A 72089-nucleotide genomic window follows, 5' to 3' on the forward strand; every position below is an offset into this window, starting at 1 on the left:
GGTTGAGGAAGGCTGTTCTAGAGTTTACAACATCTTTCCTCAATCTGGGCCCTTCCCGATGTGGTTGGGGGATGATAGGATTTGTAGTCCATCACATCTGGAGGGCCCGAAGTTAGAGCTAGAAGCATTTCTCGTGATTAAAGCGGTGGCAGGTAACTGATACAATGTGGCCTGGCTTGGTTTCCTGCATTTTATTTCCCAGCTGGGACAATGGGAATTCTTGGAAGATCTCTGCCTTCTCGTGGGTGTGGCGAGGGGATTTTTGTCTTGCTCGGAAAACACAAATAAGATAATGGCAGCTGAATCCAATTAATGTGTTACATAGAAGCAGTAGTAGAGGCTGTGTAAGTCACTTGCACATTCTCCTTCCATGCTTCCAGGGATCATTAACGTATATGTTGATAGTTAACCAATGAGGTCATCAAAAATACTTTTTTTCCCCGAAACCAAAAGCATCATCTTGGGGTCATGAGCGAAATGCAAAATGGTGGCTCAAGAAGGCAAAGCTAATTATTTTGTGTACCTCAGTCTGTGATCCATATACAGGGCCAACCTGCATATACACCTACAAATCTATTCATGAGTTGCATACAGATAAGGAAGTCCAGCTCCAAACTCTAAAGCCGGTCAGCAGATTTTTAAAACTACTAGGTCAACAGGAACTAACTAATAATTAAGGAATTAAGGAAATAGGCTGCCTCTGAGACCAGGCATTTATTTGTTTCCAGTATTAGGACTGGAATGCTTCTGCACACAAACCCAATCCAGGTTTCCCCTCCACAGGCTTTCTTAGGTTGAACGGCCTTATTTGGGGGACAAGGGGTGTGTTTTGTGTGGCTGCTGTCAGTGTCAAGGGTCGGCCTGGTTGGGCAGCTGATAAGAAACCAAAGGCACAGTTACAAGATGGGGGATACTTGGCTCAGCAATACTACAAACGAGAAGGATCTTGGAATTGTTGTAGATCACAAGCTGAATAGAAGCCAACAGTGCGATATTGCTGCAAGAAAGGCAAATGCTATTTGGGGCTGCATTAATAGAAGTATAGCTTCCAAATCACGTGAGGTACTGGTTCCTCTCTATTCGGCCCTGGTTAGGCCTCATCTAGAGTATTGCGTCCAGTTCTGGGCTCCACACTTCAAGAAGGATGCAGACAAGCTGGAGCGTGTTCAGAGGAGGGCAACCAGGATGATTAGTGGTCTGGAAACAAATCCCTATGAAGAGAGACTGAAAGAGCTGGGCATGTTTAGCCTGGAGAAGAGAAGATTGAGGGGAGACATGAGAGCACTCTTCAAATACTTAAAAGGTTGTCACACAGAGGAGGGCCAGGATCTCTTCTTGATCCTCCCAGAGTGCAGGACACGCAATAACGGGCTCAAGTTAAAGGAAGCCAGATTCCAGCTGGACATCAGGAAAAATTTCCTGACCGTTAGAGCAGTACAACAATGGAATCAGTTGCCTGGTGAGGTTGTGGCCTCTCCCACACTAGAGGCCTTCAAAAGGCAGCTGGACAACCATCTGTCAGGGATGCTTTAGGGTGGATTCCTGCATTGAGCAGGGGGTTGGACTCGATGGCCTTGTAGGCCCCTTCCAACTCGGCTATTCTATGATTCTATGGGCCTTGCTAGACCTGCTGGGATAAGCCGGCAGGGAGGCGGGGCGACGGCGTGCAAACTTTAACGCGCGTCGCCCAGCCTCCTAGACGCACAACGCGCAGGGACGACGGAAGCCCTGCAGCGCCGGCCATTTTTTAAAAAGTTTAAAGGGGCCACGTGCGCCCGAAGACTGCGGAGAAGGTAAGGGTTTTTTATTAGTTAACCCCCCCATCCGCTCCTGATCCCTTCCTGATCTTTCTCTCCCTCCATGTCCCGTGTGTCGTCTCCCCTCCTTTTCCCTCCGTGTGTGTCTGTGTGTGTCCTGTGTCATCTCCCCTCCTTTTCCCTCCGTGTGTGTGTGTGTGTCCTGTGTCATCTCCCCTCCTTTTCCCTCCGTGTGTGTGTGTGTGTGTGTGTGTGTGTCCTGTGTCGTCTCCCCTCCTTTTCCCTCCGTGTGTGTGTGTGTGTGTCCTGTGTCATCTCCCCTCCTTTTCCCTCCGTGTGTGTGTGTGTGTGTGTGTGTGTCCTGTGTCGTCTCCCCTCCTTTTCCCTCCCGGGATCTCCCCGGCCGATGGGCACAGCGCTCAGCGCTGTGCCCAGTCCGCGGCTTTTTGTGGCTACTCGTGAGTAAGCGATTAGCCGCAAAAAGCCACGGAAGTCCCTAGACCTTCCCCAGCTCCGGCCTCAGGCCGGAGCTGGGGAAAAGGCGCGCCATAAGCGAATTCGCTTATGGCGCGTTGGAGAAGGCCTCAGCGCGGCCTGTCTCCGGATTCCCCTGTGCGTCATCTGGACGCACAGCAGGGAAGCCGGGACAGAAGGCGCGCTAAGGCCTCGTCTAGGAAGGCCCTATGTGTCACTGGGCCCCAACCATTGTCAATGCACTTCAATACCACTATAAAGCAGTCGTGTGGCTCCTGCTTCTTGTGGGTTCTCTTCTTGTGGATTATTTAGCAAGCCTCGTCATTTGCCTCCCATCGAAAGCAGGAGTGTTCTGAGAAACCCAACAGTTAGTTTAATAATTGTAATGTTGATAATAAAAGCTACCATATGTTACCCATGCTCATTTATCCAAAGGAGGTTTTACCCTGGAATGTCTCATCGGTCAGGGAAATAGGGAGCGCATAAAAATAATGTGGGCTGAGTTTTTCCATGTTTTCCACGCAGGTGGAATTTTGTAGCCTGATCCTAAGCAGATTTATGTAGATGTAAGTTGTTCTGCTGTGTACAGCCAGGTTTATTCCTAAGTCAGTGTGCATAGAACTCCAGCCATTTGCCCTGATCCAGCAAGAGAGATCTGTTTTCCATGTGCGGCCTGCAGGCATATATGCAGAGACGCATCCCTCACGATGCTCACCTGGGCTTCATGGAATTGGGTGGATGCATCTTTGGGTGCATATCTGTTAGATCAATGGTTCTGCTAACATATCAGGATATGCCTCCCAACCCTGGGAAACTTGTTATATACTCAGCTAGTTGGCAGTAGGCTGAAGGGAACCTAACACTAGTCCTTTTCACATATTAGTGTAAGGCACATTCATGAAACAAGAACACCAGGCTCCTTCATGACTGGAAAAATGGGCGCATGCCAAAGGCATGCCTTGCTGCGATCTTCTGAGCATTCATGTTGCTTTGGACGTGATCCTATGCATGTTCAGACAGAGAAAGTCCTACATAAGTACATAAGAACATGAGAAGTGCCATGCTGGATCAGGCCAAGAGTCTGATGTGGCCAACCAGCCATCGGCCAGGGATGAACAAGCAGGACATGGTGCAACAGCACCCTCCCACCAATGTTCCCCAGCAACTGGTGCACACAGGCTTACTGCCTCGGATACTGGAGATAGCACACAACCATCAGGGCTAGTAGCCATGAATAGCTTTTGCCTCCAGGAATTTATCCAACCCCCTTTTAAAGCCATCCAGATTAGTGGCCATCACTACATCTTGTGGTAGTGAGTTCCATAATTTAACTGTGGACTCATCTACACCAAGCCGGATATTCCACTATGAAAGCAGTACATAAAAGGCAGGAGCCACACTACTGCTTTATAGCGGTACTGAAGTGCACTGACCCTTTGACACATACCATATACCGCTTTCAAACTGCTATATCCTGCTTGGTGTGGCTCCTGCCTTTTATATACTGCTTTCATAGTGGAATATCCGGCTTGGTGTAGATATGCCCTATGTGCTGTGTGAAGAAGTACTTCCTTTTATTTGTCCTGGATCTCTCACCAGTCAGTTTCATGGGATGACCCGGGGTTCTGGTATTTTGAGAGAGGGAGAAAAATGTCTCCCTATCCACATTCTCCATACCAGGCATGATTTTGTACAACACCATCATGTCTCACACTTCAAATATTTAAAAGGTTGTCCCACAGAGGAGAGCCAGGATCACTTCTCAATCCTCCCAGAGTGCAGGACACGAAATAATGGGCTCAAGTTAAAGGAAGCCAGATTCCAGTAGGACATCAGGAAAAACTTCCTGACTGTTAGAGCAGTACAACAATGGAATCAGTTACCTAGGGAGGTTGTGGGCTGCCCAACCTAGAGGCCTTCAAGAGGCAGCTGGACAACCCTCTGTCAGGGATGCTTTAGGGTGGATTCCTGCCTTGAGCAGGGGGTTGGACTCGATGGCCTTGTAGGCCCCTTCCAACTCTGCTATTCTATGATTCTATTATTCTACCCTCCTTTTTTTCCAAGCTAAACAATCCCAGTTGATATAACTTTCCCTTGTAGGGCAGGTGCTCCAGGCCCTTAATCATTTGAGTTGCGCTTTTCTGCACTTTTTTCAGCTCCCAGCATTCCCCAGCCAGGTAGCTGTAGTGTTTTCTTCTGTCTAAACATGCATAAGATAGCACCCTTAATGTCTGAAAACCACTGCGGTTATGAATTTCATTCCTCCATCAGCAAAACAAGGGCTTCTCTAGGCAGTGAAGGGGGAAAAAACTGGCAAAGGGTTAGTTGTTTTGTACTACCTAGTGCATTGTGCTGTTGTTGTTGTTTTGTCAGACTTGCCTTAGAAAATCTAAATGGCTGTGTTGTTTAGTGACAAGGCCCCAGAATTTCCATTAGGCATTAGGCATTTGTTATCTGTTTGCTGGCTCCAGATTTCGTTATTGTGCCATGTGTTTCTCTACCGCTGTTATCTATCAAATGTCAACAATGAAACCCACCATGTGCTGATGGCATACCACACACCTTGTTACCGGAAAGTTAACTCAAGAAAGAACTGAAGCAGTGAGAGCAGTGTGCCTCTCATAACATCTCATTTATTTTTTCTGGAAGACATCCTCCTTAATGAATAACTGAGGGCTTTTCTACATGAGGTCCTCCTTAATGAATAACTGAAGGCTTTTTCACCTGCCACTTTATCCAGAGTTCTGCTTCCAGATTCTTTGGGGCCATTCAGAAGATACCTTAAACCACAGCTTCAACCATGGTGGTTAAGCCAGAAAGCCAGGCCCTGTTCAGAAGACACCTTAAACCACGGCTTAAAGCCATGGTTTAAAGTGTCTTGTGAACACAGCCTGGCTTTCTGGCTTAACCGCTGTGCTTAAAGCCATGGTTTACGGTGTCTTCTGAATGGGGCCTTTGTGGGCTAAAATTCTGGTTTTCTACACATGTGTTTTTTTTCATGGTGTTTTTTCCTTCTCTTCCTTTTTATATGTTCTATTACATAACATCTAGTTGGCACTGTGGTATTGTGCAACTACACTAGGATTTCATTTTACCTTTCCCATATATACCTGGTTTTCCTTGATTTTTTTTTTTTAAAAAACCCACTAAATAGTTGCAAAGAATGGGAGGCCATGGAGGATGAGTGCATCATAAGAACATAAGAAGACCCTTGCTGGATCAGACCAAGGGTCCATCTAGTCCAGCACTCGGTTCACACAGTGAACAATTAACCGTCGACCAGGAACCAACAAAGCTAGTGTGACCAACTGTCCAGTTTTGCCCAGACAGGTTCAGAAAATGGGGCCAAACCGAGGTATGGGGGAAATTCTATTATTTTATTATATGTCCAGAAAAGTCACTTGCTCTCCTGCATGGCGATCCGACGATATTGCACAAGCCAATAAAAAGCCCGGATCACAGCGTGGGAGGGGCTTGGAGGCCATGTTTCCACACTTCTGGGAATGTGGCCTCTAGCCCCTCCTATCACCCATCCAGGCTTCTTATCATAGAATCATAGAATCATAGAATAGCAGAGTTGGAAGGGACGTACAAGGCCATCGAGTCCAACCCCCTGCTCAAGGCAGGAATCCACCCTAAAGCATCCCTGACAGATGGTTGTCCAGCTGCCTCTTGAAGGCCTCTAGTGTGGGACAGTCCACAACCTCCCTAGGGAACTAATTCCATTGTCGCACTGCTTTAACAGTCAGGAAGTTTTTCCTGATGTTAGGGTGACCATATGAAAAGGAGGACAGGGCTCCTGTATCTTTAACAGTTGTATTGAAAGAGGAATTTCAGCAGGTGTCATTTGTATATATGAATAACCTGGTGAAACTCCCTCTTCATCACCACAGTTCAAGCTGCAGGTGCCCTGCCCTCTTTTAAATCTGGTCACAGTATAGCTGCAGTCTAGCTCCTGCAGCTTGAACTGTTGTGATGAAGAGGAAATTTCACCAGGTGCGACATGCATACAAATGGCACCTGCTGAAATTCCCTTTTCTATGCAACTGTTAAAGATACAAGAACCTGTCCTCCTTTTCATATGGTCACCCTACCTGATGTCCAGCTGGAATCTGGCTTCCTTTAACTTGAGCCCGTTATTCCGTGTCCTGCACTCTGGGAGGATTGAGAAGAGATCCTGGCCCTCCTCTGTGGGACAACCTTTCAAGTATTTGAAGAGTGCTATCATGTCTCCCCTCCATCTTCTCTTCTCCAGGCTAAACATGCCCAGTTCTTTCAGTCTCTCTTCATAGGGCTTTGTTTCCAGAACCCTGATCATCCTGGTTGCCCTCTGAACACGCTCCAGCTTGTCTGCGTCCTTCTTGAATTGTGGAGCCCAGAACTGGACGCAATACTCTAAATGAGGCCTAACCAGGGCCGAATAGAGAGGAACCAGTAGCTCACGTGATTTGGAAGCTATACTTCTATTAATGCAGCCCAAAATAGCATTTGCCTTTCTTGCTGCCATATCACACTATTGGCTCCTATTCAGTTTGTGATCTACAACAATTCCAAGATCCTTCTCGTTTGTAGTATTGCTGAGCCAAGTATCCCCCATCTTGTAACTGTGCATTTGGTTTCTATTTACTAGACGTAGAACTTGGCATTTATCCCTATTAAATTTCATCCTGTTGTTTTCAGCCCAGCACTCCAGCCTATCAAGATCACTTTGAAGTTTGTTTCTTCTGGGATGTTGCCATGAATAGAGGGGAACCAAGACCTCATGTGAATTGAAAGCTATACTTTTAATAGAGCCCAAAATATCATTTGCTTTTTTTGCAGCCCCATCACTCCAATATAGCTCCATCAGCTTTAACTGTTGCAGTGAAGAGGGAATTTCACCAGGTTCTCCATATATACAAATGACACCTGCTGAAATTCCCTTTTCTATTCAACTGTTAAAGATACAGGAGCACTGTCCTCCTTTTCATACGGTCACCCTATATTATGTAGAACAGGTTTGTCTTAATTGTGAGCTGTAGAATTAGACATGTGACCAAGGCCATGCCCCTTTGGGGACTGGTCATGTCAAGGTGGGCCCGCCTTGGGGGCTGGGCATGTTGGGGTGGGCGCATCTCCTTGGGGGCAGCCATATTGTCCTCCTTTTTGGTTTCCAAAATATGGTCACTCTAAACAAAGCAGGACATGGTGCAACAGCACCCTCCCATCCATGTAAATCACCTGCAAACTACCATGAATGAAGAATCATGAACACACAAGGCTCTGTGTGAACGCACATCAAATAAAACGTGTGTGAAGCATTCCAGGGCAGTTTCATTGGCACAATTGCATAACTTGTGTGTGTTATTCCAGAAACTCAGAGGCCTCAATGTCTGGAGGAGGTGGATACTGCTTGGTGTAGATGAAGGATTTGTCTCGGCAGAAGGATGTTATTTCAGAGCCTGCACCTCTGGAAACAATTAAAGATGAAAGGCCATGACTTGCATACTGAGGTTCATTTCATACCTCCCCAAAGCAAGTTTTAATTTAGTGTGGAAAGAATGCCGAGGCAATTTTCAGCAGAGCAGGAAGTCTTTTCCGCAGGCAGAAACTGGGCAATGCCGCCTTCCTTCTTCATAGATTCTAAAAGAGGAAGAGGATGCTAAACTTTGGCTCAGCATTGCAGGAATTAGTACCACAAGCAGGTTGAGGTGTGTTCGGTAAGCCAGTGGAGAGGATGTGGGCAGGGTGTTGCACATGAGCAATTGCGCTTCCCTTCTGTGACCTATATCCCACCATGTCCACTTCTGGTTACCCTTTATGGTTCTCACATTTGTGAACTGAGATGTTAAAGAGTGTGTGTGTGTGTGTTGTTCTCACTTCACACATTTCCTACTGGAGACATTTGTTTGTTTGTTTATTTATTTATTGCATTTTTATACCGCCCAATAGCTGAAGCTCTCTGGGCGGTTCACAAAAATTAAAACCGTTCAAAGGGCTCATCTACACCAAGCAGGTATGAAAGTGGTATATAAAAGGCAGGAGCCACACAACTGCTTCATAGTGGTACTGAAGTGCACTGACAACTGTTGGGGCCCATTGACACATGCCATATACTGCTTTCATACCACTTTCATAGTGTTATATCCTGCTTGGTGTAGATGTGTCATGGGACCCAACAGTTGTCAGTGCACTTCAGTACCACTATAAAGCTGTGGTGTAGATCCTGCCTTTTATATACTGCTTTCATACTGCTTTCATAGTGGAATATCCTGCTTGGTGTAGATGACCCCATAATATAAAACAAACAGTATAAAAACATGATATAAAATACAATATAAAAGTACAGCACTCTGTACAGCGCCATGTACATTGATGGTGCTATATAAATTAATAATAATAATAATAATAATAATAATAATAATAATACAGCCAGCATAAAATCAGCAGCAGTACAGAAATACAAACTTAAAATACAAATTTTAAATACAGCAAAGTTGGACACACTTGCCCCCACATGGGCCTCATCTACACCAAGCAGGATATTGCACTATGAAAGCAGTATATAAGAGGCAGGAGCCGCACTACGGCTTTATTGCAGTATTGAAGTGCACTGACCACTGTTGGGGCCCATTGACACAGGCTATATACTGCTTTCATACTGCTATATTCTGCTTGGTGTGGCTCCTGCCTTTTATAGACCACTTTCATACTGCTTTCATAGTGCTATATCCTGCTTGGTGTAGATGAGGCCATGACTGAGCTACTAGAAGTGAGGTATCAATGGGAGTATCAGGCCACAGCTAGACCAAAGTTTTATCCCAGGATCATCCTGGGTTCGTCCCTGCCTGAGCGCTGGATGCCCTGTGTGGCACTTAAATGAACAGGTTTGACCCCAGGACGATCCAGGGATAAACCTTAGGTCTAGCTATGGCCTAGGTGACACATAGGGGATCCAGTGCTCAGGTAGGGACGAACCCTGGATGGTCCCAGGATAAACCTTAGGTCTAGCTGTGGCCTCAGTTTTATAAACAATGTTTACCACTTTACGAATCAGGTTTGCTTTCATTTACTACTCTTCCTTTATTTTATTTCGTTATTACATTTTTATACTGCCCAGTAGACGAGGTTCTCCGGGCAGTGCACAATTAGAACCATAAACATATAATAAATGTACAATAAATTTAAAATGTCAAAAACTTTAGAGTGCAATATAAGATCAGATAAATCACAGTCCAGGGAAAGCCTGTGTGAAGAGGTACGTTTTTAGGAGGCGTTTAAAAGATAGTAACTTTTCCGCCTCCCAAACCACACCAGAGGGTTTTCTAGAGGGTGGGTGCCGCTGCAGAGAAGGCCCTGCTGCCGAGGTTCTTCATGGTGACATTCTGTTCATTTCGGAATGGCCAGCACGGCCTTCTCTGAAGATTGTAACTATTGCCTGGGTGCATAGGTCTCCTGGTCCCAAGTTGTTTAGGGCTTTATAGGGTAAACATAACCTTGTATGTTGGCTCGGTAGCTAACAACCAGCCACTGCAGTTCTTTTAACACAGGTTTTATATGAACAGAGCTAGGCGTCCCCGTGAGCACCCTCGCTGCTGTGTTCTGCACTAGGTGCAGCTTCCGAACCACACACATGGATAGCCCCACATAGAGCACGTTACAGTAATTTAATCAGTTTGTATACTGCTTCTAATAGGTTTTCCCCAGAGATGGGTGACTCTTATATGGGTGGGTGACTCTTATATGAGATGGGTGACTCAACCCAGGGGTTGCTTCAAAATTTGCCTGCTAAGGACTGGAGAGCTCTCGCACTGAGGTTCCAAGCTCCTTCTGGTCTGGGTTGGGTTTTCGCTACGGGCATTGAAAAGTTGCTTCCTCTTAACCTAGGGTGACCATATGAAAAGGAGGACCGGGCTCCTGTATCTTTAACAGTTGTATTGAAAAGGGAATTTCAGCAGGTGTCATTTGTATATATGGAGAACTTGGTGAAAAGTTCTGAATATGAAAAGGAGGACCGGGCTCCTGTATCTTTAACACAGCAGTTAACACAGCAGTTAAAGCTGCAGGAGCTATACTAGAGTGACCAGATTTAAAAGAGCGCAGGGCACCTGCAGCTTTAACTGGTGTGATGAAGGGGACATTTCACCTGGTGCTCCATATATACAAATGACACCTGCTGAAATTCCCTTTTAATTGCAACTGTTAAAGACACAGGAGCTCTGTCCTCCTTTTCATAGGGTCACCCTATTTACCTGCCAACCTGCCGCTGATGCCTACCCTCCTTCCTATGCAACTGTTAAAGATACAGGAGCTCTGTCCTCCTTTTCATATGGTCACCCTAACCTACATGTTCAGGGGAAGTATAGCTTGGAGCACTCGTCCCCAACGTGATACGATGGGGAACACTTGTTACTCTGTTATTATTATTATTATTATTTATTGCATTTTATACCGCCCAATAGCCGAAGCTCCCTGGTTTTGTTTGGGATTTTTTGTTTGTTTAAAAGCCATGACTACCACTGACTTATGGCCCACTTGCAATAGTTTCCCAACACATGTTTACATTTTCCACGACTGCATCATGGCATAACACCCACTCTCAGAACCACTTGCCCATTTGCCATGGTCCCTACCTCTAGTATCACCAACTCCTTGCTTACATAATGCAAAGTGGCAGGAAGCAGTAAGACTGTTTCGCAACCAGGGATCTTCTGCCGCTGGATCATGTCCCACACAGTTAATAGTGCTGAACCCTCATAGCAATCAAGAAGAAGGTTGGGCCCGTAGGTATACGAAACTCTAATCTGAAGGTGGAGATACTGAAGCAGGCTAAGGTGGCCTAACAGGTCCTAAGAGATGCAAGATGTTGGCAACAGCAGAGCTAGGAAGAGACTCTCCCAAGCCTTCCATATCTGGTGCACAGTTGTGATTCACTGGTTCCAAAGCCTCCTACCTGGCTTCGTTGCAAAAGTGGCAACGCAAACACCTGTGGAACAACCTGCTCTCTCTGCCAGGGGCGACGGTACAATTTACAGGGGCCAGCGGAAGGGGGAGGAAGCAAGACTTAATTCTACTCAGATTAGAGGTGCCAGGACCCAGCTGCATTGTCTACTAGGAAGTCCTCTTTAATCATAGAGGGTGGGAGAGCTGGTTGAACAACGTCTCCCCAGCAAGTTTCTTTGTTCATTTGTTTATTTATTGTGGTGCTCGGGGCAGAAGGCCTGCTTTTTCCTCTGTGGGAATGATTCGCACACCTCCAAAGTCCTTAATTCATTCTCCCTGCCAGGCTCCGGAAGGCTGAGGAAGCAGAAGCAAGAGCAGACTGGAGGAAACATCAAATCTACAGTTGCCTCAATAGGTCCTCCAAGCATGCACAGCCCCGAGCAACAGCCTGACCTTGCTGCTGTCATGACTTGCTGCTTGTCATGTCGAAATTACTCATACAGAATTTTCTCTGAGTAGCAGGGACTGAGGCTAGATCATAGAATCATAGAATCATAGGTCGCAGCTAGACCTAAGGTTTATCCTGGGATCATCCAGGGTTCGCCCCTGACTGAGCACTGGATCCCCTGTGTGTCACCTAGATGAACAGGTTTGACCCCTGGACGATACAGGGATAAACCTTAGGTCTAGCTATGGCCATAGAATCATAGAATAGCAGAGTTGGAAGGGGCCTACAAGGCCATCGAGTCCAATCCCCTGCTCAATGCAGGAATCTACCCTAAAGCATCCCTGACAGATGGTTGTCCAGCTGCCTCTTGAAGGCCTCTACTGTGGGAGAGCCCACAACCTCCCTAGGTAACTGATTCCATTGTCGTACTGCTCTAACAGTCAGGAAGTTTTTCCTGATGTCCAGCTGGAATCTGGCTTCCTTTAACTTGAGCCCGTTATTCCGTGTCCTGCACTCTGGGAGGATCAAAAGAGATCCTGGCCCTCCTCTGTGTGACAACCGTTTAAGTATTTCAAGAGTGCTATCATGTCTCCACTTCTGCTTGAGTGCATCATAAGAACATAAGGAATTTCAGCAGGTGTCAATTGAAGAGGATGAATTTCCCTCTTCATCACAACAGTTAAAGCTACACTAGCTATAGTAGAGTGACTATATACAAAAGAGGGCAGGGCTTCTGCAGCTTTAACTGTTGTGATGAAGAGGGAATTTCACCCTCTTCAATTGACACCTGCTGAAATTCCCTTTTCTACATTACTGTTAAAGATACAGGAGCCCTGTCCTCCTTTTCATAGGGTCACCCTATGTATGTAGGTGAAAGAGCTGAGACTTAATCCAGACACTGACCCTCTTCAGGCAACACACTTAGGCCATAGCTGTAACATGATTAGTGGAACTGAAGTCAAGGACAACAGGTTCCCAGGGGGAAACTATTCAAGGGAACAGCACCTAGCCTCATGGCAGCTTCCACTTTCAGTTTTGAATAAAGCAGGAGTTACAGGCCTAGCTGTTGTCGCATCCTTCTATTTACACTTTAAACATGGTGGCAGCGGATGGACTTTGAATTCTCAAAATATAGCAATTAGAAGCTTGAAGCTATGGAATTTGGTCTGAAGCCTCCTGCATCTCTAGATCTCGCAGACAGCAACCTTGCACGGCGCTGGGCCCGATGGAAGGAAGAGTTCAAGCTGTACACAGATTTGACTGTGGATAGGGTGACCATATGGAAAGGAGGACAGGGCTCCTGTATCTTTAACAGGACTGTAGAAAAGGGAATTGTAGCAGGTGTCAATTGAAGAGGGTGAACTTCCCAATTCATCGCAACAGTTAAAGCTACACTAGCTATAGTAGAGTGGCCAGATACAAAAGAGGGCAGGGCTTCTGCAGCTTTAACTGTTGTGATGAAGAGAGAATTTCACCCTCTTCAATTGACACCTGCTGAAATTCCCTTTTCTACATCACTGTTAAAGATACAGGAACCCTGTCCTCCTTTTCATATGGTCACCCTAACTGTGGAAGAAGAGGACACAACAAGGAAAGGAAAGCTTTTGTTTTATCTCTTAGGGGAACAGGGCAGAGAGGTGTGCACCACTCTAAAGCTGAGCACAGATTCTACCCTGACAGCAGTTCTGGGAGCCCTAGATGCCTATTGTTCCCCCAAACAAAATGAAACAGTTGAGCGGCACAAATTTTTCACCAGAGAGCAAGCAGAAGGTGAAAGCATTGACTCCTATGTCACTGCCTTGCGCACACTAGCTGCAACTTGCAATTTTGAAAATTTGACGGATTCTTTGATTAGGGATAGGATAGTCTGTGGCACTTGGGACCACTCTCTGCGAGAGCGACTTCTCAGAGAAGCTGATCTCAAACTAGATCGATGCTTAGACATGGGGCGTGCAGCAGAAGCCTCACGAGAAAGAGTGAAGGCCCTGGAAGGTCCTGCACATTCTGAAATACATGCACTGAGTCAAAAGTTGAAGAAGAAAGCAATTACCCTACACTCCAGTGTGAGATGCATTTACTGTGGGAGGCAGCACGAGAGAATAAAGGAAAAGTGTCCGGCATTAGGACAGCGCTGCAGGGAATGTGGCAAACTGAATCACTTCAGCAGTATGTGCAAAAGCAAAAGGAAGCCCACTAGAGACGCAGTCAGACTTGTCGAGGAAGACGGTGGCACATCAGACAGTAGTGATGACATAATGGCCCTCTCCCTGAGTCTACAAAAAAGTCAGGTGCGGGCTGTTGCATCACAAAGGAAAAGAACCACATCACAAGCTGCAGTCTATGCAACAATGCTAGTGGGACAACAGCCAGTGCGTTTCCAGCTAGATAGTGGGGCCTCTTGCAATGTGATCCCACAAAGTGAATTGGAACCCAACACACCTATCAAACAGAGCAGACGCACATTAATTATGTACAATGACAGCACAATGCAGCCTATAGGAAAATGCAACATTATAATAACTAACCCCAAAAATGAGAAGACGTACCAGCTGACTTTTGTGGTTGTGGAAGGAGACAAGCATAAACCCTTGTTGGGGTACGCTGCTATAAAGGCCATGGATCTGATCAAGGTTCAGCACCAGAATTTTATAGCTCCAGTTGAAGAAGCAAGAAGGGCTCACCCATGGACAATGGAGAGAATTTTAAACTCATATGGGGATGTTTTCAGGGGTGAAGGTTGTCTGGAAGGTGAGCTGCGACTTGAGATAGACACAGCAGTGGAACCAGTATGCCTGTCACGAAGAAAACTGCCTGCTGCCCTTTACCATCCAGTACGAGAAAAATTGCAAAGCAGAGGCATCATAGCACCAGTAGAAACTAATACTTCCTGGGTAAGCACCATGCTAGTGATAAAAAAGCCATCAGGCAAACTTCGCATTTGCATTGACCCAAAGCCACTGAACCAAGCACTGAAGAGATGTCACTACCCACTACCAACAATAGACGACGTGTTGCCTGAACTTTCAAAAGCTCGAATCTTTACAGTCTGTGATGTAAAGAATGGATTTTGGCATGTTAGATTGGATGAGGAATCCAGTATGCTTACTACTTTTGCAACACCCTTTGGTCGATTCAGATGGCTTCGAATGTCAATGGGAATCAGTCCAGCTCCCGAACTGTTTCAGAGGAGACTGTCCCAAGCACTGGAAGGACTTCCTGGGGTCAAAATAATAGCAGATGATATACTCATAGTAGGTGAAGGGTCTAATGACTCAGAAGCTGAGCAGGACCATGATAAGAAATTAAAAGCCTTTCTACAGCGATGCAAAGAAAAAAAACATTAAACTGAATGCTGAAAAGATGCGACTGAAACAGAAAGAGGACATATATTGGACATGTCTTAACAGCAGAGGGACTGAAAGCAGACCCCCGCAAGATTGAGGCAATCCGAGACATGCCAGCCCCAGTAGATGTAAAAGCAGTGCTTTTCCTAAAGCTTTTAAAACTTGATGTTGTGCAGACTTCTACTGTTACTTTCTACTGTTAGTTTTTCCCTACCCTGTGCCTGCTTACCCTATCCTGTACCTGTTTGCATTCTCTTCCCCTCCTTATTGTTTTACTATGATTTTATTAGATTGTAAGCCTATGCGGCAGGGTCTTGCTATTTACTGTTTTACTCTGTACAGCACCATGTACACTGATGGTGCTATATAAATAAATAAATAAATAATAATAATAATAATAATAATAATAATAAACTCATCATTGGAATGATCAATTTTCTAGCCAAGTTTTGCCCTCATTTGGCTACAGTTGCAGAACCAATGCGACAACTTACTAGGCCGGATGTAGAATGGGAATGGGGAACTCCCCAACAGCAAGCATTTGATTTGGTGAAACAAATGATTACCAGTGCTCCAGTACTGCAATATTATCAGCCAGGACAACCACTATCACTACAGTGTGATGCATCTGAGAAAGGCCTCGGGGCAGTCCTCTTACAGGACCATCCAATTGCTTATGCAAGCAGAGCACTATCACAGAATGAGCAGGGTTATGCCCAGATAGAGAAAGAGCTCTTAGCAGTGGTTTTTGGAGTGGAGCGGTTCCATCAATATACAGATGGACAAGCAGTCAGTGTGATATCAGACCACAAACCACTTGAGACAATTATTATTATTATTATTTATTTATTTATTTATTTATATAGCACCATCAATGTACATGGTGCTGTACAGATAACATAGTAAATAGCAAGACCCTGCCGCATAGCCTTACAATCTAATAAGTTGTAGTAAACAATACAGAGGGAAGGAGAATGCAAACAGGCACAGGGAAGTGTAAACAGGCACCGTGTAGGGTGAAGCTAACAGTATAGAGTCAGAACAAACTCAATATCTGAAGGCTATAGGGAAAAGAAAAGTTTTTAGCTGAGTTTTAAAAGCAGTGATTGAGTTTGTAGTTCTCAAGTGTTCTGGAAGAGCGTTCCAGGCGTAAGGGGCAGCAGAAGAAAAAGGACGAAGCCGAGTAAGGGTAACAAAACCTCTTCTGAGTGCTCCAAAAAGATTACAGCGCATGCTCATGCGCCTACAGCGCTACAATGTCGAGATCAAATACTGCCCAGGTTGATTACTGGTGTTAGCAGATACCCTTAGCAGAGCCTATATACCCAACAGCAGTGACTTTGGAGGAGACCCAGACATTGAATCCATCAACATGTTGCACTATCTCCCAATTTCAACAACTAAGTGCAATGAAATTAAAGAAGCCACTGAAAAAGATATCCAGCTACAGGCAGTCAAAGAAGCAATTATGAAAGGATGGCCTGAGGACAAGAGTCAGGTACTATCAGGAGCAGAACCATATTTCCTAATCAAAGATGAGCTCAGTGTACAGGATGGGATTGTCTTTCAAGGACAGGGAGCAGTTGTTCCAGCTTCCTTGCGCAAGGAAGTCATGCAAAAAATACATTCATCACACCTGGGTATTGACAGCTGTCTTAGGAGGGCCAGAGAGTGTGTTTATTGGCCAGGAATGAACTCACAACTTCGATCCTTGACAGAGGGATGTGAGACATGCCGATCATGCGAAAATAGACAACAGAAAGAGACTCTTCTACCACATGAGTTACCCATCAGACCATGGGAAAAGATTGGAATTGACTTGTTTACTTTCAGGGAGAAGCAGTATCTAGTTACAGTTGATTATTACTCCAATTTCTGGGAGGTTGATGCTCTCTCAGACACAAGAAGCAAGGCAGTCATTGCTAAACTGAAGGCGCATTTTGCAAGGTATGGCATCCCTGACACAGTATTTTCAGACAATGGACCTCAGTTTGCATCGGAGGATTTTAGTTCATTTGCAAAGAACTGGGAGTTTGATCACCACACATCCTCTCCAGCATACCCACAAAGTAATGGCAAGGTGGAATCTGCTGTCAAAACAGCTAAAAACTTGCTACATAAAGCAGTGTTATCAGGCTCTGATCCATGGTTAGCCTTCCTGGCACATAGGAATACTCCATCACAGGGTTGCCAGACTAGTCCAGCACAAGCATTGATGGGCCGTCGAACTAAAACCTTATTGCCAATGAGAGGAGACCTTCTTCAGCCAGCAAGAGTGGATCAACGCAGACAAGAAATGGCCAACAATCAGAAACGTCAAGCATCTCTGTATAATAGGGCAGCAAAGGACCTACCATCTATAAGACCAGGCACCTCTGTTAATATACAACCAACAGCTATGAACCAGAAGGAATGGACAGAAGGTATGGTGAGAGGTGAAGTAGCACCCAGGTCATATGAAGTGGTTACACAAGAAGGGCAAGTGATCCGCAGAAACAGAAAGCATTTACGTTCCACAAGACAGAACACCCAGGGGCATCCGGTAGACAAACAGATGCCATCAAGGAATGAAGAAAATGAGACTTACCCAGAAGTGAATGCAACAGAGAAGGAAGAGGATCCCCAAAGAGAACCAGACACAGAAACCACAAGCGGATACTCTCAGTATGGTCGACTTTTGAAAAGACCACAGCACCTCCAAGACTATGTAACTTAGCAAGCCTCTATCTTAAGCTTTAGGAAATTATATTAATAACCACTGGGAGGAAGTTGGGTTGTAGTTCAGTAGTTCATGTTTCAGGTTAAAAGTATTTGTAAAATAGGGAAGGTATAACATGATTAGTGGAACTGAAGTCAACAGGTTCCCAGGGGGAAACTATTCAAGGGAACAGCACCTAGCCTCATGGCAGCTTCCACTTTCAGTTTTGAATAAAGCACGAGTTACAGGCCTACCTGTTGTCGCATCCTTCTATTTACACTTTAAACAATAGCTAGACGGGGCGAAATCCCAGGGCGTTCACATGATGCACAGGGGATCCCGGGATCAGGGAAAGATGATCCCTCCCTTGCCCTGGGATATGGCCCTACCCTTTGAGCCCAGTTTTTCCGCGGTCCCAGGCTGAGCCTGAGACCATGGAATGTGTGGCCAGGCATCGCAGCTTCTCCCAGTTACTTGCCCAGGAGTGTTTTTGACCAGCTTAGGCTGGTATGCCACCTTCAGCCCTCCCTGGAAAGGACAGACTTTGCTTCAGTGCTCCATGTAGTGTGACAACTAGGCCGGAGTGTGTAATGCACTCTAGGATCTTTTCTAGATGAGGCTTTCATTGTGCCCTAATCATTCCTCATTCACGGTTAGTTACGAGTGGTTTAGATGACATCATCGTCCAGTTTCGCGTTGGGTTTTTAAAAGCAATTTCACCGGGGTGGGTGTGGGTGGGTGTTGGAATGCAGAAAATCCAGTATTATTTGTGAAAGCAAAACGAAGTGCTAGCGTGGTTGCATTATTCTGCTACGTCACAGTGCCACCTAGAGGTTACTTGGCAGAAAGTACAGAAAAGCGGGGAAAGGAAAATAATCCATGTAAGAGCTCTGATTTGGATTCATCAGCAAAAGCAGAAAGAGGAACTGTGGGTTAAAGAAGAAAGATCTAGATGAGGTTTCTTCACCAGCTTCTCACTCTGGCCTAGAAAATGGTGGTGGTGAAAAGGAGCAGCAGATGTCACTGGGCAAGTCTACACCATGCCTTATCCCGGGGATCATCTCAGGATCATCCCTGTGCATCCACATGACGCACAGGGGACCCCGGGGGCAGGGAGGGGTGATCCCTCCATTTTCCCAGGATAACTGGGACAGCTTTTAGCCCAGTTTTTCCCACGGTCTCAGGATCGTCCCAAGACTGCAGGAAGTGTGGGTGGCCATTGTCGAGGAAATCAAGCCCACAGTTATAGGAAAATGGCTCTATAAATCATTAGCTCTATAAATTTGAAAGTTCATGGCTTCCTGCTTAATTAAAATATATTTTTAATTCTGCAATTGCTTTCACGATTAAGTTGATGCTGAAACTATGTCACAAGACAGGCGGTGTCCACTCCAGCAGTTGGAGTGAGGGTGAAGTAAGACGTCTGCAAGGCAAGATAACCGATAAAAGAAATAGGTGGAGATGTATTTCCTGTAGCTGTTGCAATACCCATATATGTAGTGTATTCTAGTCAGAGAAGTACTTAAACTCTGTACATGCCTAAATGCTTTGCTTCTCATTGGTTAGCGTATTGCAGAGATGTATTATGATTGGTGGGAAGGTTCTGCCATTGTATCTAAGGGGAACTGACCCTATAAATACGTTAGCCTTTCCTGAAATTATTGGGCAGTTCCTCAGGTTTTCTGAGACTGTCACCCTGCAGCGCTGCTTGTAATAAACATTCTAAGGAGAGAGAAATTGTGTCTTGAGAGTCTGTGACCACCACTCAGCGAACCACGGGGACCCGCCCTTTCGGGTCCCACCACAGCCATCCCAATTTCATCCCGGCTCCTCTCGAGTAAAAGTGAGGAGGCAGGAACCGGGCATGGGGCACAGAGCTCTTTAGGTGCTCCATGACCATTGGGGTGGGGTGGGGTAGCGTGTGTGTTTTTTTAAAAAAACCAAGAACTTACATTTACGTTGGAGCGCACGTGCGCTCATCATCTGTTTAAAAAAATGGCGAGCGCAACATCCCTCGTTCCTCCTGGGATGTCGCACACATGTCTGTCCAAAGGGGAGGATCTCGCGAGCAGAATATAGTGAGATCCTCCCCCCCTTTCTCCGCTGGTCTAGACATGCCCACTGCCTAATGCAGCCTTCCTCAACCTGGGGCGCTCCAGATGTGTTGGACTACAACTCCCAGAATGCCCCAGCTGGGGCATTCTGGGAGATGCAGACCAACACATCTGGAGCACCCCAGGTTGAGGAAGGCTGGCCCTAATGGCTCACTAGTTCTCTGGCTTTCAAGCAAGCAGATGAGAGCAATTATGAGAACGAGAAAGAGCAGCTGGCAACCAGGACTTGGGGAAAAAAGCACCCTAGCCAAGGAATGCTTTTGGTCCCGTCCCCCCACCCCACTTCCCCATAGTCAGTTTTGCACGGCCACTCATGGGGCCTGGTGCCAAGTATATCCTAATGGGATCTGAGCTGTTGGTGACTGAACAAGAAAGAGATCTTGGGGTTGTGGTGGACAGCTCGGTGAAAATGTCCACCCAGTGTGCGGCTGCTGTAAAGAAGGCAAACTCCATGTTAGGCTTCATAAGAAAAGGAATTGAGAATAAAACTGCCAGTATCGTACTGCCTTTATACAAATCTATGGTGCGACTGCACTTGAAAAACTGTGTACAGTTCTGGTCCCCACACCTAAATAAGGATATTATAGGGCTGGAAAAAGTGCAGAAAAGGGCAACTCAAAGGATTAAGCATCTCCCTATGAGGGAAGGTGACATCAGCTGGGATTGTTTAGCTTGGGAAAAGGAGACTAAGGGGAGACAGGGTAGATGTGTACAAAATTATGCATGGTATGGAGAATGTGGACAGGGAGACATTTTTCTCCCTCTCTCAAAATACTAGAACCTGGGGTCATTCCATGAAACTGATGGGTGGGAGATTCAGGACAGATCAAAGGAAGTACTTCTTCACCCAGTGCAGAGTTAAACTCTGGAACTCACTACCTCACTTCGATCCAGAACTGTCACTTGAGGCACAGGTGAACTCAGTGGCAAAGAGCACCTTTTATCAGCTCAGGCTGATATACCAGCTGCGCCCTTATCTGGACAGAGATAGCTTAGCTACAGTTATCCATGCTCTGATAACCTCTCGTTTGGATTACTGCAATGCGTTATACGTGGGGCTGCCTTTGAAAACGGTCCGGAAACTTCAACTGGTGCAAAACAGGGCAGCAAGGTTATTAACAGGGACTGGCCGGCGAGATCACATTACGCCAGTCCTTTTACAACTTCATTGGCTGCCAGTCCAGGTCCGGGCCCAATTCAAAGTGCTGGTATTGACATTTAAAGCCCTAAACGGTTTGGGGCCAGGTTATCTGAAGGAACGCCTCCTCCCATATGTACCTACCCGGACCTTAAGATCATCTACAGGGGGCCTTCTCCGTGAGCCCCTGCCAAAGGAAGTGAGGCAGGTGGCTACTAGGAGGAGGGCTTTCTCCGCTGTGGCACCCCGGTTGTGGAACGAGCTCCCCAGAGAGGTCCGCTTGGCGCCTACACTGTACTGCTTTCGTCGCCAGCTGAAGACCTTTTTATTCACTCAGTATTTTAACACTTAATTTTAACTTAAATTTAAATTTTACTGTTTTAACTCTGTATTTTAATCCTATATCAACTTTGCTGTGTGGTTTTATCCTGGTTGCGCTTTTTATACTGTATTTCGTAATTGTGTTTTAAACTGTTGGGTGTTTTACTGTGGTTTTAATTTTTGTGAACCGCCCAGAGAGCTTCGGCTATTGGGCGGTATAAAAATGTAATAAATAAATAAATAAATAAATAAATAAATACCACAAGATGTAGTGATGGCCACCAATTTGGATGGCTTCAAAAGGGGCTGGGATAAATTCCTGGAGGCAAAGGCTAGCAATGTCTACTAGCCCTGATGGTTGTGTGCTATCTCCAGTATCCAAATCAGTAAGCCTGTGTGCACCAGTTGCTGGGGGACATGGGTAGGAGGGTGCTGTTTCACCATGTCCAGCCCCTTCCAACTCTGCTATTCTATGATTCTATGTCCTGCCTTGTTGGTCCCTGGCCGATGGCTGGTTGGCCCCTGTGTGAACAGAGTGCTGGACTAGATGGACCCTGGGTCTGATCCAGCATCAGGGCTCTTCTTATGTTCTTATGTTCTTAAAACCTTGATCTCGCTGCCACTGTGCTGCCATTTGCACAAGCCAAAGTTCGAAAACCCATATTATGAGCAGTGGCAGGAAAGCTAAATTGTCACAGGTTTTATTTATAATATGTTTTGTTTTGTAGCAGTTCCTATCTTTTGGTAAACATTCTTTGTTTTAGGATATCGATTATTATTATCTTTAAAGTTAACAAAGAACAGTTATAAAGAGAAAAGGCATCCAGCCTTTTAGAGCTTACGGCTTCATTTTATTATTATAGAGCGCGTACAGTGTTTACAGTATCTAAAGTGTTTGAGTGCTCAGTAGTGTTGCCTCAAATAAAGCTGTGTTCCCCTGATGTGTACCTAGCGCAAATGACATCAAAGTGGAAATTGAAAAACAAACATATTTTCAAGCTAATTGAAGGAAGGTCATTTTCATAGTTGGTATCCAAACAACCCGTAGACCCTGAAAGAAAGGATAGGCCGTTGCTAGACGAGTGTTTAGCCCGGTGCGAGGCCCGGGCTCCCTGCTGTGCGTGCAGACGACGTACAGGGGATCCCGGGGTCAGGCCGGGCTAAACCCTCCCTTGACCCGGGATAACCGGATCTGCTTGTGGCCCGGTCTAGCTACTTCCGTGGCTTTTCCCGGCTGCTCGCTTACTCGCGAGTAGCCGGCAGAAGCCACGCTCTGGGCAGAGCGCACTGGGCACAGCCATAGGAGTGCTGTGCCCATCAGGCTGGGGAGAAGATCACGGACGGGGGGGGGCGGAGGGGGCATCGGACATGGCGAGCAGGGGGGTGTATGTGTGTGTGCTGCTTTGCATCAAACTTGCACATTGCAACCCCCCTCCCTATGTCTGTTCCTTTATCCAGGAGTAAATCCAGCGTGGAGTCTCTGGGGATGCACCTCCACCTCCTTTTCTGGCATCTTTGCAAGGGCTTCCGATGATAAGGGAGGTGAGAGAAGGGGCAGCGAAGAGGGAAAGGGTAGCAGCTCCTCTTCCCTTCTTCACTCCCTACACATGAGGAACAGGAGGCAGGTAATGGCGGTGGCTTGAGCGAAGGCAGGTTCCGCAGCTGAGCCAAGACCTGGTGAGGCGAAGGGGCATGGTGTGCCTGGCGGATGTGGCACACCCAGAAGACGTGGCGTGCCTGGCCCAAACTGCCGCTCCCTGGCTCTCCTGCTCTTGGCGGTGCACGAGCCTTTCCCAGAAGTTTTGCAAGAAGGGAAGACTTCTGGGAGCAACACATCTGCCCAGCCCTACATCGTACCGTCCCCTGAGCCAGCTCAGGAGGAAGCAGGCCAGTGCGCCAAGCAGACACATCACTCTGTGGCTTCTGGGAGAGATGAGGAAGGCACTGAGCGAGCAGCGGCTTCCCCACCTCTCCGGGAAGTCTTGTGAAAAGGGGGACTTCCAGGAGCAACGTGTCTGCCTAGCTCTACGTCCTGCTGTGTCATGAGTTGGCTCAGGAGGGAGCAAGTCAAAGTGCCGGGCAGATGCATAACTTCATGGCTTCTGAGAGGCAGGGAAGCCAGCAAGTGAGCAACAGCTTCCCTTCCTCTCTCGGAAGTCTCACGTCTCATGAGACTTCTGTGATGAGGTGTGTGACATCTCACAAGGTGCCAGACAACTTATCCCAGAAGTCTCGGCGCAGCTGGGATGTAAGGTTTCCTGGACATTTAAAAAAATCATTAACCACCCTGGATGTCCCTGGAGAGTGCAGAAACCTGGAGAAATCTGGGGGAAACTGGTCATATGGTCACCCTAGTCTGAACCCCATTTCTGTTCCGATTTGCTTGTTCATTGAGGTGAACAAGCAAGTTCATTAGGTCTCCAAATGACCTAAATTGCGACCCTTGTCTTTGCCCATTAGGGGGCAGTATTGTTCAACTAAAAGTGCATAAAAACCTTCCGGTATTCCAGATTTAGGGCTGATTTGGATGTCTGACTTTTCTCTGAGGCATCAGCCACCTTCAGCCTTGACAGCCAGGTTCATTCCACTGTGGCCCCATTAGATGTCAGAACATAGGAAAAGATCGTAGAACCATTAATCCATCTACCTCAGTACTGTGTCTACACTGACTGACAATGGCTCGCCAAGTCTTTTCCACTTCTACCGGGAGATGCTGCCAAACTACAGCCCTTCCTAATTATGGTTAGGCAGGGATTTGAACTGCAAGGATCAAAAGGCTCTGAGATTGTTGTCACACATACAGGAAACTTAAATCAGCACTGAATCTCTCCAATGTCTGATGGGAGATGAGAAAGAGCTTCTCCACAGGTAGGAAAGGCCCCACAGCCTTACCAGGGCTTTCATCCTCCACAGGTCTTTCCACCTTCGCAACCCACTTCTTTACACGCTGCTATGTGATTTTGAATTGAAAACTTCCCTTCTCAGAAAGACTCCATTATGTTTAATGAGTCAGTGCCATCTAGTGGCAGAATTATAGTGCAACGTTGACTTTACACACTGCAGAGATCCTAGTGATAACTTTAAATACCGCATTATCGCCGATCTTTTTAAAAACAGGATTACCAGGGAATAGTGTGGGAGACATCTTGGATGTTGACAACATTGTATAAAAGACCTTCAAACTTCCATGAGTGGCCAATTACAAATGTGCAATAAATCACTCATTAAGAGACGCTCAAAGCCAAGCAGGAGAGGCATTTGTAATGCAAATGCACATACTAGCCAGGACAAGGCATTCTTGAGGCAAGGGCTGCTTTGAACTACATATGGGAAGACCACTGCAGAAAAAGAAAAACCCAGTGAGGTGATGAGAAGCTGAACCTAGAGGTAGAAGCAGCAGAAAAGGAGGAAAAAGCGAAAAGACAGGGGCAGTGTTGCATATTTGATAAAATATTCAAGAGCTATTCTACATACAAAACTAAACCAGGTCTGGCATCAAGGGTATGACCCACACTGTGTAGAGCAGCGGTTCTCAACCTGTGGGTTGGGACCCCTTTGGGGGTCGAATGACCCTTTCACAGGGGTCGCCTAAGACCATCGGAAAACACATATTTCCGATGGTTTTAGGAAACTGTATTGACTGAACTATGTCATGTATCATCTTTTGTATTATTAAAGCTATTGTTATGTATTATTTTCATTAGCAAACCATCCCATGACAATGGATTGTGTAGAGAAGAACGAAAATAATTTTATGGTTGGGGTCACCACAACATGAGGAACTGTATTAAAGGGTCGCGGCATTAGGAAGGTTGAGAACCACTGGTGTAGAGTAACCATATGAAAAGGAGGATGGGGCTCCTGCGTCTTTAACAGTTGTGTAGAAAAGGGAATTTCAGCAGGTGTCTTTTGTATGCATGCAGCACCTGGTGAAATTCCCTCTTCATCACAACAGTTAAAGCTGCAGGAGCCATGCCCTCTTTTGTATCTGGTCAAGAGGGCAGGGCTCCTCCTACTTTAACTGATGTGATGAAGAAATTTCACCAGGTGCTGCATGCCTAACAAAGAGCACCTGCTGAAATTCCCTTTTCAATACAACTGTTAAAGATACAGGAGCCCAGTCCTCCTTTCCATAGGGTCACCCAAGCCCACACCCCAGCAAAGGCCCACTGACAAAACCTCCCTGGAGTTGCTCCTCCTCTTCCCCAGGGCAACCTGCTTCTTCACCTGCCTCTTGCTCTGGCCCAGATCATGGTGTTGGTGAGAAGGAGGACAGCAGACACCATGGCTTCCTGGATCTCTCCCCAGATCTCCCTGTCAAGCAAGAAAACACTATCAAGCATGAGAAAGAGAAGGAGAAGGAGGAACAAGAGCAGCTAGTGACAGTGGTAGTGGGACAGTAGACTTACTGGGGGATGGAGCTGTTGAGGGTGTTTTGCCCAAAGCTCCTCAAAAACCTGGAGCCGGCACTGTGCAAAATGATGAAGTCGTAGTATTTTGGACTGTACCACTTCACAATGCAGGTGAGGGGACCATGTTCTGGGATGGCCTCCCAAAGCAAATATCCCCCACACACAAGTTGCACACCAGCACTTCCAAGAGAGAACCATGCTATTATTTATTTATTTATTTATTTATTTATTTATTTATTTATTTATATAGCACCATCAGTGTACATGGTGCTGTACAGAGTAAAACAATAAAATAGCAAAACCCTGCCGCGTAGGCTTACATTCTAATAGAATCATAATAAAACAATAAGAAGGGGAAGAGAATGCACCAAACAGGCACAGGGGAGAGTAAAACTAACAGTATAAAAGTCAGATCAAAATCAAGTTCTAAAAGCTTTAGAAAAAAGAAAAGGTTTTAGCTGAGCTTTAAAAACTGTGATTGAACTTGTAGTTCGCAAATGTTCTGGAAGAGCGTTCCAGGCGTAAGGGGCAGCAGAAGACGATGGATGAAGTCGAGCAAGGGAAGTAGAGACCCCTGGGCAGGTGAGAAAAATGGCGTCTGAGGAGCGAAGAGCACAAGCGGGGCAATAGTGTGAGATGAGAGAGGAGAGATAGGAAGGAGCTACACTGTGAAAAGCTTTGTAGGTCAACAGGAGAAGTTTGTATTGGATTCTGAGGTGAATTGGAAGCCAATGAAGAGATTTCAGAAGTGGAGTAACATGGTCAGAGCGGCGAGCCAGGAAGATGATCTTAGCAGCAGAGTGGTGAACAGAAACCCACGAACTGATGTGAGAAGAAGGAAGGCCAGAGAGAAGAAGGTTGCAGTAGTCCAACCGAGAAATAACCAATGCATGAACCTTCCCCCCCCATCTTTTATTATTATTATTTTGTGCTTCGTTTGCACCCATTTACTTAATACAGGGAACTTTTACACGGGAAAGCACTCAACGATGATGCCTGTGTTGCATGGGGAGGGTGGGGACAATGACATTGTGTAGAAAAGAGCTTAAGTTAAAGCCAGAAGAGGGGGGAGGGGGATTTGAGCCCCTCTGATGAGCGTGTGTCTCCCTGCCCATCAGAGCCCCGTCCGGAAGACGTAGAAGAAGCTGGCCAGGGTTGCCATGGTCACAACGGCGTAACTGGTCTTCACGCTGCTGGGCCCTCCGCTGTTGCAGTAATCGGTGATGCAGCAAGTGGTTGTAATGTTTGTTTTGCCCCTCTTGATTTCAGTGTCGAAATTTGGGCAGTCCGGAGCGCACCATTTGCTGATGGAAAAGTCCTGGCCTGAAAAAACAGGATTCAGACAAGAGAGAGGGTGGGGATAAGAAAGTGCCATTACATTTGGCGACAGGCAACACTGGCCCCACCAGATGTCTTCCAACGGCCGGTCATATGGTAGTTTCTCAGGTTTTTTCCCCCAGGATAAAATTAGGGTGACCATATTTGGGAAACCAAAAAAGAGGACACCTAGTGTGTGTGGGGGGAAGCAGCTTTCTGAGTCCTCCAGAAAGTACATTATTCCCCCACCACCTTAAAGAACCCGATTGGAGTGGAGGAAGGGAAAGGATTTCATTCCACTCCAATTGGGGACTTTTCTATAATGTCCACGAATGACCCACTTTCCCCTTTAAGACCTCAATTGGAGCTCGGGGTGGGGGAATGATGTGCCTCAAGAAAGCATGTCATTCCCTCCTGCCATGCTAATGGCAGCCTTAAAGAGGAAGGTGTGTCATTCCAGGACATTATTGAAAATTATAGAAAATCCCCCCTGACACCATGGAAAGAACAAAAACCAGGACAAATCCGGGGAAATCCTGACAGTTGGTCACCCTAGATAAAATGCCCCTCCTGGCCAGGCCTGACCCAAAGTAGTTTACCTGCCTGCTTGCCCGCCAGCCGTTGATGCCTACCCTCCTTCCTGGCACATGTATGCATACCCCCACCTCTCTTGGAAAGCTCATGTCTCATGAGACTTCTGGGGAAAGGTGCAAGAGTCTCACGAGACTTCAGCTGACCTCATCGTGATATTTGAGAGTTCCGAGAGAGGCCGAGAAGCGTGCGAGCGACCAGCTGCTTCTTGTTCCTGCCGGGCACCAGCATGGCCATCCCTGCAGGCAACCAGCCAAAACAAGAAGCAGCAGGAAGGTGAGTGCAGCCAGTGGGTTGCCCAACCAGTCCAGATGGGCAGGAGGCATGCAAGTGTCCAGCCAGTTTTTGGTCCTGCCGGCGGGCACAGCCAAACAAACAGTCCAGGCGGGTGCGAGCCAGCCGGGAGCCATGCAGTAGCGTCCGCTTCTTGATCTCACCAGCCGTGCGCAGCTGTAAGTGTGCCCAAGAAGCCGTGAGTATGCCCACGGGCATAGCCAGCCAGCTTGCCGCTCTTCCCAGATTTTGCCGTCTGATGCACCCACATCACGCTGCTTCAGGGAAGAGCCGTCCCTGCTCTCTTCTCGATCTTCCAGAGTGCAGGACACGGAATAATGGGCTCAAGTTAAAGGAAGCCAGATTCCAGCTGGACATCAGGAAAAACTTCCTGACTGTTAGAGCAGTGCGACAATGGAACCAGTTACCTAGGGAGGTGGTGGGCTCTCCCACACTAGAGGCCTTCAAGAGGCAGCTGGACAACCATCCGTCAGGGACGCTTTAGGGTGAATTCCTGCATTGAGCAGGAGGTTGGACTCGATGGCCTTGTAGGCCCCTTCCACCTCTGCTATTCTATGATTCTATGATTCTACGAAAAGTTTTCAATCACTTTGTCCAAATGTCTTGACTGTTTAAAAATATGTTTTGTTTTTTAAAAAACTGTTTGAAAAAGGGACTCGACGTTTCGGATCTCTCGATCCTTCCTCAGGAGCTGATTAGACAGAATAACATGAAAAAACAAAGAGTCAAAATGGAGCAGTTAAAAGCCTTCTGCACGTTCTTTTCGCCTGTTATCTTTCAACTGCTGCATTTTGACTCTTTGTTTTTTCATGTCATTCTGTCTAATCAGCTCCTGAGGAAGGATCGAGAGATCCGAAACATCGAGCCCCTTTTCAAACAGGTTTTTTTTAAAAAAAAAAAAACATATTTTTAAACAGTTGAGACATTTGGACAAAGAGATTAAAAACTTTTCTACTCTTCAACACTCGAGTCTCTCTCTCTTTTTTATTGGTTAAACGTGATGTTTTTCCCTCATTAATTTGACATAAGATGTTTAAGACAAAATATACCGGCATTTTGATACCACCCTTTTTGGCCCTTCCTTCTTTGCATTTGGCCACACCCACCACTGTAATGGGCAGGGCCATAAATTGCAGTGGGTGGGGCCAATTTGAGAGAACTTCTCCAAAACTGAATTCAGCCCTCGGGCTGAAAGATGTTCAAGAGCCCTGCATTCATAAAATCATAGAATCATAGAATAGCAGAGCTGGAAGGGGCCTACAAGGCCATCGAGTCCAACCCCCTGCTCAATGCAGGAATCCACCCTAAAGCATCCCTGACAGGTGGTTGTCCATTCTAAAACCATATTTGACATTTTTATTGTAATCTTTGTTGGTGCCTTTTTCTTTCCTCCCGAACATCTTCCTAGGCTAAACCAGGGCCAAACCAAGGCATTTTGTTGTATGACGGGCAAGCCAAGTTCCACCCCAATTCCATGTACAGATGCTGACAGGGGTGGCAGATGAATTTTACTTCCAGACCACCATTCCGTGCCCCCCCCCCAGCAATTGCTACCTGAGGCAGCCGCCTCACTCCGCTTAAGGACAGGGCCGGCCATGCACTAAATGTGCCCACTTCATTTATTTTGTTTATTTATTTATTTATTTATTCATTTTATTGCACTTATATACCGCTCCCATAGCCAGGGCTTTCTGGGCGGTTTACAGAAATTCTAAAATTAAGATAAAAACGAGTATACAAAATTTAAAATGCTAAAACACAGAACATACACACATAAAGCATTAAAAACCATTAAAAAACTAAACATGTGAGTGATTAAGATGTGCCGCCATATGCCTGGGCAAAGAGGAAAGTCTTAACCTGGTGCCAGAAAGATAGCAGCGTTGGTGCCAGGCGAGCCTCGTCAGGGAGATCATTCCATAGTCTGGGGGCCACCACCGAAAAGGCCCTGTCCCTCATTGCCACACTCCGAGCCTCTCTCGGAGTAGGCACCCGGAGGAGGACCGTAGATGTTGAACGTAGTGTCCGGGTGTATTCACGTCGGGAGAGGCGTTCCGTCAGGTATTGTGGTCCCAAGCTGTATAAGGCTTTATAGGTCAAAACCAGCACCTTGAATTGGGCTCAAGAAACATACAGGCAGACAGTGCAAGCGGACCAGAGCAGGTGTTATATGGTCGAACCTTCTGGTTCCCGAAATCAATCTGGCCGCTGCATTTTGCACGAGCTGCAGCTTCCGAACCATCTTCAAAGGCAGCCCTACATAGAGGGCATTGCAGTAATCTAACTTGGAGGTTACCAGAGCATGGACAACTGAAGCCAGGTTATCCCTGTCTAGATAACCTTTAGCTTTTCTTCATAGGATATGCTGGCAAGATCCTCTATCTGATAAGGGATTCCTCTTGCTAATACGTTATACATGGGGCTGCCTTTGAAAAATGTCCGGAAACTTCAACTGGTACAAAACAGGGCAGCACGGTTACTAACAGGGACTGGCCGACGAGACCACATTACGCCAGTCCTTTTCCAGCTTCATTGGCTGCCAGTCCAGGTCTGGGCCCAATTCAAAGTGCTGGTATTAACATTTAAAGCCCTAAACGGCTTGGGGCCAGGCTATCTAAAGGAACGCCTCCTCCCATATGTACCTGCCCGGACCCTAAGGTCATCCTCAGGGGTCCTTCTCCGAGAGCCCCTGCCAAAGGAAGTGAGGCAGGTGGCTACCAGGAGGAGGGCCTTCTCTGCTGTGGCACCCCGCCTGTGGAATGAGCTCCCTAAGGAAGTTCGCTTGGCACCTACATTAGATGCTTTTAGATGCCAGGTGAAGACCTTTTTATTCTCCCAGCATTTTAACAGTCTATAAATAAATTTTAACTTGGTGTTTTAAATTTGTAATTTTGCATTGCTGCTGTTTTTATCTGGTTGAGCTTTTATATTGTGTTTTATATTATGGTTTTATACTGTTGTTTTATACTTTGAATGATTTTAATTTTTGTGAACCGCCCAGAGAGCTCCGGCTATTGGGCGGTATAGAAATGTAATAAATAAATAATAAATAAATAAATAATACTAGCGATAGCAAGTGAAGACCTTGCTGGAAGGGATCCCAATGGATGCAGCTCAGCTAGCCAACATCTTTCCTGAGCAACACATTGGACCAGGTCCTTCACCCCTTTCCGCTCCCTTCCAAGCAGGGCGTGTGCAGCACTGCCCACCTTCCTGTACGCCACTCATGCATCACTCTGACACTTACCTACAGGTTGGTGTGTCAGCGTCACACAATACTTGTCCATATCCGAACACTTAATGTAGTCTGTGCATTCCTCGTGGTTTTTTGCGTTTTGGCACCTGTAGCAGCTCAATGGTGAAACTACAAAAAAACAGGAGAGGTGTGAGGATAATTAAGTCACAATAGCAATGAGTTTTCCATTGAACTTCCTTTTGTATCAGCCAGGGCCAGTATCAGAACCTGACTACAGTGACCATACGAAAAGGAGGACAGGGCTCCTGTGTCTTTAACAGTTGTATAGAAAAGGGAATTTCAGCAGGTGTCATTTGTTAGGGTGGCCATATGAAAAGGAGGACAGAGCTGTTGTATCTTTAACTGTAATGTAGGAAAGGGAATTTCAGCAGGTGTCCTTCGGAGGTATGTAGCACCTGGCAAAATTCCCTTTTCTATGCAACTGTTAGAGACACAGGAGCCCTGTCCTCCTTTTCATGTGGTCATCTAAACCTGACAACCTTAGGCAGTTGCTGGAACCTGACCACCCTGGGTGGCTCTCACTGCTGATGCCTGCCCTGAGGGGGGGGGGTTAAAAAAAACTGGCCCAGTGCTCTGAGCAGCTAGATCTTGCAGCTTTTTTAATATCATAAACCCCCTGCAATTTAGCATCACTCAGGAGCATTGTGGGACATTAAACTGGCAGCTCCCGGCCACTCAGAAATTAAGTGTTCCTTGACCATTTGTTTATCAACCTCAAACTGCAATCCTGCCCCCTGAACTTGTGCTTCACTTTTTCCAGGGGGGGTTAGAGACCCACTTTTGGGAGAAGACTGAGCCAAAGGAGGAATTGAGCACTTCTGCCTCTTCTTTGTCATCAGTTATCAATTTACCGTCCTCATTAAGCAGCTGAACCACCATTTCTTTCCTCTGTCTTTTACTATTCACGTATCTCAAGAAAGCCTTTTTATTGCTTTTAGCATCCCTTGCTAGTCTCAGCTCATTCTCAGCTTTAGCCTTCCTGATGCCATTTTGGCACTTATGTGCTACCTGTCTGTACTCTTCTTTTGTGGCCTGGCCTTCCTTCAACTTCCTATATGTATCCTTTTTTTGTTTTCAGGTCAACTCTAGTTCTGAAGCCACATTGGTTTCTTCTATTGTGTTCTATCTTTTTTCCTTGTTGGAATTGTTTGTAATTGTGTCTTTAAAATGTCCTTTTTAAAAAACTCCCACCCATCTTGCACTCCTTTTCTCATTAGGGCCACTTGCCATGGGACCTTACTTATCATAGTTCTGAGTTTCTTAAAATCAGCTTTCCTAAAATCCAGAGTATGTGCTTTTGCTTCCTTTAAAATCAAGAATTCAAGTATGACGTGGTCACTTTCCCTGAGATCCTGTAACTGTCACTTTATCCACTAAGTCGCCCCTGTGTCAGAACGTGGATCTTCATGGCTCAGTAGTATTGACTATGCAGCCCAAGAGCATGAACCCAACTTCTCAGGCAAAGTTCTTTCCCACCTGCTACCTGAAATCCTTGAACTGGAGACGCTGGAAACTGGTCCTGGGGCTGTATGTAGTCTGCCACTGAAATTGGCCCTACACCAGTATATGGAGACATAGGGTGTGTTTACATTAAAGGGAAATTGTGCTGCTTACCAGGGGCATTTGTGCTTCCTACTTTTTGGCATGATTGTTATGGGCTTAATTACATGGTCAGAGAGGGGCGGCCTCATGGTTTGAATGGCATATTTCCCCTCTGTTCACTTCCATTGAGACTGTGCCCTCTAGTGGCAGAAGATCACACCTTCTTTATGTTACCACTTTAAAAGTGGTTATCTTTTCATGGTGGAATTTGCAACGTTTGCCGTGGGAGATGTCCTGGTTGTTCATGATGTGTTTAAGTAGGGTGATCATATGAAAAGGAGGACAGTGCTCCTGTGCCTTTAATAGTTAAATTGAAAGGAGAATTTCCCTCTTCCCCACAACAGTTAAAGCTGCAGGAGCCCTACCCTCTTTTGTATATGGTCACTCTACTATAGCTCCTGCAGCTTTAATGGTTTTGATGAAGAGGGAATTTCGCCAGGTGCTGCATGCATACAAATGACACTTGCTGAAATTCCCCTTTCAATGCAACTGTTAAAGATACAGGAGCCCTGTCCTCTTTTTCATATGGTCACCATGGTTTAAGAGACCCACAAATGTCCACGAGTGGCCAGTTACGAACATGCTAAAAATCGCTCATTTAGAGCAGCCCATAAATAGCAAGACACAATTTAAAAAAAAAAGCCTGCAAGGCAATATCCAATGCCAGTGATTTTCTAACTGTGTTGCAGTGTTCCCCAAAGCTTTTCAGGGCTGGGGGTCCTCAAATCTGAAGAACAGGAGTGGTGAACTAGCTTCCTTGATGGACAGTTTGCCCAACACTACGGGTAGTCTGCTGTGGTGTTGGAGAGTGTTGGAAGCGTTAGATCCTACTCTCTGTTTGGGAGTGGCGGAACAGATGGTGATGCCGAACAGGCTTGGCCAGTAGCCCACATAAACTGTGCGTGGTGGCCCAGAAGCCTTTATCTGTACGCCGCCCTGAGAGCCTAGTGATATAGGGCGGGGATACAAATGTTTTAATCAGCAAATAAATGTTTTAATAAATGCACAGCAGTGCTGCAACATACATGAAAGAGTCCCTTGCAATGGGAACACCATTTCCTGAAGGTACAAAGCTTGAAAGCCATGGTTCTAAGCTCACTAAGGCCAGCCGTAATCCACACTGGGGATTCATTCAGTGGTGTTCTTGCCACTGCTAGAAAGGCAGGCTCCATAAGAACATAATGTGAGGATGTAACATAGAATCATAGAATAGTAGAGTTGGAAGGGGCCTACAAGGCCATCGAGTCCAACTCCCCGCTCAATGCAGGAATCCACCTTAAAGCATCCCTGACAGATGGTTGTCCAGCTGTCTCTTGAAGGCTTCTAGTGTGGGAGAGACCACAACCTCCCTAGGTAACTGATTCCATTGTCGTACTGCTCTAACAGTCAGGAAGTTTTTTCTGATGTCCAGCTGGAATCTGGCTTCCTGTAACTTGGGCCCATTATTCCATGTCCTGAACTCTGGGAGGATCGAGAAGAGATCCTGGTCCTCCTCTGTGTGACAACCTTTTAAGTATTTGAAGAGTGCTATCGTGTCTCCCCTCAATCTTCTCTTCTCCAGGCTAAACATGCCCAGTTGTTTCAGTCTCTCTTGTGAGGGCTTTGTTTCCATACCCCTGATGTATAGGAGCATAAAGTCAGACCTTCTGGATCAGACAAAAACCTATATCTAATCATGCATCCTGTTTCCTACAGATGCATCCTGGAACCCCACAAGTACCCCATGAGTGCAATGGCCTCCCCCAGCCCAGGGTTTGCTCATTGTCCTTCGTCACTGCCAGTCCTAGCAATAGGCAGGTGAGTGTCATGTCTAACCCTACTGCCCCTGTTTCGGGAGAAGAGCTTTCAGGTAATCAATCAGAATCAGATTCAGAACTAGAAGACGCAGCGCCAGGCACCAGCCGGACCGGACCTTTGGGAGAGGATGCTCTCATGGGAGATTCCTCAGCTGAGAATGAGCCCACTCCAGAGCTTATCTCCTAAAGGCCAAATCCTACACCCTCAGAGGGAAACGAGAGAGCTCCCGGGGGTGAGCATTCTGAAACACTAACTGATGCTAGAATCCACCAGAAGCTCAAACACACAGCGTGTAAAGAGGCCGTGAGAAAGTCGGAGAAATTGCGCCAGAACCTACCTACCACCGCACCAGGCCCTTTGAAGTACGGGCATTTGAGAAGTAACTTCTCTCTCTCTCTCTCTCTCTTCTTGAACAGACAATTGTCTTGCTTAGTTTGCATAGTAATTGCTTAAGGCATCGTTACAAAGAGGCAGACTATATTTAGGATAAAGAGACATTTGTTGCTTAATAAAAGCTTTGTAGATTACTTAGCAAGCCTCATAATTTGCCTCGCATTGAATGTACAAAAGCTTGAGAGGGACAGGACAGTGAGGCACCTGCCTCCAGTAGGAAATTTGGGGCCTCTTGGAAGGGCAGAAGTTTTTTTAATGCATTACTGTCGCTGTGTTTTTTATGTCCTGGGAGAGGCACTTGTGAGGACTTTCTCCCTCGGGTGCTAAATTATCACGGCTGGCCTCAGATATTATGCACCATGACTTAGAGGGGTGGTGGTTGCCATCTGCTGTTCTGCTCTGCCAGAAAAAAAATGGACAATTTCATAGAAATCATAGAAAAGCAGAGTTGGAATGGGCCTACAAGGTCATCGAGTCCAACCCCCTGCTCAAGGCAGGAATCCACCCTAAAGCATCCCTGACAGATGGTTGTCCAGCTGCCTCTTGAAGGCCTCTAGTGTGGAAGAGCCCACAACCTCCCTAGGTAACTGATTCCATTGTCGTACTGCTCTAACAATCAGGAAGTTTTTCCTGATGTCCAGCTGGAATCTGGCTTCCTTTAACTTGAGCCCGTTATTCCGTGTCCTGCACTCTGGGAGGATGGAGAAGAGATCCTGGCCCTCCTCTGTGTGACAACCTTTCAAGTATTTGAAGAGTGCTATCCTGTCTCCCCTCAATCTTCTCTTCTCCAGGCTAAACATGCCCAGTTCTTTCAGTCTCATGCAGTCTCATGCAAATTTGAATTGATCTGCATGGTATCAAAATAAATGGTCTGTGGCAATATCAGAAAAAATAACTTATGACTTGCTTCAAATTCAAGGAAAACCAGACTCAACGTCGTTCGAAGCCATATGGGGGAGATTAGTTCAATATGCATCACAGCTGAATGTACAGCAATGTTTGCCTGCTTCAGCTCTGAATATATGGACATTGTAACAACAAATGAAGGAATACCGCACATTTATGATTTAATTTCCCCCCTTCTCTTTTTCTTTCTTTCCTTTTCTTTTTTGTCTCCTTTTTTCTTTTTAATATTTCTTCTTCAATTAAGGTTCCTTCCCTTAGAATTTGTATCAATCAACTTTTATTTTTTCTTCTTTGTATATTATACATATTCACATAGCTGTAAGTTTGATATTAATTGTTAGGGGATTGTTTGCATTCATTCCCTTTTTTATCACTTTAAATATTTTTAAAAAAATGTTTTTAAAAGAATCTCTTGCAGCGGTAAATTTCATAAAGAAGACCTTTCACTTGTCTGAGTTGAACCCAACTTAGTATAAATGCCTTGAAATGAGTGGGACCTAAGTCATGATTAACTTAAGTTCCATTGGTTTCAATGGGTCTACTCAAAGTATGCCTAAGTTTGAATTCATCCCTCTGTCCTGAATTTGCCACCCATCAATTTTCCTACTCGACAAACAACCATCTGATTTTTGCGATCAAGAGCAGGGCTGAGCAATCCCTTCAATTCCCCGGGGTTATTTTCATGTAAGGCAGTCTTTGTGCATGGTACAACCCTTCTTATTCATCTGGGATGCTGAGCAAGCCAGAGAGTATTTTGCAACGATAAGGAGTGATTTTGAAATGTTGTGCATTTTCATAGTTGTGCATTTTTCATTGGAGGCACCTTTTCCCAGTGCCCGTACACTGGGGAGAAAGTGAGTGTGTGCATAATGCCAGCTGCGTGGGGATGGAATGAGAAAATGGCGGACGTGTTGGCCATCAAGCAAAGGTGTTGGCCATTATGGGACCATTCCATTAAAAGCAGTCACGTGGGGAGGAGTGGAACACACAAATTGCAAGAGCAACAAGCCAGGTTGTCTTCTACAAACAGCACTTTGGGTTTCTACAGGCTATAAAAGACACTATAAAGTCCACTGTAAAGCTTTATAGGCCAAACGTTGATGTCATCCCCAGCGTCATCCTCAGAGGCACAGAAGCTGTGGCGCAATCAGATTCCGGAGCCAGCCGGGACATCATGAGGCAGCTGGGAGAAGAATCCAAACAGCCCCACCCCACCCCACAGACCCAAACCAAATGACATGGAGCCCAATCCACCTGATGGGCTCTTGCACTGCTTCTGTTCATCTCAATGAGCTTCAGCCAGGAGACATTTGTGGTGGAGATCTGCCTGTCTCCCAATCTAAAGCCCTAGAGACAGTGACTAGGCCTATATCCCAGGATTGTCCCAGGATCATCCCTGTGCATCCAAATGACACACAGGCAGGGCCGGTGCCAGACTATTTTGCGCCCTAGGCAGGCGCGCCGTACTGAAGCCGCCCCCCGCACCCGTTCTTGGCTTCAAAGCCAGGACGCTGGGGTTGGGGGACAGGGTGGGGGTTTCGAAGCGGCACGCCCGGAAGTGGCTTCCGGGTGCACTGTTCTGAAGCTGCCGCCCCACCCCCCAACCTCAGCATCCTGGCTTTGTAGCCAGGAGCAGCTTCCAGCTGGGCGCTGGCTTCAAAGCCAGGACACTGGGCTTGGTGGGTGGCTGCGGCAGCGGCTTTGGAATAGCGCGCCCGGAAGCCGCTCTAGGAGAGCAGCTTCCATGCACACCGTTTGGCGCCCTCCTTTCCTTGGCGCTCTAGGCCGCCGCCTGAGATGCCTCTATGATAGCGCCGGCCCTGCACACAGGGGATCCCGGGAGCAGGCAGGGATGACCCCTCCATTTGCCTGGGATAATCCTTAGGTCTAGCTAAGGCCAGCCTTATTTAGCCTGGTGCTGCTCAAATGTGCTGGATTACAACTCCCATAGTCCAACACATCCGGAGGACAGCAAGTTGGGTAAGACTGCTTTAATTGTACCCATAAGAAGCTAGCAAAGGACTTTTCACATTACATTCACTGTCTGTCTTGTCCAGCATTCAATTGACCAAGAAGATGCTTCTAGGAAAGCCACAAGCGGTGTGTGAAGGCAAACACCTTTGCTGCTTCCTAACCAACAGGTATTCAGTGGCTTACTACCTCTGAACCTGGAGTTTGCATGCAGCCACCAGGACTGGTAGGTAGGGTGACCCTATGGAAAGGAGGACAGGGCTCATGTATCTTTAACAGTTGTAAAGAAAAGGGAATTTCAGCAGGTGTCATTTGTAGGCATGCAGCACCTGGTGAAATCCCCTCTTCATCACAACAGTTAAAACTGCAGGAGCTATACTACAGTGACCAGATTTAAAAGAGGGCAGGGCACCTGCAGCTTTAACTGTTGTGATGATGAGGAAATTTCACCAGGTGCTCCATATATACAAATGACACCTGCTGAAATTCCCTTTTCTATGCAACTGTTAAAGATGCAGGAGCCCGGTCCTCTTTTCCATAGGGTCACCCTACTAGTAGGAGCCACTCATAGACTTTTCCTGCATGCATTGATCTAATCCCCTGCTCCAAGCCAACAGAGCCAGTAGCAATGAATTCCATAAGTTCATTATGCACTGTGTGAAGACAAACTTTCTTTGGTTTGTCCTGGCAAACAGTTCCATTGGATCAGCCGCAATGCAATTGCACAGCGTCGCTGCCTCTCTTTTCACAAGGGTGTTGAACCTCTTTCAACCTGACAACCAAATTTAGTTTTGGAGAAGCTCTTCGGTGGCTGCAGAGTAGTGGTGGGCGGAGCCAAAAGCAAAAACAGCTGGCCCCAAAACCAGTTAGGTGAAATATGGGCAGGATGTGGTGTTGGGTGGGGAACATATTATCATGAGAAATGCATCATGTTCCTAGTCCTCAAGGTGGCCAAGATCATATCTGGGCAAATGGGGACCTCACTTTTATGTGTTTGGTTGTGGCGCTGGGAACCTCACCTCAGCCACTCCCCTGGCATACCTCTAGTGCAGTTACACCCAAGCATTTTGTTAGATGTGACTGGAGAGACAAGATGGAGCTTTATGTTGCAAGCGCTTGGAGACAGATGTTCAAGGGGGTGGTGTGACAGCTCAGAACAGCCTTCCCCAAGACGGCACCATCCTGTTGGGTTGGTGGTGCTGGCTGGGAAAAATGGGAGTTGTGGTCATATCTGAAGGGGTCCAGGTTGGAGGTAGCTGATGTCGTGTGCCAAAAAAGGTCTTCTTTACTTTCTTTCTACAATTGCCAAATTCTGCCGTGGACACATGGACACACACACACAGGGCTCATCTGGAACATGTTCAGAAGAGGGCAACCAGGATGATCGGGGGTCTGGAAACAAAGCCCTATGAAGAGAGACTGAAAGAACTGGGCATGTTTAGCCTGGAAAAGAGACGATGGAGGGGAGACATGAGAGCACTCTTCAAATACTTGAAAGGTTGTCACACAGAGGAGGGCCAGGATCTCTTCTCGATGCTCCCAGAGTGCAGGACACGGAATAACGGGCTCAAGATAAAGGAAGCCAGATTCCAGCTGGACATCAGGAAAAAATTCCTGATTGTTAGAGCAGTACGACAATGGAATCAGTGACCTAGGGAGGTGGTGGGCTCTCCCACACTAGAGGCCTTCAAGAGACAGCTGGACAACCATCTGTCAAGTATGCTTTAGTGTAGATTCCTGCATTGAGCAGGGGGTTAGACTTGATGGCCTTGTAGGCCCCTTCCAACTCTGCTGTTCTATGATTCTATGATTCTACACCAACCAGGATATTGCACTATGAAAGCGGTATGAGAGCGGTATATAAAGGCAGCAACCGCACCAAGCAGGATATAGCACTATGAAAGCGGTATGAGAGCGGTATATAAAGGCAGCAGCTGCACCAAGCAGGATATAGCACTATGAAAGCGGTATATGGTATGTGTCAATGGGACCCAAATGTTGTCAGTGCACTTCAATACCGCTATAAAGCAGTAGTGTGGCTCCTGCCTTTATATACTACTTTCATACCACTTTCATAGTGGAATATCCCTCCTGGTATAGATTAGGCCAGAAAGAGAGAGAGAGAGAGAGAGAGAATTGCATCAATTTGACAGAGATGCAAGCCTATACATGTTGTTTACTTGGAAGTAAGTCGCACCAGTGGAGGCTGGTTTCTCCGACGTCAGTGGGGTGGTGAATCCACCCTGGGTTTCAGAACAAATCAGAATTCTAAAGGGGCTCTCCAAGGAGCTTATTCCCTACTCCTAAAATAGGTTCAGAATCTTGGAGAGCTCCTGTAGAGTTCTCACAGGTTCTGACTGAAAACCAGATCTGATTCACCGCCCCACTGGCATGAGAGTCACCACCCTCCATTGAGTTCCGCTGTATTCAATGGGTCTGACTCCCTAGTGAGTTTGCATAGGATTGCTGCCTTAAAGCGCTAATTTCTGCCTGATCAGTATATTGATTGATTGATTGATTGATTGATTGATTGGATTTATATCCCAGCGTTTTTCCTCCAAGGAACCCATGCAATATACATAACCCTCTTCCTCCCCATTTCATCTTCGCAACAACAACCCTGTGAGGGAGGCTGGGCTGAGAGTCCGTGACTGGCCAAAGTCACCCAGCAAGCTTCCATGGCTGAGTGGAGACGAGAACCCAGATCTCCCGACCTACTTGGAAGCAAGTCCCACTGCGTTCAATGGGGCTTAAACCCACGTTAAGTGTGACTAGGGTTGCATTGCTAGTCTCCTGTCATTACTGTTTTGTAGTTTAATTATATCAGAGCTTCACAGCTCCTGCAGGAAAGGAAAGGCAAAGCTCCTCCATCAGTCAGTCTTTCACGCAGTGAGCAACTGCCAACCTCACCACTTTCACAGGTAGAAGGTTTGACCAGAGACAGAGCATAGTTTTTTAAAGAGTATGTACCTGCCCGGACCTTAAGATCATCCACAGCGGCCCTTCTCCGTGAGCCCCTGCCAAAGGAAGTGAGGCAGGTGGCTACTAGGAGGAGGGCCTTCTCCGCTGTGGCACCCCGGTTGTGGAATGAGCTCCCCAGAGAGGTCCGCCTGGCGCCTACACTGTTCTCCTTTCGTCGCCAGCTGAAGACCTTTTTATTCTCTCAGTATTTTAACAACTAATTTTGACTTAAATTTAAATTTTACTGTTCTAACGCTGTATTTTAATCTTATATCAATTTTGCTGCGTGGTTTTTAATCTTGGTTGTGCTTTTTATACTGTGTTTTGTATTTGTGCTTTTAACCTGTTGGTTGTTTTATTATGGTTTTAATTTTTGTGAACCGCCCAGAGAGCTTCGGCTATTGGGCGGTATAAAAATGTAATGAATAAATAAATAAATAAAAATAAGAGTTGCTTGCCCGTTCTCATGCTCCTTTGCGCACCTGTTTCGTTCGTCCCGCTACCACCTTCTGGCCACAAATTGCCAAACGAAATGCGCAAAACTGCCAATCCCTGTCTGGACGCCCTAACTGGTACTTGGGATCAATTTTGGTGCATAACGAGGGCAGGCCTGGAGCCCATATGCTGGGACTAGGGAGCGTAGGATACCAACACCCACGTGCACATTGATACTGCTCTGCAATACATCTGCAAGGCAAAGATGAGTTACTATGCAGCAGAGGTGAGAAACTCGTGGCCCTCCCAATATTGTTGGACAGCAACTCCCCAATCCCTGACTATGCTGAGCTGATGGGAACTGGAGTCTCCTGGAAGTTGGAGCTAGTGCAGAATGCAGCAGCTCAGCTGTTGTCTCCCTTTCAACTCTGAAGGAACTGCACTGACTGCCTATTGGCTACTGGGACCAGGATACCTGAGAGGTCATCAGAAGGCATGCCCCTGGTGTTTCCACATGGAACTGATTGGAGTCCACCACAAAAAGAGCCTTCAGCGTGGTGGCCCCCTTCCTTTGGAACTCCCTGCCACTGGAGGTCAGGCAGGCGCCCAAACTGCATTGCTCTATTCCAGGAAGCATTCCTCAACTGACCAGCAACCGTTTTTATTGGCATCATGTTCTTTAAAATGGTATTTACTATTCTTTAAAATGGTATTTACTATTTTACTTATGTTCACGGCTCAGGAACATTCTAGATATGGAGCAGCATACAATAAATAAAATAAAATAAGTAAATATATATATATGGAAAGCACCGGTTCCTTAGTTCTGCTGTACGGAGGCATCGTAACAGCAGACACACACACTTAGTTTACTGTAGCCCAGATTGCAAGCAAACCTTCCGAACACCAATTCATCTAAGAGCAACCAGAGATGTCTACAACCCGTCACTTATACAGGGCACTCGTCTGCAACGGTAGAGACGCAGTTTTTACAGAGCAGATCCACGGATCTGCATCACACCTGCGTTAAAATCTGCAGCTGCACATCAGGTGCTCAGTCAAAAGCACACAGAATTGAACAGTTGCCCACTGAAGATGCTAGTTTACTTAGGACGCCATCCAATGCATGTCTGAGCAATGCTGGGAGTTGTAGGTCTGTCTAAACATGCATAGGATGGCGTTCTTAATGGCCTGCCACACACACCCATTCAAAAGTACAGGTAGCTGTAGAATTTAGTGCAGTGCTGAATAACTGTGGTACACCACATGTGCAGTTGGCTGAATTGCATGGCATCTTGTGATAATATATACAAACCTGCTGCCTGCTCAGAATATTAACTCACATGCAAATATGTGATTTTAACACTAGCGTCGAAAAATCATAGAATCAGAGTTGGAAGGGACCACAAGGATTATCTAGGATGAGAGTGGCTGTCCAGCCTCTTCTTAAAAACCTCCAGAGATGGAGAACCAACAACCCACATAGGTGGACTGCGTCACTGTTGTTCAGGAAGTTTTTTTCTTATATTTAATCAAAATCTAGGTAGCTATAACTTATACCCATTATTTCAGGTCCTAATTTCTGTGGCCACGGAAAATTGTTCTTGACCATCTTCCCTATGGCATCTTTTTATGCACCTGGACACTGCTCACCTGTCTCCCATCAGTCTTCTTTTCTCCAGATTGAATATCCCAAATTCTTTCAGCCTCTCTTCATAAGGCATGTCCTCACCCTAACTTACACTTACACACCAAGATATGAGTGTTGACCGTATTACAAAGAGTTAAAATTTCTAGGGCAGGCATTTATTCTATACACACTTATTTTTAATGCTAGCTGCTTAAATCATCACTTGAATAAACAGGCAACACAGTATTGGTCATGGGTACAGTACTAAGCACATGTCATAAATCCTGAAAAGCAGAATGCTAATCTCAATTGAGCTGTAGATTTGATGCACGGTCATGGACAAATTGCTCCCCAGACTGTAAAATGGGAACAAGCAACATAAGATTGATGCCCTGACTCACATGAACATTTGAAAGCAATTTGCAGTCTTTGCATTAATAATATACTAGAGTCTGGTCTCTGTGCAAGCTGAGCAAAAAAGACTACTCCGTGGTAGAGCATACGTTTGACATGTTAAAAGCCCCCAGCTTCCATCTCCAGTTAAAGGTTCACACACACACACCGCAGGGCTAAGGAAAAGACTTTCTGTCTGGAGAATCTCAACAGAAGACAGAACTGAACTAGATTGAGCAAGAGTCTCACTTCGTATAAGGCAGCTGCTCTGAGAGTGTGTAACGGATAAGTAAGAACATTAAGGCGCAATCCTATGCACGTTTAGACAGGAAAAAAGTCCTACAACTCCCAGGACAGGAGAACAGGGCTCCTGTATCTTTAACAGTCGCATAGAAAAAGGAGTTTCAGCAGGTGTCATTTGTATACATGCAGCACCTGGTGAAATTCCCCCTTCATCACAGCAGTTAAAGCTACAGGAGCCCTGCCCTCTTTTGTATCTGGTCACTCTAACATATCCCCTGCAGTTTTAACTGTTGTGATGAAGAAGGGATTCCACCAGGTACTGCATGCATACAAATGACACCTGCTGAAATTCCCTTCTCTATCCAACTGTTAAAGATACAGGAGCCCTGTCCTCCTTTCCATAGCGTAACCCTACTCCCAGCCTTCACCAGCCAACATGCTGAGAGTTGCAGAACTTTTTTTCCTGTCTAAACATGCATAACATTGCACCCTTCCAAACTTTAGAAGGAATGAACAAATATATACATATAAAACTTGTATTGGAGAGTGTCCAATAAGTTTCCAGTGAGTTCCAGGTGCTCTGAGTTTTGATGGATTAAAAAAGAACTGGAAAGATAAAACCATTGCAAGACCTCTATTCAGCAGCATGGAATTGCTATTTCTGCTACTGAATCTCAACCATAAAAGTTGTGCTTCATGCCGGGGATCATCCCCGAACACCTCCTAGATCCCTTTTCAAGGTGACCCCACCCATTGTTTAGCACCAGGGGATCCCCTCACACATGCCCACTCACCTCTCCCCATGCAGAGGGCTGAGACCAAAAGCACAGCACTGAATGCCTTCATCTTGTCTTCTCAATTTGCAAAGACCAGGCAGCTATTCCATCATTATATATGTCGGAGCTACTAATTAAACCCAAACGTGTTACACATTGAGGGTGGTGTCATGTGTTAGAGGCACATGATTCCTCAAAGGATACATTGTGCATTTGGATATTCCTGTGAATGGGAATGTTTGCCAAAGGAAAGCCAATGAGTTCATGTTGGAACTTGCACGAAATTCCCCTGGGGAAAACCACCAACATCCCACTGGAAGCCACCCATGCCCCGCCTGCACCGAGGCTAAACATGGGTTAATTAACCCATGACAACCCCCGATGTCATGTGACCCAGCCCATTGTGCCATCCTGCCCACAAATGCTGAGGTCTTTCCAGATTAATTGGTTCCTTGCGTTGAATTACAGTCAAGGAAAACAGCCTTGCTTGCTTTCAGAGCATGCCATAACATGAAACAGCAGAGGCAGCTTACAAAATGTTGCTGTGAGTCCAAGGCAGCCTTCCCCAATCCAGCGCCCTCCAGATGCGTTGAAAGACAACTCCCAAATATTAGGAATGCCAACAGGCACACAACTGCGTAACAATTTTAACAATACAATCAAACAGTGGTGATATACCGAGTTGCAATAATGACTTCTATTTTATATAGTGCTCTCAAATAGAGCAATTCAAGTATGCAAAATTATAACGATGACAACACAAGGCAAAACAAGGCAAGATAAGGCAATAGTTGCTTCTAAGGGTCCTTAGAAGTACTAATAGTACCTTGGCAATACGATATAACGACAAATATACTGTATTATTAATTATTGGCAGGATTCCGGTTATCTATCTTTCCCCGTTTCGTCAGTTCATTTCAGACTTCCTCAGACGTATATTCCTTCAAGTCACCACGTGCCATCAAGAGCCGTGGGGTAGATAACCGGAATCCTGTCAATAATATTTATTTATTTATTTATTTATTTATATAGCCCCATCAGTGTATATGGTGCTGTACAGAGCAAAACAATAAAATAGCAAAACCCTTCCACATAGGCTTACATTCTAATAGAATCATAACAAAACAATAAGGGGAAGAGAATGCACCAAACAGGCACAGGGTAGAGTAAAACCAACAGAATAAAAGTAAGTTCAAAATCAAGTTTTAAAAGCTTTAGAAAAAAGAAAAGTTTTTAGCTGAGCTTTAAAAACTGCGATTGAACTTGTAGGTCGCAAATGTTCTGGAAGAGCGTTCCAGGCATAAGGGGCAGAAGAAGAAAATGGATGAAGCCGAGCAAGGGAAGCAGAGACCCTTGGGCAGGTAAGAAACATGGCATCAGAGGAGCAAAGAGCATGAGTGGGGCAATAGTGTGAGATGAGAGAAGAAAGTTAGGAAGGAGCTAGACTGTGAAAAGCTTTGTAGGTCAACAGGAGACGTTTATATTGGACTCTGAGGTGAATTGGAAGTAGGGATGTGCTCCGCTCCGATTAGAATCGGAGAATCAGAAGCAAATTGGCCTGCTCCACCTTGCCCAGAGGCGGAGTAGAAGCGGACCGTGGACCCTTAGAAGCATGGTGAAGAGAAGCGGCCATAGGAGAAGCGCTTCTCTTTTCGTGGAGCGATCCGCCCGCCATTTTGGATCATTTCACCCATAGGATTGCATTGCGGAAAAGAATAGGGGATAACTGTGTTGTTTTTTAAGCTATCTTTCTGAAACTTCTTGTGCTTAGAGAGTCGTGGCTGGGGGTCATTTTGAGCTTACTCTCAGCACTCTGCGTGGTGCGGTTCACTTGCTATATATTTTTTTAAAATCGGGTAAAAAAAGCGGGAGAGGTACCTTTTTGAAGTGCTGAGAGGCAGATTCATGATCACATGATCCCAAAGTTGGAGGAGGGGATAAGCAAAACGGGATACTAGTAACTTGGGATACTGGGAAACTTCTCTTTCTTAGTCTGAACGGACTTTTCCCAGTGTTTTTTAAAACAGCAGCCCCATCAAATGCACAAACACAACCTGAAATCATATACTAAGCAAATAAATGACAGATAGGAAACACAGCACACAGCACTGCTACCCACCCTAACCTTGGTGAACAACTGTATTGTATTGTATTTCTTTATTTACAGTCAACAGACCAATATAAAACAAGAAGATACATCATTATATAAAACAGTACAAAGTAGGGATAAAAAATAGGGAGTGTTACAAAACCACTAAAGATACTAGATTGTTATTTGTTGGTTTCTGAAAAGGGAACAGAATTGGGTTATTGGGGCCTAGCATAGTGAAAAAGGGAGGGATATATAGATAATAAAATTGCTAATCTGTGGATTTAAGCGCAATCAACATCCATAAGAGATCTGGTGTGGATGGCCAAATTCAGGAATTTGGCCACCTGCTCAGTGGTAGATTTACTGGAGCCCTGAAGTAGACTAATCAGGAGTGACTCAGGGGATCGTCCAGGGAGACGTTGCATAATAGGACATAATAGGTCTTTCCTTGCCAGTTGGTAAAAATTGCAATGGAAGAGCACATGCAGAATGGATTCCACCTCGATGTTATTACATGGGCAGTATCTGTTTTTGGATGGAATTTTCTTATATCTGCCCTCCAGCAACTTGGAGGGGAGGACATTAAATCTTGCTAGGGTGAATGCCTTCCTGTATTTGGGAATGGTTAACCAACCCAGGTATGGCATTCCGTCTTTGCAAGACGGGACTGGGAGACCCAATGATTGGGGGGAGCATGGTCCCCAGGCAGTTCCCCGGAGCTCTTGGTGGTCTATATCCAGTAGTCTCTGTTTGGTGATCTGTTTAGCGCTGTCCAAGTCCAGAGATAGCAGGAAAAAAGGGGATAGCCCTATTGAGGTTACTTTTTGCACCACTGCCCTAGACCAGTGAGATTCGGAGGGTTCTAACAGGACTTTGGTAACCAAGGAGTTGGAAGTGAGCGTTAGGTGACAGCGGAGCCAGTAGTGTATGGTGAATATCCAAGCTTGGCATTTTAGTGTACTTAGTCCAGCCTCCAAGTTGAGGGCAGCACCGGAAACACATCTAGGGACTCCGAATATAAGCCTGAGGTAGAGATGTTGCACTCCTTCAAGAGAACTTTTGAAGTGTGGAAACCATATTGGAGCTCCAAACAGAGTCTGAGACACTATTTTAGCTTTGTAAACCCGGATGGCTGCCGGTAGATATTTCCCACCTTTCGCAAAGAGGAATCGGGATAGCGCACCAATAGTTTGTTCAGCTTTGCTCTTGGTGTGTTTGCCATGTGCCCTCCAGTTTTGAGCTTCATGAAACCATATGCCCAGGTATTTATATGCGTCAATTTGGTTGATTCTGTTGTAGATCACAAGCTGAATATGAGCCAATAGCGCAATATGGCTGCAAGAAAGGCAAATGCTATTTTGGGCTGCATTAAGAGAAGTATAGCTTCCAAATCACGTGAGGTACTGGTTCCTCTCTATTTGGCCCTGGTTAGGCCTCACCTAGAGTACTGCGTCCAGTTCTGGGCTCCACAATTCAAGAAGGACGCAAACAAGCTGGAGCGTGTTCAGAAAAGGGCAACCAGGATGATCAGAGGTCTAGAAACAAAGCCCTATGAAGAGAGACTGAAAGAACTGGGCCTGTTTAGCCTGGAGAAGAGAAGATTGAGGGGAGACATGATAGCACTCTTCAAATACTTAAAAGGTGGTCACACAGAGGAGGGCCAAGATCTCTACTCAGAATGCAAGACACGGAATAACAGGCTCAAGTTAAAAGAAGCCAGATTCCGGCTGGACATCAGGAAAAACTTCTTAACTGTTAGAGCAGTGCGACAGTGAAATCAGTTACCTAGGGAGGTTGTGGGCTCTCCCACACTAGAGGCATTCAAGAGGCAGCTGGACAACTAACTGTCAGGGATGCTTTAGGGTGGATTCCTGCATTGAGCAGGGGGTTGGACTCGATGGCCTTGCAGGCCTCTTCTAACTCTGCTATTCTATGATTCTTTGTTAACTTTCTTTTACAACTAACGTAGGGCTCTAAAAGTCCTTGGGTAGAATCATAATATGTGTCTATGATTCTGAACCTTTAATTATCTTATATTTTGGCTTGTGTGGTGATCACAAGCTTTTGCAAGGAAGATAAGTGTTTGCAAAGAACATTTGGCAATTGTGGAACGAAGCCAAGTCACTTATGAGTGGTAAAAGGCACAAATCCTTTCTTAAAAACATTTGCTATGGCAATTAAAGAAACACTTGGAACTACTAAAGTAACAATTATCAAAATTGCAGCTACATAATCTTCACACACATGTAAGATAACTTTAGTGTCTTTTAAATGTTGGGTTGAGTACCTAGGTTGCTCCGTGCTGGTTTCTTCGCCTATGTTGCTGGTGGCTTCCGGTGCACCAGAAGGCAGATAATCGTTGCCTGTGTCCTCTGAGCTCCGGCTACTCAGAGGAGGCAGAGGTTGATGAAAATGTTTTATTCTAGAACAATGTGTCCATTTATGTGTCTATAATAATTTCACTTACAAGTACAAAGCAGCAAGGGCTTTCTCAATCCTGGGGTCCTACTTTTAAGCAGGTAGGCTGGAACAAGCAGGGTTCTTCTAACGACAATCTGGAAAGGTGCAGGAAACGATGGAGCTGGAAAAGAGAAAACTGCAGGGCAATTACATATTCTTGGAATAAAACATTCCCCAATTCCTATTTAATTTTTTCTTGTTCCCCCACTAAAACCTGAGAGGAAAAGCCAAACATTAGTTCAAAAGAAAACAATTTAAGACTCTTTCTGACTTTAACAATGCAATTGGAAATACATCCACCCATTTCAAGGAAATTTCTAATTTAATTTTTGCTAGGGTCTCTTTTCAGGGTCCTATTAACTCTATCTGCCTACCAGACTGGAATCTTCATGAGATGCCAGCCTATTTTTAGGACAAAAGTGCCATGTTCTATTATTATTATTATTATTATTATTATTATTTATTTATATAGCACCATCAATGTACATGGTGCTGTACAGAGTAAAACAGTAAATAGCAAGACTCTGCCGCATAGGCTTACAATCTAATAAAATCATAGTAAAACAATAAGGAGGGGAAGAGAATGCCAACAGGTACAGGGAAGGGTAAGCAGGCACAGGGTAGGGAAAAACTAACAGTAGAAAGTAACAGTAGAAGTCTGCACAACATCAAGTTTTAAAAGCTTTAAAAACTCTACACTACTTAAGAAGTAAAATAGCTTTCTAGATCTGATTTTATGGTTTCAGGCCTGAACAAAACAGTAGGTGTTCAGAAAAAAACCTGAACAAAAACAAGTAGGCGTTCAAAAAAACTTTTACATTTCAACAAAGTCAATCTGGATTCTTAAAAAAAAGATAACAAGTCCATGTCTGCAGAGGCTTCTCTTTTGATGCATTTACAAATGAAGCCAGTAAAAACAATTCACTGAGCATTTATATTCCTTGGCTGATCATGGTTCTCAAAAAAGTCTTTCAGTCATTGAAGAGTCTGATCAATGTCCATCTTGTGAGGTCTTTAAACACCTGGTCTTTAAACAGGGTGGTCATGATGATTCTTGGCACATCAGGGGTAACAAATCCCATCTTTCTGGGTTCTCGAAAACTTTGAGTTATTGTGCTAATTCCAAGTCTTCTTTTTCATAAGGTGGATTCGAATACTGAGAAATGGGCTAGCTCCAATTATGGCAGCTCGCTTGTAGACAAATTAGCCAATTCTTTTGGCAACATCAGGGCTTCTAACAGATCAACTGTTAATTCTCCATGGGTCACTGCTTCATGGGCAGTCACAAATCTTCTTTCTTTCCAAATCTGTCCATGTGATATTTTGAATCAGTAAATATAGTCTTTTGCCTGAAACAAGCATCAGGGCTTCTGTGCATACTACGAGTTCAGCTGCTTGTTGTACAATTGTAGCTGGATCCATCAGTAAACAACTCGAGGTCATCGTATAGGTCTGGGCGAGGTTTGGTGCCAAGTTGCAAGACTTCAAGTCATGCTCTGGAACTTCTTCTTTGTAGTTCAGGTATCAACGTGGCAGGATTCAATGAGGCGAGCCTTGGGTCCACGAGGAGGTTGATCTCATATCTGGACTGGCAGGCAGGGTTCAGGTGTCAGCTTCTTCCACTGTACTCCACTGGTCTGTGCCACGTTTTTAGCACAGCACACTTGAGGCTGGTAGTGCAAACACAGTAATGCAAGCTGGAGTTTTTAATTGCTTTAATCATTTCACAAGTCCATTTTAAAAAAGCAATAGCTGTATTCTTCTTCTGGCTTCTAATTTCAAAGGATACTGATGCAAGAACACAGGGGTGCTTTTAGGCTTCAATTGTAGCTGCATTTAGGGCTCAGGCTCAGGGCTCAAAGCATTTCAAAAGTTCTATTAGGCCAAAGTTAGAATATCTCTGCCCCCCAAAAAAGAACCACTGGGCAATTTTCAGAACACAATGTTCAAAACACACACAAAAATATAGCAATTCAGTATTTCCAATCTTCGTCAGCAGAGGATGCAAGATTGTCCATTCACTAACTTTTTCAAGGCAGGGCTTTTTTTTACCCCCCTTTTCCTTCTGGTCAAAAACCATGCCACGTACACTAACCTTCAAACACTTTCCTTTTTCACTACATTTCAATTTCTCATCTTCTTCACTTCTGCTATTCACATACTTTACTCTTCTTCAAATCAACTTCACTTCAAATCAACTTCTTTTCAAAACAACCAAAACAACCTTTTTAAAAGTCTTTCAAACTATCTCTTCTGCACAGCCGTCTCTCTCTCTCTCTCTCTCTCTCTCTCTCTCCCCACTTTCAGCAACATACTTTTCTTTCTCCCATCTTGGCAAAACGGTTGGCAACAAGGACTTGAGCTTTTCAACTCAGGCAGTGAATCTTCAAAGCTATGGAAGACATTTCTTCCGTGAAAATGGGGTTCTACATTTTCTAATTATCTGAGGTTTGTGAAAGACAAAATACACAAAGTCTTCAAAATCTAAAACAAAAGAGTATTAGCTATCCTACCAAATTTTGTGTCATCTGCAAATTTGATCAGCGTTCCCTACACCTCCTGACAAATCCATGTTGGCTTCTAGTAATCACTGCATTGATTTCAAGGTGTTTACAGATTGACTTCTTTATAATCTGCTCCTTTATAATCATTCCCAGGAATGGATGTCAGACTGACTGGTCTGTAGTTCCCAGGTTCCCAGGTTCCTTTTTGTTTTTTTGAAGATAAGGACAACGTTAGCCCTCCTCCAGACGTCCGGCACCTCACCCGTCTTCCATGATTTTACAAAGATAATAGACAAGGGTTCTGAGAGTTCTTCTGCTAGCTCCTTCATTACTCTTAGATACAGTTCATCGGGCCCTGGAGATTTAAACTCATTCAGGGAAATTAGGTGTTCTTTGACCATTTCTTTATCAATCTCAAACTGCAATCCTGCCCCCTCAACTTCTGCTTCACTTTTTCCAGGGGAGTCATAGACCCGCTTTTAGGAGAAGACCGAGGCAAAATAGGAATTAAGCACTTCAGCCTTTTTCTTTGTTGTCTGTTATCAATTTGCCTTCCTCATTAAGCAGTTGAACCACCCACTGATGATCTATTTAGATGGCTCACCAGTTATCCAATATGGAGTAGTTAAAAGAGGGATTTCTTGCATTGTATTTTGTTCCATTGTAATTATTTTTGTTTATCCTTGCTTTTTGCCTTCCCTGTATTTTGTCTTTTGTGAAAAGTCTTGCAAAGTCTGTAATCCAACAGCAAATGTATTTGTATTGTGAAGCCTTAGCCACAGATGATCTAAAAGAAGCTAGCAAGCTTAAGTTTTGAATTGCTTTAAAAGGGGGGAAATGTTAGCAGAACCACCTCCATTTTTAACAGGAAACTGTAAAATCTCCATTGCACACCAAGCGAGATGTCACGTACCAAGAATGTCTTCAAGGATGTTTCCTGTGTAACTATCTTATCCATCCAGAACAATAGCTTTATGTTCCCAAGCGGAATGTACTGTTACAGAGGAAATGTTTTGCAGAAGATAAGGGGGCTCTCTAGTGTTACATTCTGATTGGTTAATGCTGCTACTGGGCCCTGCCCCTTGAAAGCTTTAATACTGTACCCTATTCCCTATGTCTTTTGTCTGATTGCTCCCTTTGAAGAGACCAGGCCTTGATTACTAATCAATAAAGCGCTTTTGAACCCTCTGTCGTTGGAATGGTGGAGTCGTGCTTAAGGGCTGTTTGGATCTCGTCCTTGGGTGAAAAGAACATTGGTCTAACAATTCTGTTTCCCCCCATGGACCAGGGGAATCTTACCTTCCTCCGGGCAAAAACTACCACTTTGGTTTTTGAATAGTTAATTGTCAGCAAATTTTTCTCGCAGTATTTGGCAAAACCATTTAGTAGTCTCTTGAGGCCCAGTCGAGTCTGGGAGATCAAAACGGCATCGTCAGCATAGAAAAGAACGAAAACTTTTGTTGAACCAATCTTGGGTGCATGCGATGGTAATGACGCCAACCAGGCCGGGAGGTCTGCCAGATAAAGGTTGAACAAAATGGGGGCGAGAACACATCCTTGTCTGACACCAAGTGAAGTGACAATCTCATTTGTGAGATGTCCTTGTCTACTGCAACGAACCTGGGCAGATGTTTTATGATACAGAGATTGAATCGGGAACAGAAGCCTGCTTTCGATGGAAAGCTGTTCCAGTTTGCTCCAAAGATGGGCTCGGCATATTGAATCGAAGGCAGATTTGAGATCAATAAAAGCGGTGAATAATTTGCCTCCACTGGGTGTAGAATATTTATGAACCAGGTGAGCCAGTACTAGGCAATGGTCAAGAGTAGAGCAGCCTGCTTTAAAGCCAATCTGTTCTTCTCCCAAGATATTGTTATCAAGGATCCATGTTTTTAGTTTCAAGGCCAAGAAACTGGCATAGACCTTACCAACTACAGATAAGAGGCTAATAGGCCGATAGTTGGATGGGTCATCTTTGGGTCCTTTTTTATATATTGGAATGACAATGGCTTTTAGCCAGGTTGTGTGAATTAACCCAGTTTTATTTATTAAGGAGAAAAGAGGCACTAACAGGGCAGTCCACCAGCTGATGTTGCTTTTCAGCATCTCTGAGGGGATGCCATCTGGTCCAGGAGCCTTACCTGACTTTAACTGTAGTATTAAGTCCTCTACAGTGCTGATATTGACATTGGGCCAGTTAGGGGAGTCAGGTGGCAGTCTCGGATCAGAATTTGATATGTGGCTGTCACTAAAGGCGATACGGAGATGATTCTCCCAGATTTCAGCCGGTATATGGCATTCCATGCTGCCATTGCTGTTTCCTAGGGCACCTGATACTATCTGCCAAAAGGTTTTACAGTTGTTGGAAATGGAAGCCCCTATCAGTAGTTGCCAGGTTTCCCTGTCTGCCTCACTTTTTTTGTGTTGCAGGAGCTTCTTGTATTTTTTCTTTAGCTCATAGTATGTGCGTGGTAGTTGGCGTTCATTGTTCTCACGGTAGGAGCGGTAGGTGAGCTGAATTTTTCTTTTAAGGTTTACACAGTCCCAATCAAACCATTTATTAGTACGAGCTCTCTTGCATTTGGGGTTGCTGAGATTGTTTAGGAGGGAGGAGTACAAATCCTGCATCAGCTCCTCGTAGGCTAAGATTCCCAACTCAGGGGGCGCGTCTACTAAAATCTGTGCGATAGTATTCCTATAGCTGGGAGAGAGGACTAGCCGATCAAAAGCCTGTGCCGTTTTGTCTGTCCATTTGAGCTTTTTAGCACACACAGCAAAGGGTGGGCTGGAGAGTGGGAAATGTTTCGCTTCCATCCTAATAGGCCCTGGAATATGGAGAGAAAGCTCTAGGGGCAAATGGTCACTGTCAAAACGTTCCGCAACTCGGAGGTTACACCCCAGGGTTTTCAGGTCCTTATGTCGACCACACTGGCCCCCCTGGAGGAGATGAATGTGAATTCACCCCAGTTATCATCTGTGCAACAGCCGTTCAAGATAAGCAGAGCGTTTTTTGAGACAAATTGGAGCAAACATCGCCCAGCAGGGTTTACAAATGAGTCCTTAGAATGACGTACGTTGGCTCTAAATTGCTCCTTGCTTGCGATCAAGCTATCACCGCGGTTGGCAGGGTCCACTAGGTAAGTTCCTGTTCTTGCATTTAAATTGCCTGCAATGATGGGGTAGGCGTGCGGATATTTGGCTATCGTTTCCAGATAGAAGCATTCAGCTTTAAGCCAGGAAGCCATTGCCTCCTCCTTGCAAGTTGCTGGAGCAAAATAGACATTAAATAAAAGTAGGGTCAAATTAAAGGCCCTCAGTTCCAGGATCAGGGCCAGCACAGAGGAGTCACAGCTAGGCAGCTCTGTTGTTTTGGCATCGAGGGAGGATGAAATCAGGAGACTCAGCCCCTTGCTTGCTCTGCCCTTACCTTTATTGGGAAGTGCGGGAAGACAAGAGGATACAAATCCATTCACATGTATATGCTCGCAACACCAAGTCTCTTGTAGCAGGACAATATCAAAGTCTGTCAGATAGTCGAGAATACTTTGGTTCCCACTTTTAGAGTTCCACCCAGCAATATTCCAGGAGAGGAGTTTTAGGGGAGGAGTTATTTTCCCCTTTCCTTGTCAGTCTTGCTCGGTGATTGTGTCCAGGATTCCTTCCAGGTTTTCCAGGATACAGCCGTTGAGAAAGTTTACTTGGGGGCTGGGTAGATCCCTGGTTAGCTTGCATGATTTGATAGGATCTGAGGAAACACCTTCATGGGTTTCTGGCTGTTTCGAGTTAGACCAAGATAAGTGATTTGAACTTAAGATTTTACTTTTAGGGTCGTTTTTAGTACACCTGTGTGGATCAGCTAAGGGCTCCCTATTGCCCACACTGCCAAGTGCTGCGTTTTGGTGTAGACTGCAGGATTTTGATATCACAATCTTGGGGCTCGAAGCCACGCCTCCCTTGGAATACGGTTGCTGCAGATCGCATGTTCGATGCGCACCCTCATGTGTATCACAGTGTTCCTCTGCTGGAATTGCTTCCACAACAGAATAGCGATCAGGGGATTTGGGGCTGATTGTCGTTAGGCACTTTGTATTGTGTTGGTTATTGTGCATAAGGAACTTTCTGAAGTTGGAAAGTCTCAGTAAAATCTTATGCTGTTCTTATGCTGTAGGGCGTCATAGCTGTCAATTAGCTGAATTTCTTCAGGTGAGAGGTCCTTGTCGACAGAGTTGGTACTGTCTGGTGTAATTTTCTTAATGCAGTCGATTTTATTATTGTTATTTGGGCAGCCTACACTATGGTTAATTTCGAATGATTGGCAGAGAGTAGGGGGATAATCATCAGACATATTTAGATCAATCAGTTCCCCTACCGGAGGAACATTGTTAAAAAGTCTGGGGAAGCAATGGGTTCTTAAAGAGAAAACTGGGGATACGTCCTGCTCACCCTCATGCCAATCCTTTGGAATGATTCTTTATCCTTGTAGATTCTGGAAGCTATATTGGGTGACACAAATGTTACAATGGCTCGAGCTGAGTGGTAGTTATAAAAGATATATTCTACTTTAAGGACCGAGTCTGAGTTAAGCTGTAGTGAGGTGCAAGCTGTTATAACCTGTATAAAGTGTGTTATACGTTCTGAATGTGCTAAGAACCCCTTGGGCTTCGGGTAATTGGAAAAAACTAGATCCTGTTTCAGAAGCTGAAGCTGCCATGGTTTGTTAGCTAAGTTATAGTTTGAGTTTGGATTGAACTCCAGTACCGCTGAGGTAATAGGTATTACCTTTTTTGGGAGATGTGAGATTGACCAGGGATCCTGGGTCACATCTTTGGCGGAAACAGGGGTTTGAAGGCAAAGAGCATTTGGTTTCTGTTCCAGGCAGGCCCTATCGGCAGAGTCCTTATTTGCTTTTTTAATTTTTTTACATGATCTCGAGGGGCTTCCCTGTGGGTTCCTGTCCCTTCCATTCTCCTTTTCTTCCAATAGCTTAAATAATCTATCAAATTGCATTTTGGGTAAGCTTCTCGAACTAGGAAGGGTTTTTATATTTTTTGATTTCTTTGTGTTACAAATTGGGACCTTTGAAGTTTTGAGTTTACGTTTGCCACTGAACTTGACTGTTTTGTTATTATCTTTACTTTCATCAACTTCAGCTTCCTCATCACTCTTCATATTGTGAGTGTTTTTATTAACCTCCCTATTTGGATGATCTTTGGCAGAGAGCCCGCTGGCTTATGTGACGTTGGAAGTTGGTGTCGATTTTTTTTCAGAAGTCTTTATTTCAGTTTCACTTGACTTGCCCTGGATTCCTTCTTTAGATCTGCCAAGCGCAAAGACTGTTAAAGTAGTCAGAAGCTCCTTGCATTCTGATAGAAACTAGGGGTGTGCATGGACCCCCCGCTCCGCTTCACTTCCATATCTGCCATTTTTGGATCGGGCCACTTCGCCCCACCCCCGCTCCACCCATTTCCGCTCCGCTCCGCTCGGAGCTCCGGATCCGGATCGGAGCTCCGTTTTTTCCCCCCATAGGGTTGCATTGAAAGCTAAAAAAGTAAACAACTTTTTTCTGTTCAAGTTAGAAACCTCACGTTTGGCACCATGACACCTCATGGATGAATACACAAGCACGCCAAGTTTCAAGGCAATCCCATCATCCCCTGATTTTTGGGGAATTTTTGAAAATCGGGCACCCCATTCACACCCCTTGGGATAGCTCCGTCAATTTGCATGTTAGAAACCTCAAACTTGGCACCATGAACGCTTATCCACGTGTCCACACGCACGCCAAGTTTCAAGGCAATCCCATCATCCCCTGATTTTGGGGGAATTTTTGAAAATCGGGCACCCCATTCACACCCCTTGGGATAGCTCCGTCAATTTGCATGTTAGAAATCTCAAACTCGGCACCATGACAGCTTATCCATGTGTCCACATGGACGCCCACACTCAAAGCAGTCCCATCATCCCCTGATTTTTGGGGAATTTATGAAAATCCAACACCCCTTTCCATAGCTCCGTCAATTTTGCACGTTAAAAAAACACCTCAAACTCACCACCATGAAAGCTTATCCAGGGATACATATGCACGCCGGGACTCAAGGCAGTCCCATCATCCCCTGTTTTTTGGCGGGGCTTAAACCTGCAAAATTTGGAACTTCCAAAACTCCAAGTGAGCGCAGGAAGGACTTCTCCCCTGAGTCAAAGCCACACACACACAACATCCCTGCGAGGTGGGCAGGGGAGGAGGGAGGGAAGGCAGGCAGGCATGCAGCTGGCATTTCTGGGGGCATAAGGAAGTGAGCCAAGGATAAGCCAGTAATGCATATAAAATGGAATAAATAAATAAATAAACAAAGGAGGGGTGGAATTAAAAGCAGCAGTGTTGCTGAATAAACAACAAGAAGAACTTTTAAAAAAAGGCTATATCTGTCTTTTACCAGTAATAGGGGGACGTGCCCGGGGGAGAGGGAAGCAGCTGCCAGTTCAGCTCATGAAAGCCATTGCTTCACCAACAGCTCTGAGAAGTAAACACTCACTTCCACTCATGATAGGCATTGCTCCACCGGGTTACTCTCTTTGGAAGGCTCTGATGGCCTTCCAGTACAGGAGAGAGTGGGGGCATGTCCACAATGAGATGCCCTAGGGGAGCTCATCCCCTTGCACCACATCTTTTCAGTTGTTCCCCAAAGTTAGGGTGGGTAGCAGTGCTGTGTTTCTATATCTTATTATTGGCTTAGTATATGATTTCAGGTTGTGTTTGTGCATTTGGTGGGGCTACTGTGTTAAAAAACACTGGGAAAAGTCCGTTCAGATTAAGAAAGAGAAGTTTCCCAGAATCCCAAGTTACCCGTTTTGCGTATCCCCTCCTCCAACTTTGGGATCATCATGACCGGGAGCTGACTCTGCCCCTCAGCCCTTTGAAAAAGGTATTTTTCCCACTGATTTTTTAAAAAATTCTAGCGTGCAACCCGCACCACGCAGAGAGGTGAGAGTAGTCTCAAAATGACCCCCATCCACGACTCTCTGTGCACAAGAATTTTCAGAATGATAGCTTAAAAAACAACCGAGTTATCCCCGATTCTTTTCCACAATGCAATCCTATGGGCGATAACCGCCGTTTGACCCACACTGTCCGTTTGTTGACCCAATTTTTAAAAAATTCTAGCACGTGACCCACACGACGCAGAGAGCTGAGAGTAGTCTCAAAATGACCCCCATCCATGACTCTCTGAGTACAAGAATTTTCAGAACGATAGCTTCAAAAACAACCCAGTTATCCGCAATTATTTCCCGCAATGCAATCCTATGAGCGAAATGTTTTCAAGATGGTGATCGGAGCGCTCCACCTGAAATAGGAGCTCCGAAAAATGGCCGCTTCTCTTCGCCTTGCTTCTAGGGGTCCGCGGTCCGCTTCTACTCCGTCTCTGGGTAAGGCAGAGCAGGCCAATTCGCTACTGCTTCTACGCTCCTAATCGGAGCGGAGCACATGCCTAATAGAAACTTCTTTATCAAAGATATATTGTCAGCCCAATTCAGAATCAGTTTCTTGGGGGGCGGAGCCGGACGCCATGACTGGTAAGATCTCTCCTTAAGACCTCCCGATCGGGAAGATCTGGAAAGCTAATTATCTCACTTAAAAACGCATGGGTCGTTAATGAAAATGAAGGTTGATCATTATGAGTGCTAAGAGAGGGTGAAAATCCTGTTTTTGGAAGCAGACTCAGAAAAAGGAGGGAGGAAGCAGTCCATTCCTTGGCTGTAAACAGACGGAAGGAGGGGGGAGTTAAAAAACGAAACTAACTCCGACAGCTCTCCCATCTCCTAAGTCTGATAAGCGGTGATTTATACTCCTAATCTGAGAGAAAGGTTTATTTGGCAGTAAATTCACCCTTTAAAAAAGCACCGAAGAAGAAGTGTTTATTTTGCGTAGAAAGAGAGATGGTGTGGATTGTAAACGGGACATTGACTCAGAGTTAAAAATAGACCCATGCCGTACGTTAGAAAAAAAGGGGGGAAAAACCTGGGGAAGGCTACTTGGCAAAGAGTTCATCCTTCTAATCATAATTTGGCCCGTCTTGAGAAAGTGTCTGCAGAAAAAGACTCACAAAGTTCTGAAAGTGATAGCGACGGATTTGTCAAGATGGCTGAGGGATCTGGCACGGTGCCAATTTCAACTGCATTGGAAGAATTGAAGAAACTGATTCTGGATAGCACTGCCACTTTGAGCAAGAAGATGGATGTTAATGAAAAGAACGCAGCAGCACGAATGGGGGTGCTTGCAGATAAGATCGCGCAAAATGATAGAGAGATAAAGAAGCTGGATGTGGAAGTAAAAGCACTTGTGAAAAAACAGGATGTCTTTGAAAAAAGTTGTGAGGTAAAATTTCAATATCAAGATCTAAAGTTGATCCAACTTCAAGATCAGGATCGGCGTTGTAATGTACGCATTAAACAATTTGCTGAAGAACCAGGAGAGGATTTGAGAAAAATAGTTTTGAAGTGGTTCAACGATATGATGCCAGATTTGGATATAAAAGACTGTGATATCGAAAGGATCCATAGAGTGGGAGGAGCAAATTATAGAGGATCAACCAGAGACATTCTTGTGAGATTCGGCAGTTACTACAAAAAAGAGCAAGTGATGAAGAAATTGAGGGCTATGGTCATGATTAAATATAAAGGCAAAGCAGTGCAAGTATTCAACGATCTTTGTCAGCAAACACTCCAATGGAGGCGCAGCGTTAAGCAAATAACTGAAACGCTAACAAAAAATACAGTGAGATATTCTTGGGGTTACCCTGTTTTTTTAAAGTTTTCCTATGCTGGGGACGAATACAGAGTAACCTCTCTGGAGCAAGGCAAGGAGCTGCTGAAGAGTTTGGGGTTATTTAAGGATGCAAGTCTTGGAGCTGGAGTTGGGAATGGAGCCAAAGCCGGGGCGTCTGGGACGGGGTAAATGGGGAATGCTGTTATGAGATAATAATATGATAAGTAGTTAAGTACAGAGATCTTGCCGTTAGGGTGGGGCCCCGCCTCCCCCCTCTCCCCTAAGTTAGATAATGGCCGGAGTAATAGACTCACGGGGATATGGGGAGGGGGAAGGTAGTGGGGGGGAAGAGGGGTTGGGGGATTAATAGGGTGGGAGGGAGGGAGATGAAGGGGGGTTCAGGGTTTATTTTTATTTTTGTTGTTGTATATGTTTATGAGTTGCAGAGCACACGGGATCGGAAGGAAAATCAAAAGGGTGATTATGAATAAGAATATTAAAGTATCAACGCTTAATGTTAAAGGTCTGGGGGCAGTCGTGAAAAGGAGGAGAATAGAACAAATGTTAAATAAAGAAAGATCTGATATTATTATGTTGCAAGAAACACACCAAAAATTTGATGGCGTAAATGAAATTCGGACAAGGTGGTCTGTTTATTATGAAAAGTCATTAGGGACGTCAAAAAAAATGGAGTAGCAATTTTGATTTCAAAAAAAAGTGGATTCATACTGAAAACTGTAAGAAAGGATGATAATGGTAGATATCTTATGATAAAGGGGCAAATAGAAAGTGAACAATATACATTAGCAAATGTTTATGCCCCTAATGAGAGACATAGAGAGTTTTTTATGAATTTATTTAATGAAATAGAGGAGTTTAGGGAAGGATATCTTATTTTAGCTGGGGATTTTAATATGGTAATAGATAATAGAGTGGATAGATCAAACCCCACAAATGTGCAAAAAAGAAATAATATTACTATAATGAATAAACTAGTAAAAGAAAAAGATTATGTAGATTGTTGGCGTTTACTGAATGGCCTGAATCCGGGATTTTCTTACTACTCCTCAGTTCATCAGACATACTCTAGAATAGATTATATAATGGTTTCAAAAGAGTTTGCAAGTAAGGTATGTAAAATGGAAATGGGGGTAATAAAGGTAACAGACTATGCATTGTTAAGTTTAGAATTTACAGTTAAAAAGAATTATAAGGAAGCATTTAGGTGGAAACTAAACACAAAACTTTTGAAGTATAATAAGGTGGTAGAAAAAATGCAAAGAGAATTGACAGAGTCTTGGGAAATTAATGAGAAGGGAGGAACGTCAAGGGCAGTAGTTTGGGATACCATGAAGGCAGTATCAAGAGGGATATGTATTAGAGAAATGTGTAATTTAAGAAGGCAACAAGTAGCAGAGCAGGAACAATTGGAGGAAGAGATTAAGAAAATGGAGAAAGATTATTGGCAATATAAAAATAAATATAAAATAATAGAAATACAAGCAAAGAAAAAACAATTAGAAAATTTAAATTTAGAGGAGGTTCAAAAGAATTTAATATATATGAAAAGGGAGTATTTTGAAAACAGTAACAGGAATTCTAGAGTGCTTGCCAGGCTCACACAAAAAGAAAAAGCCAGGAATGGGATAGGGATTTTGAAGGATAAACAAGGGAAGTATTGTCATACAATGAAGGATAAAGTAAAGATTTTTCAGGAGTTTTATCAAGAATTGTATAAGGGAAAGGATATTCAAAAACAAAAGTTGGAAGCTTATATAGAAAAGTATATAAAGAAGAGAATAAAAATAGAGCATAAAGAGTTAATGGAAAAGGTAATAACTCAAGGAGAAGTAGAAGAAGTAATTGAGAACTTGAAGCCGGGTAAATCACCGGGGGTAGATGGTTTAGGTCCAGAATATTATAAGGTTTTTAAAAGAATTTTAGTACCAAAATTAATAAATTTGTATAATTCCATATTGGAAGGGGATAGAACGCCAGAATCATGGGAACATTCATTAATAATTTTAATACCAAAACCAGATAAAGATTTGACTGTCCCTGATTCATATAGACCTATTTCATTAATAAACCAAGATGCTAAGATTTTTTCAACTATTTTAGCAAGGCGGCTGAATAAATTTATAGAGGAATACATAGGGGAGGACCAATGTGGATTTGTGGCAGGTAGACAGATGTCTAATTTAGTGGGAAGAGTATTAAATGTAATACAGGTGATAAATAAGTCTAGGGTTAAAGCGGGAATTCTGGCATTGGATATTTTTAAGGCTTTTGATTGTTTGAGCTGGCAAGCTTTAAAGATGGTTTTAAATAAAATGGGGTTTGGAAATAAATTTAAAGCGATAATAGAACAGTTATACTCTCAAAATACAGCCGTAGTGGTAGTGAATGATGGTGTGACAGATAAGATACGACTAGCCAGAGGGACAAGGCAAGGTTGTCCGCTCTCACCAGTCCTATTTGTAATGGTAATGGAATTATTGGCGAATGCAATACGAGAAGATGAGGAGATAGAAGGAATAGGTAGTATGAAAGAAATCAAATTGAATATGTTTGCAGACGACACGTTGTTGACGATAAAGAATCCAATAGAGAAGATGGGGAGAATTAAACAGCAACTGAGAGAATTTGAGGATATTACGGGGTTAAAAATAAATTGGTCTAAATCAGAATTGATGTTGTTTAATTATACTAAAAAAGGAAAAGAAGGATTGGGAAGAAAAGGGAAGAGAAATTAGAGTTAAGAATCAGATTAGATATTTGGGAATAAAAATTACGCAGAAGCTAGAGAGTTTAGAGAAAGAAAATTTAAATGTGTTAAAAAAAGAGATTTTAGCAAAATTAGAAAAATATAAAAGGTTAAATTTATCTTGGTTTGGAAGAATACTTCAGCAAAGCTTTTGACAAAGTACCACATGACATTCTGATTAACAAACTAGCTAAAAGTGGGCTAGATGGAACAACTATTAGGTGGATCCACAGTTGGCTACAGAATCGGACTCAAAGAGTACTTATCAATGGAACCTTCTCAAACTGGGGAGAGGCAACGAGTGGGGTGCCGCAGGGCTCAGTCCTGGGCCCAGTGCTCTTCAACATTTTTATTAATGATTTGGACAAGGAGGTGCAGGGAACGCTGATCAAATTTGCAGATGACACAAAATTGGGTGGGATAGCTAATACCCTGGAAGACAGAAACAAACTTCAAAGTGATCTTGATAGGCTGGAATGCTGGGCTGAAAACAACAGAATGAAATTTAATAGGGATAAATGCCAAGTTCTACATTTAGGGAATAGAAACCAAATGCACAGTTACAAGATGGGGGACACTTGGCTCAGCAATACTACAAATGAGAAAGATCTTGGAATTGTTGTAGATCACAAGCTGAATATGAGCCAACAGTGCGATATGGCTGCAAGAAAGGCAAATGCTATTTTGGGCTGCATTAATAGAAGTATAGCTTCCAAATCACGTGAGGTACTGGTTCCTCTCTATTCGGCCCTGGTTAGGCCTCATCTAGAGTATTGCGTCCAGTTCTGGGCTCCACAATTCAAGAAGGACGCAGACAAGCTGGAGCGTGTTCAGAAGAGGGCAACCAGGATGATCAGAGGTCTAGAAACAAAGCCCTATGAAGAGAGACTGAAAGAACTGGGCATGTTTAGCCTGGAGAAGAGAAGATTGAGGGGAGACATGATAGCACTCTTCAAATACTTAAAAGGTGGTCACACAGAGGAGGGCCAGGATCTCTTCTCGATTCTCCCAGAGTGCAGGACACAGAATAACGGGCTCAAGTTAAAGGAAGCCAGATTCCGGCTGGACATCAGGAAAAACTTCCTGACTGTTAGAGCAGTGTGACAGTGGAATCAGCTACCTAGGGAGGTTGTGGGCTCTCCCACACTAGAGGCATTCAAGAGGCAGCTGGACAACCATCTGTCAGGGATGCTTTAGGGTGGATTCCTGCATTGAGCAGGGGGTTGGACTCGATGGCCTTGTAGGCCCCTTCCAACTCTGCTATTCTATGATTCTATGATTCTATGATTCTATGAATAGTAGGGGTGTGCACGGACCCCCCGCTCCGCTTCACTTGCAGATCCGCCATTTTCCGGATCGGGCCGCTCCGCCCCGCCCCCGCTCCGCCCACTTCCGCTCCGCTCCGCCCGGAGCTCCGGATCCGGATCCGGAGCTCCGTTTCCCCCCCCCATAGGCTTGCATTGAAAGCTAAAAAATTATACAACTTTTTTTCTGTTCAAGTTAGAAACCTCATGTTTGGCACCATGACACCTCATGGGGATATACACACGCACACCAAGTTTCAAAGCAATCCCATCATCCCCTGATTTTTGGCGAATTTTTGAAAATCGGGCACTCCACACACAACATCCCTGCGAGGTGGGCAGGGGAGGAGGGAGGGAAGGCAGGCAGGCATGCAGCTGGCATTTCTGGGGGCATAAGGAAGTGAGCCAAGGATAAGCCAGTAATGCATATAAAATAGAATAAATAAATAAATAAACAAAGGAGGGGTGGAATTAAAAGCAGCAGTGTTGCTCAATAAACAGCAAGAAGAATTTTTTAAAAAAGGCTGTATCTGTCTTTTACCAGCAATAGGGGGACGTGCCCGGGGGAGGGGGAAGTAGCTGCCAGTTCAAGACAGCCACCAACAGCTCTGAGAAGAAGTAAAACGCTCACTTCAACTCATAACAGGCATTGCTCCACCACTGAAAAGTGACCTTTCACTTCAACTCATGATAGGCATTGCTCCACCGTTTTACTCTCTTTGGAAGGCTCTAATGGCCTTCCAGTGCAGGAGAGAGTGGGGGCACGTCCACGATGAGATGCCCTAGGGGAGCTCATCCCCTTGCACCACATCTATTCAGTTGTTCACCAAGGTTAGGGTGGGGAGCAGTGCTGTGTTTCTATCTCTTATTCTTGGCTTAGTATATGATTTCAGGTTGTGTTTGTGCATTTGGTGGGGCTACTGTGTTAAAAAACACGGGGAAAAGCCCGTTCAGATAAAGAAAGAGAAGTTTCCCAGAATCCCAAGTTACCTGTTTTGCCTATGCCCTCCTCCAACTTTGGGATCATCATGACCGGGAGCTGACTCTGCCCCTCAGCCCTTTGAAAAAGGTATTTTTCCCGCCGATTTTTTAAAAACTTCTAGCGCGTGACCCGTACAATGCAGAAAGTTGAGAGTAGTCTCAAAATGACCCCCATCCACGACTCTCTGTGCACAAGAATTTTCAGAATGATAGCTAAACCCCCCCCAGTTATCCCCGATTCTTTCCCTCAATGCAATCCTATGGGCGAAAAGCCGAAAACGCCGTTTGAGCCGCGCGGTTGACCCGATTTTCACAAAAATATAGCATGCGACCCAGACAACGCAGAGAGGTGAGAGTAGTCTCAAAATGACCCCCATCCACGACTCTCTGAGCACAAGAATTTCTAGAACGATAGCTTCAAAAACAACCTAGTTATGCGCGATTATTTGCCGCAATGCAATCCTATGGCGAAATGTTTTCAAGATGGCGACCGGAGCGCTCCGCCTGAACTAGGAGCTCCGAAAAATGGGCGCTTCTCTTCGCCTTGCTTCTAGGGGGTCCGCGGTCCGCTCCTACTCCGCCTCTGGGTAAGGCGGAGCAGGCCAATCCGCTACTGCTTCTACGCTCCTAATCGGAGCGGATCACACCCCTAATGAATAGCATTAATAAAAATGAAGATTTTAGCAAAGATTAATTTTGTGTTCAGGATGCTACCAATAAAAATTTCAGAATTAGAGCTAAAAAGTTGGCAAAGGATTATAAATAATTATTGTAATGGTGATAAGAAAGCGAGGGTAAATAAAAGTAAATGGTATTTGAGCCAAAAAAAGGGAGGATTGGGTCTCCCGAATATTAAATTATACTATGTAGCTAATAGATTAAGATATATAGTGGAGGCAATTACAGGATTAGAGGAATTAGATTGGATGGAAGAAAAAATTACGAGTAATATAGAGACTAAATTGGAAAATGTATTTTTTATGGAAGGAAAAAAAATGGGTGGAAAGTATAAATAACCCGCTTTTGAGGTCTCACTGGGAAATTTGGAGTAAATATAAAGGGGAGCTGCTTCCAAGCAGCTCTCCTTTGTCACCGGTAATAATGTTGAAGAATTTCCCGGAGGAATTAAAGAGTAGATTAAGTAAAGTTTTAATAGAAAAAAATAAAATGAAATTAAGGGATTGGTTAAGAGGAATGAGTACAAGAGAGGATATGGAAGAGGTTTTGAAGGATAAAAAATTAACTTGGTTAAATTATAGGCAATTAGAACAGTGGACTAAAAAGTGGGTAAGAGATAATGGAGATTGTAGAGAATTAACAAAGTTTGAGGAACTAATAGTTAAGAAAGATAATGAAAGGGAGAAAAGAACAGTGTTAAAAGGGTTGATGAGTGAAATATATAGAATATTGGTGGAGAAAGGGACGGTGGATAATTCGGGTAAAATGGTTTGGGAGACAGATTTGAAGGTACAAATAGGACAACAGGGTTTATGGAAACAAAGAGCGTTGAGAAATATGTCAGTAAGAATAAAAGAGAATTATTTTAAAATTGTATGGAGGTGGTACCTAACTCCGGTTAGATTGAATAAGATAAACAATCAGCAATCAGAAAATTGTTGGAGAGGTTGTGGGGTTAAAGGAACGTATTTGCATATGTGGTGGGAATGTAACTATGTTCAGAAATTGTGGAAGATGGTGTTTTTGGAGATTGAAGAAATTGTGGAAATGAAGATAGAACGAACACCAAAAGTTGCATTGCTGTCACTATTTGAAGAAGACTTTAAATGTAAAAAGGAAATTAAGGAACTGATAACGAATTTGTTGATCGCAGCAAGATTGATTGTAGCTAGGAACTGGAAGATTCAAGGGAAATATTCTATTGAAGAATGGTATAAAGAAGTATGGGATATAGCTATTAATGATAAATTAACAAGTAATATTAAATGGAGAAGAGGTATAGCAAAACAAATGATTTTGAAGGAATTTGGAAACAGTTCCTAATATTTGTGTTTTCTAAAGGAAGTGGGAAACCACCAGCAGAAGGAAGTATGAGATTCTGGAATCAGGAATGAGATCCCGAGGTGGGGGGTGCACTTCTATGTTAATCTTGATTATGTTATTAAGATAAGATATTATGTATTCAACATTTCAACATTATGTAGTATGTTGTTGTTGTTGTTTTTATGTGGAATGTAAATGTGTATGTTTAAGTATTGTAGAAAAATAAAAATATAATAATAATAAAAAGACAGAATCAGTTTCTTGGTCAGCTCATGTTGGCTGTTAAGCAAATTGACGACTGCGTGGAGGTCTTTGTCTTCAGAAGAGATAGAGTGAGTGTTTCGATATGAAGGTAAAGAATCGAGTTTCTTGTCCGAGAATGCATCCTGGCCGATCGGTATCATAGAATCATAGAATCATAGAATAGCAGAGTTGGAAGGGGCCTACAAGGCCATCGAGTCCAACCCCCTGCTCAATGCAGGAATCCACCCTAAAGCATCCCTGACAGATGGTTGTCCAGCTGCCTCTTGAAGGCCTCTAGTGTGGGAGAGCCCACAACCTCCCTAGGTCACTGATTCCACCGTCGCACTGCTCTAACAGTCAGGAAGTTTTTCCTGATGTCCAGCTGGAATCTGGCTTCCTTTAACTTGAGCCCGTTATTCCGTGTCCTGCACTCTGGGAGGATCGAGAAGAGATCCTGGCCCTCCTCTGTGGGACAACCTTTTAAGTATTTGAAGAGTGCTCTCATCTCTCCCCTCAATCTTCTCTTCTCCAGGCTAAACATGCCCAGTTCTTTCAGTCTCTCTTCATAGGGCTTTGTTTCTAGACCCCTGATCATCCTGGTTGCCCTCCTCTGAACACGCTCCAGCTTGTCTGCATCCTTCTTGAAATGTGGAGCCCAGAACTGGACACAATACTCTAGATGAGGCCTAACCAGGGCCGAATAGAGAGGAACCAGTACCTCACGTGATTTGGAAGCTATACTTCTATTAATGCAGCCCAAAATAGCATTTGCCTTTCTTGCAGCCATATTGCACTGTTGGCTCATATTCAGCTTGCGATCTACAACAATTCCAAGATCTTTCTCGTTTGTAGTATTGCTGAGCCAAGTATCCCCCATCTTGTAACTGTGCATTTGGTTTCTATTCCCTAAATGTAGAACTTGGCATTTATCCCTATTAAATTTCATTCTGTTGTTTTCAGCCCAGCACTCCAGCCTATCAAGATCACTTTGAAGTTTGTTTCTGTCTTCCAGGGTATTAGCTATCCCACCCAATTTGGTGTCATCTGCAAATTTGATCAGCGTTCCCTGCACCTCCTCATCCAAATCATTAATAAAAATGTTGAAGAGCACTGGGCCCAGGACTGAGCCCTGCGGCACCCCACTCGTTGCCTCTCCCCAGTTTGAGAAGGTTCCATTGATAAGTACTCTTTGAATCCGATTCTGTAGCCAACTGTGAATCCACCTAATAGTTGTTCCATCTAGCCCACTTTTAGCTAGTTTGTTAATCAGAATGTCATGTGGTACTTTGTCAAAAGCTTTGCTGAAGTCAAGATATATGACGTCCACAGCATTCCCACAGTCCACAAGGGAGGTTATCCCATCAAAAAATGAGATTAAATTAGTCTGGCAGGATTTGTTCCTGACAAATCCATGTTGGCTTCTAGTAATCACTGCATTGATTTCAAGGTGTTTACAGATTGACTTCTTTATAATCTGCTCCAGAATTTTCCCAGGGATGGATGTCAGACTGACTGGTCTATAGTTCCCAGGTTCCTCCTTTTTGCCCTTTTTGAAGATAGGGACAACGTTAGCCCTCCTCCAGTCGTCCGGCACCTCACCCGTCTTCCATGATTTTGCAAAGATAATAGACAAAAGTTCTGAGAGTTCTTCTGCTAGATCCTTCATTACTCTAGGATGCAATTCATCGGGCCCTGGAGATTTAAACTCATTCAAGGAAATTTGGTGTTCTTTGACCATTTGTTTATCAATCTCAAACTGCAATCCTGCCCCCTCAACTTCTGCTTCACTTTTTCCAGGGGGTCATAGACCCGCTTTTGGGAGAAGACTGAGGCAAAGTAGGAATTGAGCACTTCAGCCTTTTCTTTGTCGTCTGTTATCAATTTGCCATCCTCATTAAGCAGTTGGACCACCATTTCTTTCCTCTGTCTTTTACTACTCACGTATCTGAAGAAAGCCTTTTTATTGCTTTTAGCATCCCTCGCTAATCTCAGCTCATTCACAGCTTTAGCCTTCCTGACGCCATTTCGGCACTTCTGCGCCACTTGTCTGTACTCTTCTTTTGTAGCCTGGCCTTCCTTCCACTTCCTATATGTATCCCTTTTTTGTTTTGAGGTCATCTCTAAGCTTTTTGTGGAGCCACATTGGTTTCCTCTGTTGTCTTCTATCTTTTCTCCTTGTTGGAATTGTTTGTAACTGTGCCTTTAAAATTTCATTTTTTAAATACTCCCACCCATCCTGCACTCCTTTTCTCATTAGGCTCCCTTGCCACGGGACATTACTTATTATAGTTCTGAGTTTATTAAAATCAGCTTTCCTAAAATCCAGAGTACGTGTATGGCTACGCTCGACTTTTGTCTCCTTCATAATCAAGAATTCAAGTATGACATGGTCACTTTCCCCCAGAGTTCCCGTAACTGCCACTTTATCCACTAAGTCATCCCTATTGGTCAATAACAAGTCAAGGATTGCCGACCCTCTAGTTCCTTCCATCACTTTCTGTAGGAGAAAGTTATCACCCATACATGTCAGGAATTTCTTGGAAGGGCCGCTTTTGGCAGTAATGGTCTCCCAACAGATATCAGGGTAATTGAAGTCCCCCATCACTACTACATCACACTTCCTTGAAACACTGGCAATTTGTTTCTCAAAAGTTTCGTCCTCGTCTTCTCCTTGATTGGGTGGTCGGTAGTAGACTCCGATTATCATATTCTTTTTATTCCTAGCCCCATTTATTTTAATCCAGACGCTCTCGGCGGGGCTCCCAGTCTCATCCGCCTGTATTTCTGTGCAGGGATAGGTATTTTTAACATATAGTGCAACTCCACCTCCCTTTTTATTTCTTCTGTTCTTTTTGAACAAGTTATATCCTTCAATTGCTATATTCCAGTCATGGGAGTCATCCCACCAATGGGATGACTCCCATGACAGGTATGACAGGACTTGTAGAACTGCCTTGAGGAGTTTCAGATGCGTGAGACGTATGTCTAGTCTCTGCAAGGGGAGCCCCCACAGATGCAAATTCTGCAGCTAAACTGCCTCTACGTTCCTCTGGGTTTTCCCACTCCATAACCCTCATTATACTCTGAGGACCCAGGGACCAGTCTAAAACCTCCAAATCAGGAGTCTTAGTCTCAGGTGTTGGATTGGGATTTTCCTCAGAGTTGATGGCAAAAAAGTTAGTAATTTTTAATTGTTTATGGGCCTTAGTATAGGAGATCACATCTTCAGTCACTGGGACCAGACCTAGTTGTTTATATCCGTCCCTGGTGAGGACCATTGTGCTCCTTATCGTGTTGCACACAGTCAGGGAGCTGGAAAGAGCCCAGTGAGGCACGAGAAGTGATATCCAGTAACTGATGGCCGATGTCTTTTCGGCAATTCCTTTTTGCTATGTCTGAGTGGCGGTAGCTCTAAGGGCAGCAGGAAGAAACAGTCCAAGTTGCAGATAAACTGGCTTACTAACAGACAAAGCAGTCTCCCTGTAAGCAGATGAGGGCAGTTAACTAACTTTAAGAGTTAATGATTATATGAAAATTAACAACTTTGATGCTTCAGAACCTCCCAGTACTTAGCTCCTAATTGGACTTGGTATCCTGCCATTAAACACACCTGGGGGAATCAGCATCTAGAGAGTGAGATCACTTACGGCAAGGATTTATGCATAGCGTAGTTCCTGGTAGTCATATCTTTTATATTTATATTGTATTTTATATTGTATTTTATATTATAGTTTTATACTGTTGTTTTATATTTTGAATGGTTTTAATTTTTGTGAACCGCCCAGAGAGCTCCGGCTATTGGGCGGGATAGAAATGAAATAAGTAAATAAATAAATAAATAAAGATTTTGTTTTGTTTGTTTGTTTTGCTTCTGCCTTTTTATCCGTTTCCTTCCTTCTTCTTTGTTTCTTAATTTCTTAATTCTTTGGTTCTTTGGTGTCTTACTTCTTTTAATTCCAAGTTCCTGGCTCTCTTATTTTATGTTTAATTCTTTAATTCTTGTTTGGTTCTTCTACCTCCTCGATACAACCTGAGAGGTTTGGTATGCGGGGGAGCTTCTCTAGAGATATCCAAGGGAGTCAAAACAGCCAGGGAACCCTCTACTTGCCGCTCCTTACTTGTTAGAGAACAGCCCAGCTTCAGGTACAGAAGATTAAAATTCCACGGCTCCACAGCAACAAATAAAACATTAAAAAGTTAAAAACAACAACTCTGCAATATAGAAGTAGAGGAAGTCAAAATACCGCACAGCCTTCCTCCTTCTGAGAGGCTGCCAATTTTTTCAAAAAAAAATACAAGATAAAATGTTCAAGGCTTTTTAAAAAAAAAGAGAGCTAAAATCGGTCGAGTTAAAAAAAGAACATTATAATAATTGTTGATAGTTCCAAGAGAGCTCGGAGCAAGGTGTCCTCCCTCCTCAGACTGGAACCGGAAACTCCAGCGGAGTTCTCTTGTAGATCAGGGGTCGATCATACAAAATCAGAAAGATCAGCACCAGGGGGAAAAAGAAGAGTGGACCTTCTCTGCTGCTGCTCCCAGACTGCGGAGTGGCCTGCCTGAAAGCACCTTCCAACTTCTTTCCCCTTGTGACGAGGTCTCGGTGAAAAACTGAATAGATGTGGTGCAAGGGGATGAGGTCCCCTAGGGCATGTGGACGTGCCCAGTGCACACACCCTTGGAGGGTCATCAGAGCCCTCCAAAGAGTAACCAGTGGAGACTAATGCCTATCATGAGTTGAAGTGACAGGTAGCTTCTTAAGACTGGTACTTATTTAGGGCCA

At 44.6% G+C, this 72089-nt stretch overlaps 1 protein-coding gene across 1 annotated transcript; it reads right to left on the bottom strand.

Moving 5' to 3' along the window:
- Positions 1–26693: 26693 nt before the first annotated feature.
- On the bottom strand, positions 26694–44263 carry LOC134402005 (lymphocyte antigen 6E-like). Its single transcript, XM_063131370.1, has 3 exons — positions 44212–44263; positions 31078–31194; positions 26694–26951 (listed from the first exon to the last, which is right to left on the bottom strand). The coding sequence occupies exons 1-3, from the start codon at positions 44261–44263 to the stop codon at positions 26743–26745; spliced, it is 378 nt and encodes a 125-aa protein (XP_062987440.1). The 3' UTR covers positions 26694–26742.
- Positions 44264–72089: the final 27826 nt, after the last annotated feature.

The sequence above is a fragment of the Elgaria multicarinata genome, chromosome 7, assembly GCF_023053635.1.
Source record: "Elgaria multicarinata webbii isolate HBS135686 ecotype San Diego chromosome 7, rElgMul1.1.pri, whole genome shotgun sequence".
Taxonomy (NCBI): domain Eukaryota; kingdom Metazoa; phylum Chordata; class Lepidosauria; order Squamata; family Anguidae; genus Elgaria; species Elgaria multicarinata.

Bases quoted from the DNA above. Each gene is read 5' to 3' on its own strand.
- LOC134402005 (XM_063131370.1), bottom strand. From the start codon at position 44,263: ATGAAGGCATTCAGTGCTGTGCTTTTGGTCTCAGCCCTCTGCATGGGG. The intron at 31,195-44,211 runs GTGAGTGGGCAT...GTTTTTTTGTAG, and splicing joins AGCCCTCTGCATGGGGAGAG to TTTCACCATTGAGCTGCTAC. The intron at 26,952-31,077 runs GTAAGTGTCAGA...CTGTTTTTTCAG, and splicing joins GCTGACACACCAACCTGTAG to GCCAGGACTTTTCCATCAGC.